Below are 72,089 nucleotides of genomic sequence, written 5' to 3' on the forward strand. Positions count from 1 at the left end.
CTACGGATTTAGTGCCCTAATATGCGAAATACCAAGTGAAATAACAACAAAAGGTGTTGAAGAACTTACCAGTTGAGAGCAGTGGCTACTTCTTTGAACACGAACTCAGTAATGGCAAGAAAGGAAGGGCAGAAACTCTGGATCAGCAAGGATGAAGGAAAATCAGTAAAGACGAAATGAAGAAGGAAATGGCGTATATAAGGGAGGAAGACCACCAAAAATTTGAATCTGAACAGACGTGATGTTTGGCTGTTCGAGGCCAATCAGCGCACGACACGTGTCCCTATTGACGGTGGCGTCAGTATTAAAGAGACAGGATGGTGAATCGAGACGTCAACCAGTCAAGTTTTGAAGACAGGCATGTCAACTAGCCCAGTCACTGTATTGCAAACCGAGGACCGAGGAAGTGTTACCCGGGTTAGAATAGGTAATCCCAGTCACGCTTGCGCGGACGGAATTAAGGGACAATTGAGAGAGAGATTTATGATCTGGATTGGGCCGTGGTAATGGCCGGACAGATTTGGACCGAACAAGATTGGGCCGAGGTAGAGCGGCCCGTGCTCTGAATGGTTTTGCTCGGTTAAGGCAAGGCGTGGTTGGGCCGAGCTACTTGGCTTCATGGTATAGAGATCGAGCAAGTGAGATGTCCGGCGCCAGGAACGGCGTTATTGTTCCACGATTCATAAGTTAGACCGGCAAGAAGGCCGGTGACAAACCAGCATGAACTGTCCCGAGCTCGGCTATGCCGGGATGCAGCCGAGCTCGGTTCTCATTGAGCACGGCGAGCGGAGCGCTCTGGCCAGCTGCACAACACGACCGTTTATAGCCGAGAAGATTCAGCCCAGCTGCCGAGCTCCCAGTAGAGTGGGCTAGCAGTTTGGTTAGGTGGTGTTCAGCAAGATTTGTGCTGACAGATGGGATAGCAGCACCACGTGTCGAGAGACGAATGGGAGTAGATTTGGGGCGCAGAAGGTATATAAGCGAGTCTATGCCCCCTATGTTGGGACAGATGACATTTTGGTGAGATAAACACTAAACACAACTCAGTCCTCTCTCTCTCTCTCTCTCTCTCTCTCTCTCTCTCTCTCTCTCTCTATCCTTGTGTGTGTGTCTAAAGTGATCGTCGGAGGGGTTTTCTAGCCACACACCGCCGGGTAGCTCACCGCCGTTGTGCTCGCAGGTCGATCGGACAAACAGGAGCTTGGAAGAAAGGAGTGCGGGCTTGCCTGAATATTTGCTCCCCGCACAGATATAATTTTGAACATATAAGAAAAAAATTTAAACAAATAGATATAAATTTGAACAGATAGTCGAAAAGTCAAATAGATAAAAAAAAGTCAAAGGATAAAATTAAAAACAAAATGTCCTTTAAGATTTCTCACCAAACTATTTCAGAGCACGGACCATTCATCAATAAAAAATATCACTTGAACCTAATGTCCTATATCTTTCTTAGATTAAATTTATCACCAATTAATCCATCATTTAATCACATTTAAAAATAAACAATATATATATATATATATATATTCAAAAAAAAATCTATTTTAACAATTTTTTTTTATTTTTTTTTAGCATGGAGGAAATAAGGCGGGACCCACGAAAAGGCCACACCTAGGCAATTGCTGACTAGGAGGTCCTCCACGGCCCTTGTATAACACACATCCAAACTTCCCGATATGAAGTCAAGATCAAATATGAAGTTTTGACTGGGATACCACAACCCACCACTTCTTTCTTTCAATTATGTTATTATATATCAGTCAAATCACCAATTTTCCCAAAATACTATAAAACATGTAATTTACTTGAAAAATTACGTTGAATGATTTTCTTTTTTTAATAACTGATCTCCATACTACTATCTTTCATACTCTTTATTACTCCATTTTGTGAATTTCACTTTAGATGCACAACAATAATCTAAACTAATACAATTATATTTATGAAATTTGTTCAAAACTTTAGAATGACAATCGCCTTTACCAACCTCTCCTCGATCCATCCCTTACTATGGAGGAGGGTCCTTCGTTCTTTCTTTTTTTTTTCCTCCCTCAAACTGGAAGCAATTACCTAATTTATCACACAACTCTCCATTTTAACAACCCAACACCAGATGACCTTCTTTCATAAGCAGTGACTCCAAGCCTATAGCATTTCCATTCCTATATGTCCAGGGACAAAAAATAGAGGGCAACCACAAGAGCAAGCCTGCCCATGTATTAGCTACCTCTGCTCTTAGAAGCAACTAACTTTGTATGATCCTCATTTGTTCTTTCATTCATACATTTTTTTTTAACTCCTCTTTCATTCATACATTGTTAAGAAAATTATGATTTCATGTTATTAATAACTCTGATTGCACATACATAGCGTGTGCACACCATCTAGTCTACATCTATTAAAACGTACATGGCAGTTCGCCTTAACACTCTTTGTCACGCTTTTTCTTCTTTCTTTTTTTTAAAAATACCCACAACAATTGATGAGTTTAAAAACTATCATATAAAATCAAACATATTCAAATATTTAGATCTCCACAAACATTGACGGTTTTTATTCATCTTATTCATTTATAAATTATAAATCTTTTGGCACCTGCCGCTAGTATTAATTAATTCAAAAGTCATTAAAATATTCAAGTAATTTTTTATTTTTATTTTTTTTTGATAAATAAGATCAAGATATTCAAATAATAACATTTAATTTATTGAATTGGTTAAAAATAGGAATTTATTAAAATAAAGATGACTTATTAATACAGGATTAGCATTAACCATATATAAAATAGCATATCTTTTGATTGGGATATCACAACCCACCATTTCTTTCACTAATTTTATTATTATACCAGTCCAACCACCAATTCCACCAAAATACTATAAAAGCCCAAAAGTCTTAAAATGTTACACCATCCACCAGTCTATGCATAACTGAAGTACTTAACTAACTTCCCTAGCATCAAAACTTTCAGCCAACAGAAGCATCACATAGCCATTTATCCCACACCCTCTATGGTCATCTCATCCCACTCACCGAGTTCGCAAAACGACTCATCCTCACCTATGACTTCTCTGTCACCTTCATCATTCCTAACTTTGGGTATCCCATGAAAGCCCAAAAGTCTTTTCTCGACTCGCTAACCGAAACCATTAATGTGGTTTATCTTCCTCCGGTCAGTTTTGATACCTCCCTAGTGATGTCGGGCCTAAAATTCATGTCCCTGTCAGCATGACTCGTGTCCCAGCTCTCCGTGACTCGCTCAAGGTCTTAACTGAGTCGAATCACCTTGTAGCTTTGGTGGTTGATGTCGTCGGCACTGACGCCTTTGACGTGGCAAAAGTATTCTGTCTTTTAAGATACATTTTCATCCCTTTATGTGCAAAGCCTTTGTCTCTTTTTTTGCATTTATCTAAGCTTGACGAAACAGGTATTAGTAACTATAGGGATCTACCTGAACCGGTCAAAATACCTGGGTGCATCCCTATTAAGGGAACAGAGTTACTAGAGACATTTCAGAATAGAAACAGTGAATCCTACAAGTTGGCTCTTTACCATACCAAACGGTACAACCTGGCTGATGGGATTATCATCATTAGTTTCATAGACTTGGAATCAAAAACTTTTAAGGTTCTGATGAAGACAGGGTCGGGTAAATCGCCAGTTTACCCGATTGGACCATTGTTACAAACTGGTCCGATAAGTGGGGGTGGTAGTGGGTATGAGTGCTTGAGGTGGCTGGATGAGCAGCCACGCGGCTCAGTCCTATTTGTGTCCTTTGGAGCAGTGGGACCCTTACCCATGAGCAATTAACTGAACTAGCCTTGGGTTTGGAGATGAGTGAGCAGAGATTCATTTGGGTTGTTAGGAGCCCAGCTAAGAATGCTGCAAATGCTGTTTACTACAATGCGCAAAGTAGTAAGGAGGATGACCCTTATAATTTCCTACCCAAGGGGTTCTTGGAGAGGACAAGAGGAGTGGGTCTATTGGTGCGGTCATGGGCTCCTCAGATTCAAATCATGAGCCACAGCTCAACTGGGGGATTCCTCACCCATTGGAGGTGGAACTCAATATTAGAGAGCATTCATGGAGTGCCCCTAATTGCTTGGCCACTCTTTACAGAGCAAGAAATGCATACAGTAATGCTAACCCAAGAATTCGAAGTCGCATTTAGACCAAAGAAGAATGAAAATGGCATTGTTTGCCATGAAGAAATCACCAAACATGTGAGGTATCTTATTGTAGGGGAGGAAGGGAAACTAGTTCGCCACAGGGCAAAGGAGCTGAAAGATGCTGCTGCCATGGCCACAAGTCAACATTGATCATCTACCATGTCACTTGCACAGGTGAACCATATTTGGAAAAACCATAAAACTACACCGTCTTCTTAGGGATGGCGTACCAATTCATTGAAACATAAGGGCTTGGGCTTGGTAACTCGTGATGGCGAGGCTCTTTCGCTAGGGATCGAGTCCTCTGTGGTTGTCATCTATACTATTATATAAAATTTACACTTGAGTTGGTTTGGATATATCATTTTTTTTTTCATTTTTTTTATTTCCGAAAATGCCTATAAAAGTAGTTACATAAAAGCAATGGCAGTTATGCCATAGACTCAGTTTTTTTTTTTTTTTTTTTTTTTAAAAAAAAAAAAACATCTAAACTGCCTTGATTGTATATTTCATAGCAGTTATTTTCAGTTGCACACATTAGTGTGCTTACCCTTCTAGTGTTGTTTAATGCATTGCTCATAATAAATAAATGTAACTTTCGTTAGTTATTGTTTCAAAAGAGGTCGAATCTTGGTGAGCATGCATCTACAAAGGCTTATGAGGGTCTCCCTTGCCCATGGTCTTGTTTTGTAATTTCATTGAACCTGCTTAAACATAATAACCAACCCCGTACATGTGTTGTTATTGGTTAAACCCAATTAAGGCCCACATTATACAATCATCGACCCAAAACCAATTAAACTAGGCGGTTTCGGGCAGGTTGGCAAGTTCAGGTTAGAATTGCCAACTCTAGTGGTACCCCCACAAAAAATTTCTAAGCCAGCATGAAAGGTCAAGTCCTGCCAATCTTTCAATTCCTAGTATAAGTGATTATCTAATTAACGCTACAAGAATAAACATAATTAATCAATTATCCATTAGGCTTTACCCAAGAAAAAAACAGCCATGGAATTAATAATAAAAAATTAAAATTACCCATATCTAAACCTAACAATAATCAAAAGCAGCTCCTTTTCCCTCTGGATATGTCCAAACTCCACAATTCATACCTAGTTTTTCTTTCTTTGCCTTTTCTCAACTGCAGGTCGTCTGCTCACTAGAATCGAAGTAGTTTTCACTTTGAATGCTAGTCCAATAAACCTAGTAGAGCTCTCATTTTGTAGTTTGGTACCCAAAACCAAAACTAACATTCAACTTAACTCTGCCCTTGAATGGACGATATTCAAATCATATTTAATATTTACATTTTTGTTAAGCCAACATTACTGTTAAATATTTTATATAGTAGGTCACTAAGCTTTAGCAATTGAGACACACACAGAGAGATTAACCGGTTGGTTATACCATGAAACACATCAAAACTACAAGAGACACAGAATTCATCAGCTTCATAACTTGAAAGATGTTTTAGAAATGTGACGTTCCACAAATATCGACACATTTATTTTTAAAAGTTCAATGTGATTAATTTCAAAAGAAAAAAATTCTCTCTAAAGAATAGAGATTGAGTTTACAATCTGGTTTTACAAAACAAAAGCAGCCCCCCTTAGTAATCCAATTTGAATTTTAAAGAGACCAGACAGAATAGCAAAAATCACATGCATCTATGAGTGGTGTATGACGTATGACCTGTATTGCAATACTCAGATTGTTTGGAACTGGAAATTTGTTTGTTTTCTAGGTAAAAAAGAATGAATAGGTGAAAGGCAATGCCAATAATGATTATCTCATATGCGGCGCTTTTTCTTCTCTGGTGTTGCATGTACCTGTGCTTTGATCCCATATGTCTTTAACTGAAAATTTTCGAAAGCCTCAGAAATCACTCCTACCTGCATGTTGTTTTGAGTAATTCTGTTATTGAGGATAAAACTAATTCAGAGACAACACGAATAAACCACACAACCATAATTTTTGCTACCAGGTTTGGCTTTTTGGAGTACACCCTCACTATCATATCTTGATAAGATGTTGGCAGCAAGTGGCTAATTCGGTCATCAGGAATAGAGAACTTCTCCTCACTATCGTAATCCTGAATAAAAGTATAGCTGTTAACACCTGCACTATAAAAGCAATGAAACAAAAAAAACAAAACAAAAAAAGAAGGAAAATGCTGCCAATTCTCTTTTGGTATATAAAAAATAAATTAAATTAAATTTTAAAAAAATAAGAAAATAAAAATAGCTTTCTTATGCGCTGAAAATTAATCTGAAAAACTATATAGCATCACTATCATCATATCTATTTATTGAGATTTTCCTTTTCAGGTCTTATACATTGCATCAGATTGTGTAGCTGCTGCAACATAAATAGACAAAAACTTCAGATAATTAAAAGACTTAAAAACTCATGAAAATGATCCAGTTATAACTGACATACATAGCTAATAACATGACATGCCCATTCCTACATACCTAAAATTAGAAACTAAGGTGTATATTTCAGATGAGGCAGATCTACACATAAAACTTAAATATTTTATTCGAGAAGTATCAACACGAACTTTCTACAGAAGAATTTACTTTAATTCAGAGCAAAAATAATGAATACATAGTAACTCAAATTCAATTGAAATAAAACCTTGAAGAGTTCCTGCAATAAAATTGGGTTACGTACCTTGAAAAACTTGATGCTGGAGGAGTTCGTACATGCAAAAAAGAGAATATTCAATTACTAAGCGTATTGTGCAGTTTTTATTTTCTTTTTGGCAAGAAACAAGAAACAAGAGAAAGCTTTATTAAAAATCAGCATAAATGCCTCCAAATTTAAATTACCTCTCAAGAGGATTATGCCTCCCACATGCCAAATCAATCCTAACATTGCTTACAACAACATCCTCTTCTCTCAGAATCACTCCACCAGTTTTCTGCTCAATTAAAATTACCCGAAGCCCAAAATGAGAAATTCAACCACTAATCAGCAAACTGACTTGCATACAAAAACATATAATAATGTTTGTGTAAGCACCTGTGAACAAATGATATCCTGCGCTGTGACATCTTTGAAATTTACAATATTGTCCTTGGGAACGGCATACTCATTACAAAACTGCCAAAAATAAAGGCAGACAATAGCTTAAACTTCACGTTTACAGTACAAAAATGGTTTTAAAAAAAAAATTAAAAAATCTTGTCAGTTTATGCATGTTATTAGTCAGACCGCAAAAGAGACTCATAGACTATTATATAATTGAGATCACAAGATGAACCAGCCAAGCTCCAATACCTGGTACAAATCCCTCCTGCGAATGCGAAGGATCAAATCTCTGGCTTCTTTTAATTCTTGGTCTGGAGCAGTCTCAATTGTTTTTATTATTGTATCATCTAACTGTGTGCCCAAGAATGACAAGAACATATAGATTAATGTGGCATGGAATTTAAGTAGATATTAGAAGTTAGAACAATTGTAGACAGTTCTCCAAACCTTCCAGAATAGAGAAGGATCTTGAACATGAGCTGTTATCTCCAGATAATCATTTGCTTTCAACAAAGCATCTGCAACCATGAGCTCTATTGCCTGAAAATAGTAAAAGAAAAAGTAACAATATATTGTTAGGTAAATTAAATTATAAACATCAAAAAAAGGAAAATAACAGGTTTCTGTTAGAAAAAATTCTTACTCAATTCAATTCAATTTACAGGGAAGTTGTTGTACCTTTACTTTTGCATGAGTATAGACCGTTCTGTACAGATCAGCACGAGTGGCAAATAACTTGTGGATGGTCAGATCTGATAAATTATACAACCATAAGAAGAGGAAAGTATTAATTATCAGGTATAAGCATGACGAGTAAATTTCCGAGAAAGATGCTTACAATCCTTAGCACGATAGCATATCTCATTACCCAAAACTTGCATTGTTTCCATTAACCTGCAAAGAACAAAGAAAAAACAATCCTGGAAATGTTCTCTATTTTGTAAAATATTCATATTCTTTCAGTTGGTAATAATATTTAATGTCTATATCAACAAAGTTACAAAGAAAATTTCATATTTGGTTTTGTAGATGTTGCATGCATATGGCTTGCACCCCCTTTGTCAACTATATTATAATATTTTTACTTGTCAGAAAAATAAAAACAATAAATTTTTTAACGAAAACCTTTGAAACTGAAAATTGCATCCAAGACCACAAGCTCGGCTGTCACGAACAATGTAATCAAACCTGCAAATCAATTAAAACATCAAGAAATGTACCAAAACCAAATTACATCTTGAATTATACAAATAAAAGATAAATAAGGAAAATTTAATATTCCAATAGATAAAAGTAATCAAATATTTGACTGACTTGTCAACATCGATTCCATTTCGACCATTTGCAACAATGTCATACAAGAAATGCTTCTCCCTTGTGCTCTACATGTTACATGCACCAAATAAAGTTAACTATTAGTTACATGATGGAAGAGAAATGTGAAGAGAATAAATAAATAAAAGACGATGAACTAAGTATAAGCATAAAAGTATCAAAACAGCTCCATCAGGCATGAATAATGTGTGCATATAAAATGAAGCACCATAAAAACTTACCTTGGTCTGAGCAAATTCAGAGCTAGCAAGTATCATTTCCTGCCAACAAAACATAAATGCTCTGTGGTAAGGGAAAAGAAAAGGTTATATCATCACCATAAAATAGCCATGTATCACTTCACTAAGTCAAAAACAAATATTTCAAGGATTTGAGCAACATCAACATTGAGCAATCATAACATTGTGCTCCAACACTTCCAGGAAAGGATATTTTAATAATAAAAAATAAGGATCATCCAGTTTATCACTATCAAAGAAACCTTGCCGCATGCATGGTATTTAACCCCAAATTTGCAACACTGTAGCCTCTTAATAGATTGTGGAACTAATAAAGGTTACACTTACACCCATAATAATAAACTATTACTTTCCTACTATGTCACATAGAGTGGGTGTGCAATCTATAGTACGAAAGCATCAAAGTCCAAAAGTTTGTTAGAGTGGGAAATTTGTCAGAATCTCTCATTAATTCTATATGCATGTAATTAAAGAACAATAACAAATGTTACAAATGCCAGCAAAAATATGTGAATGTCACTTAAGGTGCTGATTGCAAAGAGAAAGTAATGTGCAAATTTAAGCTTGCTGAAAGATAAATACTAGAGATCTGGAAGAAGAAACAGTAGCAATACAAGAGGATTTTGGAAACAAGAGCTACACTTATTTTTTTCCTTCTATTTTCTCAGGTAAGTAAAGCAAGGATACAAAATATAGCAAGGAGTTCAGTATTATGTGATGATCGAGTAATCTTAACAACATGATCCATGATTGACTGTATATAAGAAAACACGATTCCAATAGATCATTAATTGCTTCAATATCAAGAGACAATAATTTTATGTAGATGCCTTTGACAGATAATTTCGTAGAAGTAGGCTACTTAATATATTTTGTAAAATGCATGGAAAAGAGACTTTTGATAAATCATATAGGAACCAATGAAGTAAAAATAAAACAAATAGGGGAACAATTATGCCATGGTTAGATGAATCAGCATACAAGATTGAAAGATTTAAAGGAATCAAACGTAGATGGGTTAAAATTTCAGCAAAAATTAGCATAAAATGAATGTATTACATGAATAAAAGCTCGGAGGAGTGATAAAGACCATATCAAGAGCTAATTGAGGCCATCCAACTGTTGAACCATAATTTTTTCACCTTACCTTAACTCTTTTGATGGTTTCAGAGTCAATTTCTATATGGTGCTCATCGACAATATGGTCAACCATCTTCACTGACATTTGCTCATGAGACCTAGAACGGACAAAATGTAACATGAAATTGACACAAGTAGTAACTGAAAATAATTGATAGTGAAATTACCAAGGGAGGTGCAAAAACAGAAGATGAAAGCAGCTGAAAAGAAAGAAACTCCAAGAGGCAAATTGAAACATGAATCCACTATGGGGAAACAAAACATTTTTATACTCCTCGGTCAATCTCCTCTTTTTTAATCTGAACCAGTACAAATTAGTATGACCTACAGTAAATGCAATCACATGATAGAACAAAAAGATGCAATGAAAAAATAATAATAGAAGTGCCAATTCTTTGGAGGTTCTCTATTAAATTCCCCAATAGAAAAAATCCATATGTGCCTATGCTAAGAGAGATGCCAGACATTATTTGTAGCTAAAGTACATAAGGTTGATTAAATTTCATATCATCAAATCATTACTTTCGAATGAGAAGGAGATCCTTAAGAACCTCCAAATACCAATTTACAAGCAGAAGTATGAGAACAAATTACTTGAGCTATATACTATTCCCTGGCTCTTCACAGTAAAAATGACATACAAAATTCATATCCTCATTGACCATGGTGTACACTTTCATCAATTTGAAATGCATTCATATTCCAGAAAGGGAGCAATAAAGCATTCTCATTAAGGACATTAAATTCACCATTTAGAGCCCTTGAGAACCTGAGGAAGAAACTCGCGTTCAAACAAGTGACTGAAAGGCCCATGGCCTATATCATGCAAGAGACCTGGAATTGAAGAAATAGCTTAATAAAACATCAGATAACTCAAAAACAAAACAAACAAACAAACAAAAAATGAAGCACCGTGTGGAATATAAAGTTGGTTACCTGCAAGTTTCACTGTTTGTATATCAAAGTGGTCAATACCAAGCTCCATCCGCTGCAAAAATGGAAAAAATGTAAAATATAAAATCCCCAAGAATTTAAGTTGTGCAATTAAAATAGCAGAGTATGCAGATTCCATACTTGGTGAGTTTTAAGCTTGTGAGCAGCCTCACCAGCAAGCCAATACACTCCAAGAGAATGTTCAAACCTAGAATGCACAGCCCCTGGATAAACCATGTGTGCCATCCCTGAAAATACAGAAAAGCTAGTTTCAAAAACACATTTAACACTGTCCCAGAATTTCAACAAGTGGTGATCTTTCAAACCTAGAATGCAGTAATGCACTCATGGTCTTTGTACTGATAAAATAAGAAGTGCTACAAAAGCCATCCTGAAGCACATCTCTTTTCTGCAATGCACAAACTAGTGTATTGATCATATTCCTAAGATACAAACCAGATTTAATAAAAACAATAATCAACAAGCAGCCAAAGGCATGCACACAAGCAGACACACAGACAGAAACTAGTACATTGATCTTCCACTTAGATTTATTTCAATTCATTTCATGTTAGAACTTGAAAATTACTATAACTCCACCACACAAGACAACCAAAATCCGTAATCCATCTTCGTTTCATGCATATGTTGTCACAGAACCAGATTATGCTTCCTATATTATATACTGAACCATCTGTAATAAATTATCTTTGAGCATATACTCTGAAACCTATTTGGCTCATAATCTATTCCACTGAGAGCTCCTAAACACAGAAATAAATTCAAAGTTCTGGCTAAATTCTTCATACTTCATGTGAAATACACAATGTACAAGATACTATTCAAAAGAAAAATCAAATATATATTTTGAACTTTGATTAATCTGAAAACTATTCTTAATAATATAGGTTCTAATGCAAAAGAGAGGCGATGAACTCACCGAGTTGTTTAAGATCACGAAGTCTGAAATATGAAAATAAAATGAAAGGATTAATGACCACGCATAAACTCATACAACTAGGATAAGCACAAAACAGCCATACACAGCAATAATAAACCAAGCCACCAATTAAAAGGCACCATAGAAAATCAACTTGCCTTTGAAACTCTTCAGTATCTATGAACTTCAGAAAGATCTGCAGCCATAGAAGCAAACAGAAATCAAATTGTATTACCTTTGCTCTAACAAAATTTAAGCTACAATCTGAAATATACACCTAATAGGTTCTCCTCTGAAGTTAACTGCAGTAAGTAAGATAGATTAAATGGATTATTAGAACACATAAACACCAACTAGTGTACTGAGACTTACAATCAACTGTATAGTACTTGTAAATTGTAACCCAAAATATTGACAATTTATATGTTTTTATCCTATAAATGAATAGAAAAATAACCATAACATTGACATCAGAGTCACAAATGTATTTCCTAAATAAAATGTTAAAATTCATTAGGTTGAATTATTTCACTTTTCAGAGTTAGCTAACTTCTCCTTCTATTCATAACTTCCATTTTTATTGAATATGAACTGGTTAAAATCCCATCCATTGCAAAATAAACGCACATCCATTATAATTTGAATCCATTTTTTATTGAATATGAACTGATTGAAATCCTATCCATTTGAAAATAAACACACATCAATGTTAATTTGAATCCTATTCATTAGGTTTAATTATTTCACTTTTCAAAGTTGTCCGAGAGCTAACTTCTCTTCCTATCCGTAACCTCCATTTTTATTGAATATGAACTGATTCAAATCCTATCCATTTCAAACTACATACACATCAATTTGTATTTGAATCCACCACAAATCAAATAATTTAAGAATTTTGAGTAAAATGTGACAACAATGTGATACATATATGTACGTATATCTGTGAGAGAATTATCAGAAAGCGAAGCTGAGAGAGAGAGAGAGAGAGAATGTAACCGGATCGAGATAAATGTTGCCATGGACGTTGTCATGGACGTGCTTGCAGAATCTGAGATCACGGGAGGAGGGGGAAGTGTAATTCGGAGAGAAAGTGAGGTCGTCGTTACAATAAGCTCCCATGCTCTGCTTCTTCAGTTCAAACCTCACAAAACACACAGATAAAAATTCAGAACTGGTGGTGCCTCAAAATTGAAATGCCTACTGTACATGTATATATGTATATGTATAGATATATGTGTTCCTGAAGGGAAATTGGAGAGAGAGAGAGAGATACCGTTGGAGAAGACAGAGATGAGAAAGAGAGTCGGGATGTGGAGGAGTGTGGTGAAGTGAAGCGAAGCTGCCAAAAATATTTTATTTAGCGTTGGAAGCCAGCAGTGAGAAGACAGAGATGAGAAAGAGAGTCGGGAGTGTGGTGAAGTGAAGCGAAGCTGCCAAAAATATTTTATTTAGCGTTGGAAGCCAGCAGTGAGCAGAGACACACAGGAATATTTGTGCTATTGTAGGGTTTGTGTCTGGACTTCGGAGCGGAACGCGCACCGTGAATTGATTTGGTATTAATTGGCTCAAAACTTCTTGGAGCACTAACCCTAAAATGCAAAACACATTTTTAATGTTTTTTTTTTTTTTTCAAGGGTAAATTATAAATATATTTTTTGAGATTTGATTAAAATGAAAATTGTCCTTTATAATTTTGAAAATTACATTCCACTTTCTGAGGTTTTTAATTTCATAACAAATCGTCCCTTTTATTAATAAATTATTGTGGGGATATATTTTCTGAGTACCAACACGCGGCTAAGGTAACGCTGACGTATCAGCCGAGATGCTACGTGTCCTGATCATGACGTCGAGATTATCTCAGCGAGGCTGAGGTTACCTCTGAAGATATCGGAATCCGAGATAAGCGGATAAGGCACCAGAGTCCTAGAAAGGGGGAAGACTACAGTTGGGAAAGGATAAGACTCTTAGGGAGTTTATCCCAATCCTACTGGGAGTCCAAGATTAATAGTAATCCTAAGTTTATTAGAGCTAGGCTCCTGTTGGGACAAGGATTGAGTTAGCTATAAGAGAGGCACCCACGTGGGTCTAAGGTATGCAATTTATATTCTGAACAGTGAATTTAGCACTATTGATTATCTTTGAGAGATATACTGATTTGATCGTCGGAGTGCCCCCAGGTGGACGAACCACCGCCGGAATCTTCTCTTTCTATTGCAGGTCAGCTAGGTGTCATCTATTCTGCTAGGTGTCATCTATTGAATACTAAGTTGGGCAGTGTGATCGGAAAATCACTCACACAATTTGGCGCCGTCTATGGAAAAGAAAGGAGAATAGATGGCCGATAACGGACAGAAGGAAAAGATTGGGGACGACACTCCTGCTGGGAGTGGGAGACCTATTGACCTTGATGTCGAAGGAGACGAATGCAACGCAGAAACTCGTGACCAAAATCACGGAGTGAAAGACATCAGCCAGACTGGCAACGCACCAAAGAAACCAAATCGAAGTGGCTACTACAACGAGGACGACCTCCAAGTATGGAAGGATAAGTGCCTGCAGAGGGACGAAGAGGTAAAAGAGATAGCAAACAAATTGGCAGACCTGCAGTCGATCGTCAATTTCATAATGCAAAATAGCGTCATGCAGCCACCGTTCCCGCTACAGGACACACCGATTCCAGCGGCCAATGCCTAGAAGGGAGGGCAGAAAACAATCTCCGTAGCCCCTTAATACAACGGGAGCGAAAGATACTCTCACCGATCTTCTAGGGAAATCAGACGAAGAGAGTGTCAAGAAGAGAAGAATTACGGAGGACGCATCGCACAAAGGAGACAGACCCCAAAGGACATCGGCATGTTTAGGGGCAAGCACTGTGCTTCGACACAACTCATGGAGAAAGGTCGAAAAGGACTCACCATGAAGTTGAAAGTAGTGCACCAAAAAGACTAAAAGTAGGAAAAAGCCGAGCTCTTGGGCGAACAAATGAGGACTTAAGAGATTACCTCAAGAGGAAGTAACAGAATGCCGACGCCGAGGTAACCTCCCCAGATAAGCCGAGGACACCATTCTCGGTAGAATTGGACAGGTTTGAGGCACCGAAGAGATTCAGTATGCCGAGGTTTCAAATATACAATGGTAAGTCAGACCCCAACTACCACGTTGGACTATATTTGAACTCAATGGCATTGTATAGTGGGAACGAGCCGTTACTCTGCAAAGTGTTCCCCTCATCTTTCGAGGAAATTGCATCAGATTGGTTCCACAAATTACCAAAGGGAAGCGTGAAGACTTGGGAAGACCTGGCTGAGATGTTTGTGGCCAGGTTCATGACAAACAAGCTGCAGCCATTAAGGGTGGATGCATTAATGGCTCTGAAAATTAGCAAGGATGAAGGCCTTAGGGCCTATACAAAAAGATACTATGAGGTGTTCAACCGAATACGCGAATGCAATCAAGAGGTGGCGGTCGTATCTTTCAAGAACAGCCTGAAAGACAACTGTCCACTATGAAAGTCTTTGGCAAAGACATTGCCAAAAAGTATGGAAGAGCTCATGGCGAGAATCGAGAAGTATGCCAGAGCCGAAGAAGACACGTCGGGAACTAAGGAGATAAAACAAGAGAAAGGAAACGGCTCATCGAAGCGAGGCCGAGGTAACAATGGGTCAAGCAAACAAGAAACAGAACTAAGGGCCACACAGGCAATAACAACTGTGTTCCAAATCCCGATTCCCAAAGTCCTGGACCGGATTCGGAACCAACCCTATTTCAGAACACCAGCGAAGGCACCAGGAGAGTTTATGGGAAGAAACGTTGGCAGACATTGTGCTTACCACAATGAAGATAGGCACACGACTCAGGGTTGTAGAGCCCTAAAAACACACTTGGAAGAACTAGTAAGGCAAGGCCATCTGAGAGACCTCATCGATGAGGCCAGAACAAGGGAAGAACAGGCAAGATTGCCTCAGGCGCCAGCAGCTCCGCCTCCCCCAGCACCACAACCTCAGGCAGGAGGACCTCGGGTAGTCAATGTGATTCACTCGAAGGTCAACGAGAACGAAATTAGGGGGGAGACCCAGAAGGTGAAGCACCTGCAACATGTCTACCAAGTCGGGGAGAAGAAACATCGGGCAGAAGAGTACCAAGGACCAGTAGTGTCCTTTTCGGAAGCCGATCTTGAGATGGTGCAGCATCCGCATAATGACGCCTTGGTAGTATCCCTCTAGGTTGGGGAATGCCAAGTAAAACGCATCCTGATTGACTAAGGCAGCTCTTGTGACATCATGTACGTTCGATGTTACAAGGAGCTCGGCCTTCACCCAGACGACATGGAGTAATCCAATAGCCCAATGGTCGGGTTCAATGGAATGCCGACATGGCCACTGGGAACAACCAGCTTGGAGGTACAGGCAGGCACCAGGAAGATAACAACAGGGTTCACCGTAATTGACACACCCTCCCCTTACAACATCATTTTGGAAAGACCATAGTTGCATGCAATGAGGACTGTTCCCTTAACTTTGCATCAACCATTGCGGTTCCCAACAGAGTATGGGATTGAGGAAGTCAAAGGAGATCAGCTGCAAGCAAAAAATTACTCCATGGCAGCAATGAAATCCACCTGCAGCATTCAAGAACCAGAAAAGGCAGAGATCGAAGACGAGGACGTAGAGGTCCTAGAAGATGTCGGCAAAGAGCCAACCGAGAAGAGTGAAGAAGCACTGAAGAAAATCCTCGTCCAGGAAGGGAATGAAGAACGCTTCTTTCTTTTCGGCTCAGGCTTAGCCAAAGAAGAGGAAAAAGAATTGAAAGCTTTTTTAAGAGCAAACATTGAGATGTTCGCGTTGACACCTTACAAAATGCCAGGCATCGACCCCGAGGTCACTTGCCATAAGCTGAACGTTGACAGGTCGGCCAAACCTGTAATTCAACGAACAAGAAGACCGACGTTGGTATACGCCGAAGCAGTGGAAGAAGAAGTAGACAGACTTCTCAAGGCCAGAGCCATCCGAGAGGTAAATTACCCGGCATGGCTATCAAACACAGTAGTGGTGAAGAAGAAGAACGGTAAATGGAGGGTCTGTGTAGACTTTACCAGTTTAAACAAAGCCTGTCCCAAAGACAGCTTTCCTCTACCCAAGATTAACCAGCTAGTAGACGTCACTTCAAGGCATGGAAAGATGAGCTTCCTGGATGCCTACAAGGGGTACCATCAGATAGCCATGTACCCCCCAGATGAAGAGAAGACTGCATTTATCACCCCAAAAGGACTGTACTGCTACAGAGTGATGCCTTTTGGGTTGAAAAATGCAGGAGCGACTTACCAAAGGTTGGTAACCAAGATGTTCAAACATCTAATTAGCAGAATGGTGGAAGTCTACATCGACGACATGGTCGTGAAGACCAAGGAACCCGAAGGACATCTGGCCGACCTCAAAGAAGTATTTGAAATTCTTAAGACATATCAGCTCCGACTCAATGCCTCGAAGTGTGCATTTGGAGTTGGATCTGGTAAGTTTTTGGGATACCTGGTGACCAGAAGGGGCATTGAGGCCAGCCCAGATCAGATCAAGGTCATCCTAGAACTGAAGAGCCCGGCATCGACAAAACAAGTACAGATGCTAACTGGAAGGGTCGCAGCCCTAAATAGATTCATCAGCAGAAGTTCAGACAAGTGCAGACCTTTCTTTAACTTAGTGAAGAAAACCACAGACTTCTTGTGGACCGAAGAATGCGAGGCCGCCTTGGCCGACCTAAAGAAGTATCTGACCACAACTCCAGTCCTTTCAAATCCAGAACCTGGAGAGGAGCTGTTTTTATACTTAGCCGTTTTAGAGCATGTGATAAGCGCAGTAGTAGTCCGAGAAGACAAAGGGGAATAAAGGTCTGTTTACTATGTAAGCAAAACCCTGACCGATACAGAAACGAGGTATCTACCCTTAGAAAAATTGGCATTGGCTTTGGTAATGGCTTCAAAGAAGTTGAACCATTACTTCCAGGCCCATAAAATTGTGATGCTAACAGAACACCCCTTGAAGTCCTTACTACAACAAGGAGACCTGACAGGAAGAATAGCCAGGTGGGCAATCACCCTAGGCCTGTATGACCTGGAGTATAGGCCAAGGACAACAATCAAAGGCCAGGTTTTGACCGACTTTGTGGCCGAGTTCACGCTAGAATCCATCGAACATCGGGCTCCGTTGAGCCAGGGTAAACGATGTCTAAACAAACAAAGAGAAGCTCAGCCAAAGGCGAAAGAACAAAGAAAAGAGGAAAAACTTAGACCCCATTTACATCGGTGACTCCTTTCGACTGTTTGTTGATGGGAGTTCAAACCGACAGGGAGTAGGGGCAGGAGTAGTACTGATATCTCTAGATGGACAGATAGTGGAACAGTCCATTCGTTTGGGGTTCAAAGCCTCAAACAACGAAGTAGAGTATGAAGCATTGATTGTAGGACTGAAGTTGGTAGTAGCAGCAGAGGCAGACGAGGTAATAGTCTTCTGCGACTCCTAGCTCATTGTCAACCAGACAATGGGCGAGTTTGCTGCCCGAAATGAACGGATGTCGGCCTATGCAAAGGAGATCATTAGGCTGGCAGCCTTGTTTCAGAAGTGCCGACTACTTCAGGTTAGCCGAGATGATAACAGCCACGCCGATGCGTTGGCCTACCTAGCTAGTGCAGTATAACCTGGAAAAGCAAGGACAACAATGATCGACTATTTATCGGGCCCGAGCGTCGAGCCACTATCCACAGAGCATGAAGCAATGTGCGTGGACATGGGACCAAGCTGGATGGACGCAATTGTTGCATTCCTGAAAGAAGGGAAGATGCCAGACGATCACAAAGAGGCACACAATATCAGATTGAAGTCGGCAAGATTCAGTCTGACAGCAGAGGGGCATCTCTACAGAAGGTCCTTCACTGGACCCCTTTTAAAGTGCATACATCCTTTAGAAGTTGAAGATTTTTTATATGAAATTCATGAAGGAATTTGTGGAAGCCACGCTGAGGGCAGATCACTCGCCCATAGGGCCATTATCCAGGGGTATTAGTGGCCTTACATGCAGAAGTAGGGATGGCAATGGATAACCTACCCTGTGGGTATCCATGGAGACCCAACCCAAATACATGGGTTTTCCCCTCTTTTTCTTATCCATTGGGTAGGGTAGGTGATATTCTTTAAATATCCACAGGGGATGGGTTGGGGATGGGTACCCACTAATTTCCCCATATGTTTTTTTTTTTTTTTTTTTTTTTTTTTTTTTTTTTTTTTTTTTTTTTTTTTTTAAGATTCACAACTAAAACTAAATATACATTCAATCTTTTTTCTTTTTTTTTTATTTATTTTTTCAGGTTCACAACCAATTTTTTTTTTTTTTTTTTTTTTTTAAGATCCACAACCAAAACTAAATATACCTCAAATCTTTTTTTATTTTATTTTTAAGGTTCACAACCATTTTTTTTTTAATTTTTAAGATTCACAACAAAAGCTAAATCTACATTTAGTTTTTTTCCTTTTTTAAATTTTTTTTAAGGTTCACAACCATTTTTTTTTTTTTAAGATTCACAACCAAAGCTAAATATATATTTAATTTTTTTTTCCTTTTTTTTTAAATTTTTTTTTAAGGTTCACAACCATTTTTTTTTTTTTTTAAGATTCACAACCAAAGCTATACATTCAATCTTATTTTATTTTATTTGGCTCAACAATAAAATCAAATACACATTAATTAACATTGTCACATTATTCTTGTCAAATTTTATGCATATCTAGAATTTTTTAAATTTATTTAAAAAAAATTAAGGACATTGTCTAGTGTAGGTTTCGGTTTGCTTTTCTATGTTATTTTATTTTGTTGTGTATTGTAATTTTCAGAATGGTTTGCTTGTTCTGAAATTTCAATTAACGAGTATGAATCTATTTGTTTTATGTTATCACACAATTTATACAACATATATATATATATATATATATGAATGTATTTGAAAATAAGAAAATTGTAGAGAATCAAAACAAGCATGAGTTGTGATTGGTTAGAAATGATGGGTACATAGATTTATTTGCTAGAAAAACAAAAAGGGGATACAAAGTCATACTAAATAATTTTTTTTAAATTAAAAGAATTTTTCTTAGTTATGAACAGATTTAACTGAAATCAGCTTGTTTCCCAATGTTATGCTTCATTTATTTAGATAGAAAATATTTTTTAATGAAAAATATTTTTTATAAAAAAAATTCAAAATATATTTTTTTATATTTGGTGGTGGTGGTGATGGAACGAAGGTGAAAATAGAAATTGTTACATAGTGGTGGGGTGATGGCGGCAGTGATGATGGTAGTGGCTATGGTGATGGTAGTGTGACAGTGAAAGTGAGAATAGTGGTGATGGTGTTGTGAAATTAGTAAAAATTTAATTGAAAAAACATTTTTTGTTTTTTAAAAGTAACAAACAACAAAATTCGTGGGGGACTAAAGGAAGAAGATGGAGGATGGATTGGGTGTGGTAATGCATAGATATCTTAAAATGAGTGGTTCAGATTTGTTAAAGGTATAATTAGATTTTGGATAAATTAAAATGAATTGTTCAAATTTGCTAAGAGAAAGATGGTTTAATGTCTAAATTGTCCGTGGCTAACAATTCCTTGTTTATGCCCTGATGCAATTTAATATGAGTCTTATAACACTTTCTTCAAACAAACTTTTTGATTTTCTCAAAATTATATATTTGATTATTATAAAACAAACTTTTTAATTAATTAATTAATGTGTATTTGATTTTGTTGTTGAACCAAATAAAATAAAATAAGATTGAATGTATATTTAGCTTTTGTTGTGAACCTTAAAAAAATAAAAAATAAAATAAAAAAATAAGTTGTTAACATTAAATATATTAAAAAAGAAAGAAAAAAGATTGAAGGTATATTTAGCTAAAACCTTTATAAAAAAAAGACAAAAGAAAAACAAGAAGGTTGTTAACATTAAATATATTAAAAAAGAAAGAAAAAAGATTGAAGGTATATTTAACTTTTGTTGTGAACCTTAAATAAAAAAAAAATAAAAAAAAATTATTAACATTAAATATATTAAAAAAGAAAGAAAAAAGATTGAAGGTATATTTAACTTTTGTTGTGAACCTTAAAAAATAAATAAATAAATAAATAAATAAAAATTGTTAACATTAAATATATTAAAAAAGAAAGAAAAAAGATTGAAGGTATATTTAACTTTTGTTGTGAACCTTAAAAAAAAATAAAAAATAAAAAATAAAAAAAAATAAAAAAAATTGTTAACATTAAATATATTTAAAAAGAAAGAAAAAAGATTGAAGGTATATTTAGTTTTTGTTGTGAACCTTTAAAAAAAAAAAAAAAAAAAAAAAAGTGGTTGTTAACATTAAATATAAAAAATAAAAATGGGGATTAAAGTGGGTTGGGGAAAATCCATACCCATTAAAAAATGGAGAGGGTGGTACCCATGGGGAATGGGAAATGGAGAATGGGGAAAATTTATTATAGGGGAATGAGGATGGGGAATTAATATCCACCCCATTGCCCCCCATTGCCATTCCTATGCAGAAGGACGCAGAAGCATATGTGAAGAAATGTGAAAAGTGCCAAAGATTCCCACCATTGATACACCAACCAGCAGCAGACCTGAATCATGTATCTAGTCCTTGGCCATTTGCCTAATGGGGCATAGATCTCATTGGGCAACTATCCCAAGCAACTGGGCAAAGGAAGTACTTGCTGGTGGCAACTGATTACTTCACTAAGTGGATAGAAGCTAAACCCCTAGCCAAAATCCGAGATGTGGATGTAAAAAAATTCATTTGGAAAAATATCATCACCAGATTTGGGATTCCAAGAGCAATAGTTGCAGACAATGGAACACAATTTGACAGTAAGCTAATTAAGAGCTTCTATGCAAAGTTTAAGATCAAGAATTACTTTTCAACACCAAGCTTTTCCCAAAGCAATGGACAAGCCGAAACATCCAACACAGTAATTCTGAACGGGATAAAAAAGAGGCTGCAGGCAGCAAAAGGAAAGTGGGTAGACGAGCTGCCCAACATGCTCTGGGCATATCGGACTACGCCGAGAAGATCAACAGGGAAATCCCCTTTTACCATGGCTTATGGCACAGAAGCAGTTATTCCGCTAGAGGTTGGCATCCCAGGAATCAGAATCCAGGGAGTAGAGAACGAAACTAATGATGTACTCTTAGCCCAAGATCTGGATCTTCTAGAAGAACAAAGGGAGAAAGCTGCAATTCAGCTCGCAGCATACCAACAGCAGCTTGCCTGAGCTTATAACAAGAGGGTTAACTCAAGGGAGTTCCAAGTCGGTGACCTGGTCTTGAGAAAAATCGTTGGCAACAAAAAAGATCCCAAAGAAGGGAAGCTTGGCCCAAATTGGGAAGGACCCTACAGAATAATCTCAGTACTGGATAATGGGGCTTATCGGCTTGAAGATAATGAGAGCAAAGAGTTGCCAAGGCCTTGGAACACTTGCAATTTGAAATTTTTTTATCATTAGAATTCCTTTGTTTTTTTTTTTGTCATTTGCCGAAGTAAATAAATAAAGATTTATCTTGGTTTTCTTTTCAAGATACTTGACATTGTCTCTAAAATACATGTATAATGAGAACCCAAGTAGAACTTAGGTTCATATAAGGGGGCAGAGAGAGGCGAAATCATTGTTTAACACTTGTTGAAATTTGTGGACAATTTACAAGTTGAAGTTAAACTGAAATCATTGTTTAACACTTGTTGAAATTTGTGGACAATTTACAAGTTGAAGCTAAACCGAAATCATTGCTTAAACACTTGTTGAAATTTGTGGACAATTTACAAGTTAAAGTTAAGGCAAGGTTAAAACACTTGTTGAAATTTTATGAAAAAATTTACAAAATGAAATCAAGGTTATGCCAAGAAAAGTACTTGGGTACTTGCCGAGGTAAAACATCAGTTTGAATAACCAAGGTGTGTCACCCCGAGAAGATTGCACGAGGATTGAAGTATATATTAAAGATATGCAAAAATATTCCAAGTATGGGGGCATACAAAGCAAACATGCAAGCATTCAAAAGCAAAAGAGCTGTTGTATTAAAAACACATCGGCAAAGTGAAGAAGTTTACAGTACTTCAAAAAAGAGAAAAACAAAGTACAGAAAAAGAAGGGAAAAACATAAGGCTAAGACTCCTCAGCAGTAGTAGTTGGTTGAGTTTGAAGTTCAGACGATTATTGGGAAGACATCTCAGCAGCCTTATCCGGCGCGAGCTCGGTGTCAATTACTACAAGAGTTTCGTCTAGGCTCTTGTCGGCAAAGGGAACGGCGGCAGATGTCCTCTCAGCCGCAGTTTTTTTTGGGACCTCTTCACCCTTCTCATCTTGAGTCAAGTCCAGGACTTGCTCATTCAGAGAAGGGGACTTGGTCCCAGTAGTCTCCTTTGATCTCCACACCAAAACTTCCTCCTCGGCCTCATCCTCAGAATCAGATTCGTTGTCAGATTGACTGGGAGGTGGAGTTGGAGGGAATGGCAGGGGAATGGCATCGGCGTTCCTCAAGGAGGAGTCCTCAGGGACATCAAGTTTCTTCAGCACAGTCATCCAACCAAGGGAGAAACCCTTGTTGCATGCTTGCTTGACTTGTTTTTCATAAGCCTCCGTGACATCAGCCATGCCCTGGGCATACGCCTTCTCGTAGGCGTCATTGATTTCGGCCTCTTTGGTGGCCAAGGCGTCTTGAAGCTCTTTTTGGGCCTGGGCCACTTTATCCTCAGCCTCCTTCAGCTGCGCTTGAAGGACTTTGTTTATCGCCTCAGCAGCACCAACCTTCTCCTCAGCTTCGTCTTTTGCTTTAATAGCGACCTCGGCCTGGTCCTCCAAGGTCTTCATCTTGGATTGCAAATTTTTATTGGTTTTTTGAAGGCTGGAGACCTCCCTCTTCTTTTCGGCTAGCTCCTCACGGTTCTTAAAAGATTGAACTGAGAAAGAATGGGCGTGCTGAATGGCCTGAAAGTAAACAAAACAAAAGTTGTTAGAAAAAATTACAAGTATGGAAAGAACAAAACAAAAGAAGAAGTTGCTAGATCAAGACACTTACTTGAACGGAACGTTGAAGCATCAGAGCGTAATTTTCATACTCGCTCAACTCGACGTTTCGGTCAAGATCGCCGGGGAGAAGCAGAGCAGTACTGAGGGTTACGCCGACGTTGATGTCCTCAGCGCTATCGTTGGCCATGACAAGCTTATCTTCCAGAGTGATTGCGGGGGCCCAGGGGGCATCAGGCTTTTTAGACCCCGAGGTCATTGCAGAAGATGACCTCGGCCTCTTGGATTTGGTAGATTCGGATGGAAGTGTTTCAGCGGACCTCTTCGCAGGGACAGAGGCAGTTTTCTCACTCGGAGCCAGTTTAAAAATTGGCAAGGTATCCTCAGAATTAATCTGAGGCACCTTTGCCTTTGGCTGAGCCTTTTTGATTCGTTTTGGCTTTGAAGGAGGCTGGGTTTGTGTTGGCTGAGCATCAACATCAGAAGGAATGCTGGCTAAGAGATCTTTAGCAAACGCTTTTTGGCGGCCCATCTCAGCAGCAAGAACAAGTCATCGACGACGTTTTCATTGAGATGGTGGAATCAGGTATGGAGCCGAGGTTGAAGGTTGCTCAGCTGGATTAGAGATTGATCCTTGGTCTGTCCGAGATGTGGACGCGGCTTGTGGAGTTATGGCAGATGGTGGAAAAAGGCTTTTCTTCTTCTTTTTTGGGACGTCGGGGAGAGCTGACTTGTAAGTGAGAATAAAGTTGAGAAGTAGAGGGGCCTTCCGCTTGTGAACTGGTAAATTCAGTAGTTTCTTTAAGTCTTTGCTGGGAAAGAAAGACTGACGGAAGCCCTTTGGTAACTGAGGAAGAACTGTAAAACAGAAAAAAAAAACATAGACATTAGAACAGAATGTTGAAAACTTTATACAAGAAAGCAAGAAAAATGTGTAAAGGGTGGCCCTTACCAGCTCCTTCCCCGAAAACTGTACGACTTAAGGGATAAAGATAGAGGTCATCGTTTGGCTGAAACTCCCAGTTTCCCGAGACGATGAAGTAATCATCCCCCGCTCCCTTGTTGGAATCAGGGAGGTCGGCAATGATTTTGTATTTAGTGGACCTCGGCTTAAGGTAATAAATGTGACCTTTTTCCGATTTCAGGCGACACATGGTATAACAGTACTGGAAATCGGCAAGAGTTATCCTAGCACTCTCTTGTTTGGCTAAAGCTATGGTACCGTTAATAACTCGGTAAGAGTTAACGGCAAGTTGCATTGGGTTCAACTTATAGAAATGAAGGATGTGACGGAAAAAATGGTCAAGTGGAAACCTAAGTCCACACTCAATAAACGCAACCACTGGGAAAGGCACGAGGTTTTCATCGAGCATGATAGAGTCATCCTCCCCAATCAACCCCAGATGAACGTTGGCCGGGATTTCGAACTCCTGCCTAAAGTACCCTAATTTTTCTGGGGTGTTTACCCTATGTTCCCACATACCCATGATGTCGGCTTAAATGGAGATATTGGATTTCAGGAAGAAGTATTTTTGGAGGGTTTAAAGGACCTCGGCTAAAAATCTACAATATGCTATGATAAGGGTTTGTACGGATCTAGAAGGAGTTCGTTTCAGTTTTTCCTAAAAATTGTGGGTTCTACAAACAAGTCCCAAACCTAAAGTTATGGAGATGAAGATTGAGAGAACAAATCTAGAAAATAGAAAAACAGGGATCTGTTTCAGAAACAAGAATGGTGATGAAGACATCAAGAAATCAAGACAAAAAGATTGCACAAGTGTATTAGGCCAAGAACAGTGGCAAAAAGCAACATGCATGTGAACAGTACAAGTGTTCATGACATAGACAAAGAGCAAAATTATGAAATAAACATGTCCAGATACATGATTCGCAAATCGAATATTTGAGTAAAACAACAAATGGCGACTAAATGAAAGAACATAATTTCATGAAACACAACAAGAATCGAAAACCAGGAGGAATGGTGACTTACCAGAGAAAAGAAGACGATGCTTGAGATCGCCGAAGTCAGAAGAACGACTGCGGTAGAACAGATTGGCAAGAACCACTCCAGAAGAGGTGAACGGTAGTGATGGCAGAGCTTCAGAGCTTGGAAAAATTAAGGATTAAAGGAAGCTAGAGAGAGAAAGAGTTTTGAATAAAGGCAATGTAAAGTGAAAAAAAATGAAAGAGGGAAACAAGTTTTGTCAAAGACTTGAAACGGCGACAAAAGAGGGCAATTAATGCGCCTGGAACAGCGAATGCGTCAGACGGCGCATGTAAGCGCGAAACGACTTATAAGCGTGTCCAGAGTACGATCCAGTAAGGAGAAAACACAAGGCTAAACGGTTGAGTTGTTATGCATAACAGCTCATACGCGTGAAGAAGCTCTTGGAATTATTGATCTCTGAAAAAGACATATCGGCCTATGATGATGATCTTGGCTAGGCCGATGTACTGGCAGGAAGGAATGATATAGGTTCCATCACCTTAGAATGTCGAGGTAATAAAACCTAGGGGCAGTTGTGGGGATATATTTTCTGAGTATCAACACGCGGCTAAGGTGACGCCGACGTATCAGCCGAGATGCCACGTGTCCTGGTCATGACACCGAAGTTATCTCAGCAAGGCCGAGGTTACCTCCGAAGATATCGGAATCCAAGATAAGCGGATAAGGCACAAGAGTCCTAGAAAAGGGGAAGACTACAGTTGAGAAAGGATAAGACTCTTAGAGAGTTTATCCCAATCCTACTGGGAGTTCAAGATTAATAGTAATCCTAAGTTCATTAGAGCTAGGCTCCTGTTGGGACAAGGATTGAGTTAGCTATAAAAGAAAGGCACCCCCGTGGGTCTAAGGTATGCAATTTATGTTCTGAACAGTGAATTTAGTACTATTGATTATCTTTGAGAGATATACTGACTTGATCGTCGGAGTGCCCCCGGGTGGACGAACCACCGCCGGAATCTTCTCTTTCTATTGTAGGTCAACTAGGTGTCATCTATTCTGCCAGTTCTCTCCAGCTGAATACTAAGTTGGGCAGTGTGATCGGAAAATCACTCACACAATTATTATGTCAATTTACAGTTTTTAATGATATTAGAAATATGTTTCAATTAATAATTTAGGTAATTTTATTATTGTATAGGAGAACAATTATGAATTTCATTTTTTTAGTTAATTCTGTTAAATAAAAAATTCTAATAAGGGGGTATTTGTAATTTTCCAAACTACAGGAGTAATCTGTACTTTAAACAAACCTCAAGGGGTGTAATTATAATTTACCCTTTTTTTAATTTTAATATTCACAAATTTAATTATTGAAATTATAAAATTCAAATTTAAATGGTCCTAAACTCCCCCATAAAGATATCCTAACGTTATATTTGTTTGGACATAAAATATTTTTTAAAATATTTTTATTTATATTTGGTATAAAGAAAAATATTTTTTTTATTGTTAACAGAAGATAAATTTATTTAAATGAATAACATTTTTTTAGTTTTAAAAGGTAAAAAACATTTTTTAAACTAAAATTTTACTAATTCCATCACATTACCACCACCTATCACCTTTATCACTACTATCACAACCACAAACACTGTCATTATCGTTGTTGTAACACCCACCTCTTTCTTAGTTGTTACTTTTATAATTAATCTGAATTATGCATTTATCTATGCCTTATGTGGTTAATTATGTGCATTATGTTTGTTAACAAATATGTTCCTTTATGAAAAGATCTGTCTGATTCGTTAAATCGTAGAGTTATTAAATTGGTTAGTGGACTAAGTGGATAAGTTGTCACACCTTAATTAGGTCAAGTAATAATTTAATTAACTAGTTAATGTAGGTGAGGAGGCTCTCACTTAATCAAACTAAATTTAACTAGAGATATGATTATATATATGTGTGTGACCTCAATTAAAAGAGAGAGAAAGAGATACAATCTGAGAAAGAGTGTGTGAGAATGTTCTAGAGTTTGAGCTTGTATGAGTGATCAAGAAGAAGAATGAGAGAATTTGAGACAACTTCATCAATTAACACATTAAGGTAAACAAATTCTTTCTAATTCCTTGCATGAGATCAATTTTCATCTTGAATTCAAGGAATTTGAAGAGTGTGTGAGGGATTGAGTGGTGTAAGTTGAGCTAAAGACCCTAATAAGAGGGATTGTCACATAACCTTGCCTGTATTCCATTACCTTGCTTATTTCTATGGTTTTATATGAATTTAAGTCATATTTCTGTGGTTTTGTTGAGACATAGAATCATCATATGCCTTCCCTCCTTAATCTTTAAGGTGTTTATGAGATTAAGGGATTTGATGTTTGAATTTTAAGTCCTACTCTTGGTAATTGTTTTTATACCATATTTCTTAATTTTTGGTCCTTGATTTAAGTGAATTTGGGTTTGATTTTTGGTGGTTTGAAGTTCCAAAAACAAGGCAAAAACTCGGTTCTAGAACACCCAGAACCGCACGTGCGACAAGGGAGCCCGCACGTGCAGGAGAGCACTGGCGCACGTGCGGCAGGTAGTCCTGCACACACGGAAAACAGGGGAGAAGAAGGTGCGATTCTGAAATAAAAGCACCTACCGATGCACGTGCGGTGGAAGTCCCACACGTGCGGCCAAGGGAGTCCGCACATGCGACAGTTTGGTTAGGCCACTTTCACTTTTTTGCTTCGTTTACCCCGCTTACGGGCCTCTGTTAACGTGTTTTGCATCCGTAATTGCCATCCATTTGTATTTCTTACACATTAATGAATTAAAAGGCGTTTAGATCAATCAATTCAAAAGTAATGGAACTAATAAGTTGAATGTATGACAATTAAGTATTCTAAGTTTATATTTGTCTGTGTAGGTCAAACACCATGTTCCAGTCACCTACATCACGGAACCCACTGTGAGTAACACTACTGTAAAAATATGTTTATTTTAAATTATCTTTTCTCTTCTTCGAATTAATGCATTACTCTGATATGTTTCTTATGTTGATGAATGATAATTTTATCTCAGTTTTCATTGTTTACTGTGACGACCCTGTCACGTCACCTATTTATATGATCACAGTTCTGTCAGTTCCATTTCATGGAACTCCTGTTTAATATGGTGTTGACTATCATATCTGATCTCCGGTCTTCATAGCCGCCTGTTCAGTCTTCATGCCCGCCTGTTCGGTCTTCATGACCATCTATTCGGCCATCTAGGCTGCCTGTATTTATTACTTTTGGATATACTACGTGTCATATCATGTCTCTCACTTGTGATACGAACCTATTCAGTATATACTTTATCTTACATCATGTTCGTCATTCAGAATCTTTTTACTCAGTTGTTATTCACTGGGCTTTAGCTCATGTTTTGTATATATGTATATGTAGGTAATCTAGTTCATAAGGGAACGTAGCTGACAATCTTGCCTCCGTTTTGGTCAAACCACCTTTTGCGCCTCTCGTCGAGGTTCCCATCTGTTGGAACATAGGCTAACCCTATGATTACCTCTTTTGGCACTCCCACACACTTGTGATCGGTTGTCATTGGTGTTGTAGTTATTGTTGATGGGAATGACTTATCCCTTTTGGTTGTGATGTAATTATAAGAAACTTATAATGCTTGGATGTACATGTGTATATATATATATAAATATATAGCTACGTTTTTGTCTCATTTAAGTTCACAGCTCATTAGACGTTTTACTTTTATATATTAGCTTCCGCTAGCCCCATTCATTTGTTTTGTTCAGTTAGGCCTTCGGTAATCACAGATTACTGGCCGATTACGACACTAAACCTATAGGAGCGGGTTTAAGTTATGATAAAGTGATATCAGAGCACGAGTTGTACCGCACACCCGCATCCAAATGAGCTATAAGATGTCCTAGAAAAGAAATTAGGGCATGTTCGCTGCATGTGTAAGTGTGTGTGGTTTATCTGATGTGTCTATAAGGTAATAATAATACATGTGTAAACTTTATGTGTCCTATGTTTATTATCACTCTATTTATATATAGCTCAATGGAAGAAACAAGACCTGCAGAGACATCTGAAACTTCTAATACAAGAATGGATCGGCTAGAGCGAATGGTGGAGTTATTGATAGAAGCACTAAGACAACAATTGAGACAACCTTTTCCACGTCCTCCTCCGCCACCAGTTCTAATGGAGCCACCCAACAACAGTGACATTATCACCCTGACACAGAAGTCTAACAAGCTGAAACTGCCTACCTTTTCGGGAGGCCTTGAACCACTCAAAGCTGAAGCCTGGATTTTGGAGATTGAAAATTTATTCGAAGTATTTCCATGTACTGAAGAGTAGAAGGTTCTGTTAGCAACTTTTACCTTGCAAGAAAAAGCAAGAAGATGGTGGATGCTTGTTTGGAATCAGCAAACCACTATGGTTTGGGCATAGTTTAAAGAAGTTTTTTATGAAAAATATTTTCCACAGTGTGTGAGAGACCGCAAGGTGACAAAATTTGAGCAGTAGAAGCAAGGTACTATGACAGTAGCAGAATATGAAGCTAAGTTCACAGAGCTTGCGCGTTGCGCACCACATATGGTAGACACAGAGTATAAGAAAGCCAGAAAGTTTGAAGGCGGTTTGGATGTTGAGGTTCTTGATCGAGTTATTGTACGCAAACTAGAAAAATATGTTGATGTTTTAGATAGATCCATCATAGCTGAGGCGAATGTTGTCATGCTAAGGCAAGCGAAGGCACCGGTGATTGAATGGAATGGTAAAAGGCCGGGGTCTAATTTCAAGAAGGGTCGGAACAATTTCAGCACTCCACCGAACAAAAGACAGAATACAGGGTCATCTACTAGCTCAAGCCAAGGGACTGATACCCCGATTTGCCCAGAGTGTGGAAAGAGACATAAGAGAGTTTGTCGTAGAATTTCGGGTGCATGTTTCCGGTGTGGAAAAACAGGCCATATGATCAAGGATTGTCTTTTAATATCCCAGAGTGCAAGCCAGCCCAGGGCTAGTTCAGCTGCATCCGTGTCAACACCGCGAGTAACTTTGAAAGTAGTTACAAGGAAGGAAACTCTAAAACAAGGACGGGTTTTTGCATTGGTGTCGGGTGATGTGCAGACTACAGAGACGGTTGTGTCAAGTATTCTTCCTTTCTGTTCTCAGAATGCACATGTATTAATTGATTCGGGGTCTACACATTCTTTCGTGTCCTATGTTTTTGCTCCAAAATTACTTAGACCCTTGGAAGCAATGGAATATGTATTAGTTGTAACCTCTCCGGTGGGAGAAGCTATGATCTGTGCATCCATGTATTCTGCATGTGAGATCAATATCGGAGACATGAATTTGTATGTGGATTTGTTACCTCTAGACATTGCATATTTTGATGTAATCTTGGGGATGGATTGGTTATCTAAATATTGTGCTACACTTGGTTGCTCAACCAAACAAATTGTGTTTCATTTACCTGAAAGGCCTGAATTTATGTTTAGTTAAAGTAGTGTCATATCTCCCCCATATTTGATTTCCTTCATGAAAGTGAATAGATTAATTAATAAGGGTTATAAGGGATTTTTATGTTCGGTACTAATAGTGTCAACCACTACTAAACTAGATGTAAGTAATGTTCCTATGGTGAAAGAATTTCCAGATGTATTTCCAGATGATTTGCCCGGGAATTTAATTAATAGAGAAATCGAGTTCACTATTGAGATAGTACCAGGTACCCAACCAATTTCTAAGACCCCATACTGGATGTCAACTACCAAGTTAAAAGAATTGAAAACTCAATTACAAGAGTTGCTGAATAAGAAATTTAACAGGCCTAGTACATCTCCGTAGGGTGCTCCAGTGCTATTTTTCAAGAAGAATGATGGAACCTTAAGGCTTTTTATCGACTATCGGGAGTTGAATAAGGTGACAATTAAGAATAAGTACCCGTTGCCACGTATTAATAATATGTTTGACCAGTTATAAGGGGGCACAAGTGTTCTCTAAAATTGACCTACGATTTGAGTATCATCAATTAAAAGTCAAAACTGAGGATGTGAAGAAGACTACCTTTCAAACAAGATACGGTCATTATGAATTCCTCGTTATGCTTTTTGGAGTTACTAATGCACCAGCTGCTTTTATGGATCTAATGAACAAAATCTTTAAGCCATTCCTTGATGAGTTCATTGTGGTCTTTATCGATGATATTCTAATTTATTCCAAAAGCAAGGAGGAACATGAACATCATTTGAGACTTACTCTTCAAACGTTGAGGGAGAAGAAATTGTATGCTAAGTTGTCAAAATGTGAATTTTGGCTGGATAGTGTAACATTTTTAGGGCATGTGATAATGAAAAAAGGTATTTCTGTTGATCCACAAAAGGTAGAGGCTGTTGTCAATTGGCCGAGACCAATGAATGTGACAGAAGTTCATAGTTTCGTGGGTCTAGCTAGGTACTATCACAGATTTGGGAAGGACTTCTCGAAGATTGACTTACCACTCACTCAATTGACCCAAAAGGGAGTGTCATTCGAGTGGACAGAACCACGAGAGACAGCTTTTTAAGAATTGAAGACAAGACTGGTGGTAGCACCAATCCTCACTTTACCTTCTGGAATGGATGGCTTTACTATCTATAGTGATGCCTCTTATTAAGGCTTGGGATGCGTGTTGATGCAAAACGGAAGGGTGATTGCCTATGCGTCCTATCAGTTGAGACCGCATGAAAAGAGTTACCCAACTCACAATCTAGAATTGGCTGCGGTGATTTTTGTACTGAAGATTTTGCGCCACTATTTGCATGGGGCTACGTGTGAGGTGTATACGGATCACAAAAGTTTAAAATATTTCTTTACCTAGAAAGAGCTAAACATGAGACAGCGTAGATGGCTAGAATTGATTAAGGATTATGATTTGCAAATTATGTATCATCCTAGAAAAGCTAATACAGTAGCTAATGCTCTTAGTCGAAAATCCATGAGGAACTTAGCTTGTTTACTTACTAGACAGAAAACAGTGGTGTAGGAGCCGACAATAATTGAAGAAATTAAAGAAAAACAGTTGCAAGACGAATTTTTCAAGAAGATAGTGCAGGAATGGGAATCTAAACCTAGACCAGGATTTAGTCTTGAGAACGCTACACTCAAGTTTCAAGGACGGTTGTGTGTACCAGATGACAGTGATTTGAAGAAACAGATTCTTCAAGAAGCTCACGGGTCTAAATTCTCCATCCATCCAGGGAACACAAAGATGTATCAAGATTTGAAGAAGAATTTTTTGTGGCCGGGAATGAAAAAGAAAATTACTGAATTTGTATCCAAGTGCTTGCAATGCCAACAAGTTAAGGCGGAACATCAACGACCTGCAGGGTTGTTTCAACCATTACCAATACCAGAGTGGAAATGGGAACATATTACAATGGATTTCGTGGTTGGCTTACCTCGCTCCAGTAAAGGTATGGATTCTATTTGGGTGGTTGTTGATTGATTGACAAAATCTGCTCATTTCTTGCCCATCAAAACGACATATGATGCGGATAAATTGGCTACCATGTATATGGATGAGATTGTGAGGCTGCATAGAGTACCTGTATCAATTGTGTCTGACAGAGATCCGAAATTCACTTTGAGATTTTGGCAAAGTTTGCAAAAGGCAATGGGAGCAAAACTGAGGTTTAGCAACGCATACCATCCACAAACAGATGGCCAATCAGATAGAACAATTCAAACACTTGAGGATATGCTACGCATGTGTGTATTGGATTTTTGAGGAAATTGGGAAACACATTTGCCTTTGGTTGAATTTGCCTACAACAATAATTATCACTCGAGTCTTGGCATGGCACCATACGAGGCTCTTTATGGCAGGAAATGTCGATCGCCACTTTGTTAGGCAGAAGTTGGAGATAAACCATTATTAGGACCTGAACTTGTACAAGAGACTACAGAGAAAGTAAAGTTGATTTAACAACGATTGAAAACCGCCTAAAGCCGACAGAAAAGTTATACTGACGTGCGTAGACGGGGAAGAGAATATGAAATAGGCAACCATGTCTTCATTAAAGTTACACCGATAAAGGGACACACTCGTTTTGGAGTCAAGGGTAAGTTAGCGCCTCGCTACATTGGACCCTATGAGATTATTGAGAAATTGAGTCCAGTGGCGTACCGAATAGCTCTACTTTTGGATATAGAACACATGCATAACATCTTTCATATTTCCATGCTAAGGAAGTCTCTCTTAGACCCTCAACAAGTTGTTGAACCGACTTAGATACCTATGAGTGGTGATTATGCATACACAGAACGACCTATCCGAATTGTTAGTTATCGAATTAAAAAGTTAAGGAATAAAGAAATTTCATTGGTAAATGTGGACTGGCAGAACCGTAATGGCTTGTATGCAACTTGGGAAAGAGAAGTGGACATGTAAGAGAAATACCTTGAACTATTTCCATTATATTCTGCACTCTTCACTGAAGAAGGTACTTGAGTTTGGAGGACCAAACATCCTAAAGGGGAGAGATGATAATACCCGTCTCTTTCTTAGCTTTCACTTTATGAATAATCTGAATTATGCATTTATCTATGCCTTATATGCTTAATTATGCGCATTATGTTTGTTAACAGATATGTTTCTTTATGAAAAGACCTGTCTAATTCGTTAAATCGTAGAGTTATTAAAATGGTTAGTGGACTAAGTGGGTAAGTTGTCACACCTTAATTAGGTCAAGTAATAATTTAATTAACTAATTAACTAGTTAATGTAGGTAAGGAGGCTCTCACTTAATTAAACTAAATTTAACTAGAGATGTGATTATATATATGTGTGTGACCTCAATTAGAAGAGAGAGAAAGAGAGAGAGTGTGTGTGAGAGTGTTCTAGAGTTTGAGCTTGTATGAGTGATCAAGAAGAAGAATGAGAGAATTTGAGACAACTTCATCAATTAACCCATTAAGGTAAACAAATTCTTCTTAATTCCTTGCATAAGATCAATTTTCATCTTGAATTTATGGAATTTGAAGAGTGTGTGAGGCATTGAGTGGTGTAAGTTGAGCTAGAGACCCTAATAAGAGGGATTGTCCCATAACCTTGCATTTATTCCATCACCTTGCTCATTCCTATGGTTTTATATGAATTTAAGTCATATTTTTGTGGTTTTGTTGAGACACAGAATTACCATGTGCCTTCCCTCCTTAATCTTTAAGGTGTTTATGAGATTAAGGGATTTGATGTTTGAATTTTAAGTCCTACTCTTGGTAATTGTTTTTATACCATATTTCTTAATTTTTGGTCCTTGATTTAAGTGAATTTGGGTTTGATTTTTGGTGGTTTGAAGTTCCAAAAACAAGACAAAAACTCGGTTCTAGAACACCCAGAACCGCACGTGCGGCAATGGAGCCCGCACGTGCAAGAGAGCAGTGGCGCACGTGAGGCTAGTAGGCCCGCACGTGCGGAAAACAGGTGAGAAAAAGGTGCGGTTCTGAAATAAAAGCACCTACCAGTGCACGTGCAGTGGAAGTCCCATACATACGGCTAAGGGAGTCCGCACGTACGGCAGTTTGCCTGGGCCACTTTTACTTTTCTACTTCGTTTACCCCGCTTCCGGGCCTCTGTTAACGTGTTTTGCATCTGTAATTGCCATCCATTTATATTGCTTAAACTAATGAATTAAAAGGCGTTTAGATTAATCAATTCCAAAGTAATGGAACTAATAAGTTGAATGTATGACAATTAAGTATTCTACATTTATATCTGTCTATATAGATCAAACACCACGTTCCAGTCACCTACATCACGGAACCCACTGTGAGTAACACTACTGTAAAAATATGTTTATTTTAAATTATCTTTTCTCTGCTTCGAATTTATACATTACTCCGATATGTTTCTTATGTTAATGAATGATAATTCTATCTCAGTTTTCATTGTTTACTGTGATGACCCTGGCACCTATTCATATGATCACAGTTCTGTCAGTTTCATTTCATGGAACTCCTGTTTAATATGGTGTTGACTATCATATCTGATCTCTGGTCTTCATGGCCGTCTATTTGATTTTCATGGCAGCCTATTCGATCTTCATAACCTCATGTTCAGTCTTTTTGACCGCATGTTGCTGTCTAGGCCGCCTGTATTTATTACTTTTGGATATACTACGTGTCATATCATGCCTCTCACTTGTGATACGAACATGTTCAGTATATACTTTATTTTACATCATGTTCGTCATTCAGAACCTTTTTACTCAGTTGTTATTCACTGGGCTTTAGCTCATGTTTTGTATATATGTATATGTAGGTAATCTAGTTCAGGAGGGAACGTAGCAGACAATCTTGCCTCTGTTTTGATCAAACCACCTTTTGCGTCTCTCGTCGAGGTTCCCATCTATTGGAGCATGGGCTAACCCAGTGATTACCTCTTTTGGCACTCCCACACACTTGTGACTAGTTGTCATTGGTGTTATAGTTGTTGTTGATGGGAATGACTTATCCCTTTTGGTTGTGATGTAATTATAAGAAACTTGTAATGCTTGGACGTATATGTGTATATATATATATAAATATATAGCTACGTTTTTGTCTTGTATAAGTTCACAGCTCGTTGGACATTTTACTTTTATATATTAGCTTCTGCTAGCCCCATTCAATTGTTTTGTTCAGTTAGGCCTTCGGTAATCGCAAATTACTGGATGGTTACGACACTATACCTATAGGGGCGGGTTTGGGTTATGACAGTTGTCGTTACAACTACCACACCACTACTATTGTTGTCACCACCACTAGTATCCAATACCTCCACCTCAACTACCACCAACTTTTAGTGCATTGAAAAAACGTTTTCTATAAAACTATATATATATATATATGTCTAACTAACGGAGTGTAAAATAATAACAAGAGTTGACATGAGAATTACGGACTATCTAAGCCTTATATTTTGGTTGGCCGCAATTAGTAGCCCAGGAAATTTTGAAGCTTGTTGGAAAGGTTGACTATCAAAAAAGACAAAGAAGTTCCAAGAAATGAGTGAATAAAGGACTGGTGGATAATCTTCACTGTATTTAAAAAATAAATTTTGTTTGTGTACTTAACAAAAAACGAAATACAGAAGAAATAAAGGAAATGAAAGAGTTTGTTTGATTACAAAAATCAAATTAGAATATAAAATAAATAAATAAAACATAACAGATTTTTAATTTTGTTACAAAAACAAAATCAAAATCTGATATAAATAAATAAATAAATTGAAAGTAAATTAAATACTTACCTTATTTATTTGTCGAGCAAATTTTTGATCAAGTCCAGTGTTTTACACTGTATCCTTAAGACATATTCGTTCTCTCCACGGTGCTTTCAGATTGTGAACGTCTGTCTCACAAGATAAAATGATCAACTACGAATAATTGCAGCACTACAAATTATTCACATAACGAACACACTTTGTGTGTACACTTTTTCTCACAGAAATTTAATACAGCAAAATGCAGAGATTTATTGCAGCAGAGAAGAACGAAAATTGTGTATCTAAAATTCAAATGATGGCATGTCTTATTTATAGATGATTTCGTGGTTGTACATATTTGAATGAACATGTATGGTACCTATTCGAACAGATTTGGTTTGATTTTCAAACAGATAAAACTATTTTGGGTTTGAATAGATTCGGATCTGTTGGACAGATATGAAACTGTACATAATTTAAACTACACTGATTTGAATTTAAATTGTACAGAATTTCTGAAGAGGTGCAAACGAAAATTTAAATTTTATTTCCAACCAGAATTTGAAATAAAAAATGAAGAGATTTTATTTCTAAAAAAAAAAAATTAAATTCAAATATTTTTGGCCCAAAAAGATAAGTATTGGGCCAGACAAACCCAACCCAACCTCACACCACGCACCCCCGCCCAAGCCCAGGCCTAGCCCAGCTCGCGCGCGCGTTTATTTTTGGGTCCTATGAGTCTAGCCCAATTTGGTCATAACCTCTCCCTTCTACAAACTTGGGGTGCTCCTTGGGGCCCTCCCCAAGTTACAAACCCATGCCTTATAAACTCACTCAAAGTTTGCCCACCAAATCAATGTGGGACAAGTCTTAAACCAAACCTTTAGGAAATTTCATCGAAAACACCATTTTCATGGAGCTATCTTTGTCTTCAATTTCGCATTCACCCGATAATGGTTTTGAGTAACCAAATATATCACGTGAATGACAACGCGGCATAGAACGCATTACCACTTAGACCCGCCAACTTTAGCGTATGGGTCCCACCTAAAAAATAGACCAAAGTTAAGAAAAAATCATATTTTTCAAAACCATTTCTTACAATCCCCCGCATGAATGGAATTTGATGACAACGGAAATGTAACAATATGTAGAATTTGTCGAAAGAGTATAAATTGAAAATATCTTGCATCAGGATAAGTAGCTTTCGGACTTACTAGCTAACCAATGGACGCAATGCCTTGAATTGTTCAGCCGTTTGTGTAAGTCAAGACAATAGATTTCACACAAAATATCTTTTGACACATCGTGGTTCTCACAATTGTGTTCATTTTGGCCTTGAACGCTCATGGTTGTTCATAAGTGTTTTTTAGAGAATTTAGTCTTTTCATTCTCATAGAACTAGCTCCAATTTGACACTCATATAGGTGATACTTATTGTGAGTATCTCTTATACTCGTCTTGATTTTATGCCTAAATCACGATATAAGTAATTATTAAAAGCAAAACTTATCCTTAGACCCCTGCATACAACATATGTTGCGGATATCACTCTCACTATAGGAATGGGTAGGGAATTTTAAATCCCGTGGTAATTTCTGGTGAGCCACACATAACTTAGTTGTCCATTTGAACTTAGTTTTTAAGATCTCCAATCATATAAGTAGGGTTACCATTATGATGACTCTTATGTAATAAGCTTTAATCTCATCCCCTTCGATAAACTATACACTTGTTCTTTTGTCAAACCTTTTGTTAACGGATCCGCAATATTCTCTTTAGATTTTATACAATCTATTGAGATTATTCCATTTGAGAGAAATTGTCTTACGGTATTATGTCGATGATGAATATGTTGTGACTTACCATTATACATATAATTTTGTGCCCTACCTATTACAGATTGACTATCACAATGAATACAAATAGCTGGCACAGGTTTTGGCCATATTGGAATGTCTTCTAAGAAGTAACGAAGTCATTCTGCTTTTCTCCTGCTTTGTTTAAAGCAATGAACTCAAATTCCATTGTGGATCGTGCGATGCATGTTTGTTTTATGGATTTCCAAGAAACAGTAACGCCTCCCAGAGTAAAGACATATCCACTAGTGAATTTTAAATCTTTAGTATCCGATATCCAATTGGCATCACAATAACCTTCGAGTACTGCTGGATATCGAGTAAAGTTCAAACCATGATCACGGATAAACCTTAGATATCTAAGAACCCAAATAATTGCTTTCCAATAGTCTTCGTTGTCCTGGTTAGCGCAGAGGCCCCTCTGACGAAATTCGCCCCATTCCGTGTAATCTCCGTGTTTGGGAGAATAATATAACCAGCCCCAGTTCGACACTTATATAGGTGATACTTATTGTGAGTATCTCTTATACTCGTCTTGATTTTATGCCTAAATCAAGATATAAGTAATTATTAAAAGCAAAACTTATCCTTAGACCCCTGCATACAACATATGTTGCGGATATCACTCTCATTATAGGAATGGGTAGGGAATTTCAAATCCCGTGGTAATTTCTGGTGAGCCACACATAACTTAGTTGTCCATTTGAACTTAGTTCTTGAGATCTCCAGTCATATAAGTAGGGTTACCATTATGATGACTCTTATGTAATAGGCTTTAATCCCATCCCCTTCGATAAACTATACACTTGGTCTTTTGTCAAACCTTTTGTTAACAGATCCGCAATATTTTCTTTAGATTTTATATAATCTATTGAGATTATTCCATTTGAGAGAAATTGTCTTACGGTATTATGTCGATGATGAATATGTTGTGACTTACCATTATACATATAATTTTGTGCCCTACTCATTGCAGATTGACTATCACAATGAATACAGATAGCTGGCACAGGTTTTGGCCATATTGGAATGTCTTCTAAGAAGTAACGAAGTCATTCTGCTTTTCTCCTACTTTGTTTAAAGCAATGAACTCAGATTCCATTGTGGATCGTGCGATGCATGTTTGTTTTATGGATTTCCAAGAAATAGCAACGCCTCCCAGAGTAAAGACATATCCACTAGTGGATTTTGAATCTTTAGTATCCGATATCCAATTGGCATCACAATAACCTTCGAGTACTGCTGGATATCGAGTAAAGTTCAAACCATGATCACAGATAAACCTTAGATATCTAAGAACCCGAATGATTGCTTTCCAATAGTCTTCTCTAGGGTTACTAGTATACCTACTCAATTTACTGACAGCATAAGCTATATCAGGACGAGTACAATTCATTAGGTACATTAAGCTTCCAATGATTTAGAAGTATTTAACTGAGACACTGCATCACCTTTATTTTTTGATAAATAAAGGCTGATCTCTACAGGTGTTCTAGCTACATTCATATCATCCTTGATAAATTTACCAAGAATTTTCTCAATATAATGTGATTGAGATAATGCATATCTGTCAGATATTTTAGTAATTTTCATTCATAATATTACATCTGTAACCCCCATATCTTTCATATCAAATCTTTTGTTCAGCATTTGCTTAGCTAATTTGATCATATTTTGATTGCTTCCAATGATAAGTATGTCATCCATATAAAGACAAACTATGACATATCCTTGATCAGTGTTTTTAACATAGATGCACTTGTCACATTCGTTTATCTTAAACCCATTAGTAAGCATATCATGATCAAATTTTTTATGACATTGCTTAAGCGCTTGTTTTAATCCATAAAGAGATTTTACAAGCCGACAAACTTTCTTTTCTTGCCCTGGCACTACAACCCCTTCGGGTTACTCCATATAGATATCTTCATTTAGATCACCGTTTAAGAAAGTTGTCTTAACATTCATTTGTGTATTTCTAAATTATACAATGCTGCAATAGCAATAAGCATGCAAATGGATGTTATTCTTGTCACAGGAGAATATGTGTCAAAATAGTCCAGACATTCCTTTTGTCTATAACCTTTTACCACAAGTCTTGCTTTATTCTTGTCTATTGAACCATCTGTTTTCATTTTTCTCTTAAATATCCATTTATATCCAAGAGGTTTAGAACCGGGTGGAAGATCCACCAATTTCCAAGTATGATTTTGTATAATGGATTCAATTTCATTATTAACAGCCTCTTTCCACAAAAGTACTTCAGGACCTGTCATTACTTCCTTAAAGCTTTGAGGTTCATTTTCTAACAGGTTTGTTAGAAAATCTAGACCAAAAGATTTTGATGTTCTTACTCTCTTACTTCGTTTTGGTTCATCATCAATTAAATCCTGCTGGTCGAGACCATTACTAGTCTTTTGTGTTTGATTGTCATTAGTCTCTTGACTTTGTGTACAATCATAATTTCTTTTCTGTAAATTTAATTCCTGTTCTTTCTTGTGAGGAAAGACATGTTCAAAAAACACAGCATTCCTTGACTCTATAATAATATTCACATTTATATCAGGTATTTTTGATTTATAAGTCAGAAACCGATATTTACTACTATTCTGAGCATAACTAATAAACACACAATCTACTGTGTTTTGGTCCTATCTTTGTCTTTTTCAGAACAGAAACTTTAACTTTTGCCAAACATCCCCACACTTTTAAGTATTTATAGAAAGGTGGTCGACCTTTCCATAATTCATAAAGAGTACTGTTGGTTTTCTTGTGGGGTATTCTGTTATGAACATAATTAACAGACAATATTGCTTCCCCCCATAAGTTTTACGATAAGCCTGAACTTAGTAACATGGCATTCATCATTTCTTTAAGGGTTCTATTCTTTTTTTTAGCAATTCCATTTTGCTGTGGAGAATAAGGTGCAGCAATTTGATGAATAATGTCATGTTGTGCACAAAATTCATTTAAATGTGCATTATATTCACCACCCTATCACTTCTAACCATTTTAATGGTTTTACCAAGTTGATTTTCAACTTCAGTTTTGTAGAGTTTAAATGTTTCTAAGGTTTCATCTTTACTTCTAAGTAAGTATATATAACAATATCTTGTGCAATCATCGATAAATGTTATGAAATACTTTTTGCCTCCTCTAGTTTGAACAAATTTTAGATCACATACATCAGTATGAATTAATTCTAGAGGTTCGGTTTTTCTTTCAACCGATTTAAATGGAACCTTAGTTAGTTTCGCTTCTACACAAATCTCACATTTGTGATTAGGATCAATTTTAAACTTTGGTAGATAATCCAAACCAATTAATCTACGCAAAGCATCAAAATTCATATGTCATAATCTACCATGCCATAAATTCGACTCAAGAATATAAGCAAAAGATGTGTTATTATTATTAATTGCAAGTTTCGGTACAACCATCATTACATTCAACTTGAAAAGACCATCACTCATGTATCCCTTACTAACATGCATACCACTTGTGAGGGAGATTTCATAATCTGGCATTGGACCGTGGTAATGACCGGGCTAAAATTGGTCCGAGCATGTTTGGGCCGAGCTACGCTGGGACAATCCAGGTGCAGTGCGCTCGGTTAAAGCCCAGGTGCGATTTGGCCGGGATAACTTCTCTACTAGCCCGGTTCGCATTGTTTGCTCGTTGAAATCGGTCTCCCTCGGACCGGCCTAACCTGTCTGGAGCTCGGCCGTACTGGAATGCTACTAAGTTCGGTTGTAATGGAGCTCAGCGAGTGGCACTGTTGGGCTCGTTAAGTAGCTCGGTCGAAGGAGGTCGAGATAATTCCGCCGGGCTGTCCATTCCCGCCAATGCCGACTGGCGGTTTGATTAGGTGGTGTTTAGCTAAATTTGCGCTGACAGATAGGAGAGCAACTCCACGTGTCAATAAACGAATGGATGCAAAGATGAGTGCAGAAAGTATATAAGCATGACTGCGCCCCCCATGCTCTGCATGGAACATCAATTGGTGAGAGAAACTTTGACATTGATTCAGCTCCTCTCTCTCTCCCTCTCTCAGAGTGTGTGCTAACTTGGCCGTCGGAGGGGTTTTCCGGGAACACACCGTCGGGAAGCTCACTGCTGTTGTATTTTCAGGTTGATCGGATAGACACGGAGCTTGGACGCAAGGAGTACTGACAGCGACGAATATCTCCTTCCCGTACACCACTCTTTGTTAATACAAATTTATTAACAAATAACCAGAAACTAAATTCTTTCGGATGTCTGGTACATGCAGTACGTTGTTGAGGGTCAGTTCCTTCCCTAATATCTTCAATGTTATCCCAGATATCTTCAATGAATTGGGTTATTAAAAATTTCACAATATTAAAAATAACACAATATTCAGAATTTTAATAAATAAAAAAAAAACAGAATAATAATTATCAATATAAAAGTAGGAGAGATAAGGAGAGAAAATCAAACACTACGATTAATAGTGGTTCGGCACGCCAGGCCTACGTCCACTCCCCAAGGAACCTCCTTGAGAATTTCTTTACTATCAATTGAATAAATACACCACCAAACTTGTGGATTTGGCACAGGACTTACTCTTATCTATTGAGCCTCACTCAACAATAAATGCCTTACCCTTACAAAATCTCTCACAAAAATAAGGAATAAGAATAAGTGGTACTTGAACCCACTTTTACAATAATTCTCTCACAAAGAGTAGATATGAAAGTGTAAGAACAAGGGCTAGACTTAGATCTGAAAGTGAAAGAGCAGAATACAATGTACTCAGAATTTTGAAGCTTAAGAAAATTTTCTCTTCAAGTTCTTGATTTTTTCTCCACACACAACATTTCTATTTATACACAAAAATATACCCGTTGGACGCTCCTTGCTGACGTCATGGCTTACATAAGCACGCTCCTGACGTCATGGCTTACATAAGCACGCTCCTGACGTCATGCCTTACATAAGCACACTCCTTAATTTTAAATAGTCAGCAAATGTTAATAATTAAAAAGATAAAAGTAAGGCTAATTTTTTCTTTTCCTTTTGTTTATTTTTTTCAAACATGGAGCCACTGTTTTTGTAGACAATTTAATACAAAGTTCACAACTTTTAAACAAACAAATGATTTGCTCCATCTATATATATATATATATATATATAACTCCATCTTTTTCTTCTTGTTTGATTATAATATGATATAATCAATTTAGTGTAGTGTGATATGATATAATCAATGTAGTGTAAAAAGTTTAATAACGCACGTGATGTATTCTATTTATATCATATGCATTATATATATAATGTTCTAATCAAATATTTGCATACAGAAAAATCTCTTTAATAATATTTATGATGGATCTGAAAATATATGCCCTCTTTAAAATATTGTATATATTGTAGAGATTTTAAACTAAATATATCTTACCACTACACATTTGGATATATCACTTTTGTCAAAAGAAGACAACTCATTAATATCATATTTGTCAAGATAATACAACCAATCAATCATTTTAATCAATTTTAATTTTGTCAAAAAGTGAATAGTGATCAGCCTAAATTTTCAAAAAGTGAATAGTAAAGTTTTCAAAAATATTTTTATTATAATATTTAACCAATATATATATTTTTAAAAAGATAATATTTTGTGTCAAATAATATACATTAAAAAAATTCAAATTGTTACAAATAATATTTTAGACATCATCAAAATTAAATAATATGATTAACATTCAAGATCACCTTTCCTTGTCCAGTCATAGTAGAAGTAGAAGAATTTCCCATGAAAAGTGGTACACCATTTGCAACCTCATTGTAAGTTGTGAACATATTTTTGTCCGCACAAATGTGACGAGTTGCCCCAGTCAAGGTTTTAAAAACCGGACCGGTGAGTAAACCGAAAAAATGATCGAGTTGACAGGTCACCAGTTCAACCGCCGGGTTGAACCGAATCGAACCGTGACGTCATAATTATGTCATAAATAATTTTTTTAAAAATATAAATTAACAATATAAATATTCAATTTTCAATTATTTTTTTTAAAAAAAGAAATTCTTAAATATTTTTAGTGATGTTTTCCTATATTTAAAAAAAAAATCCTAAATATAAGCCATAACACTTGACATACTAACAACAAATAAAATTAAAGATGAAAATTTAGCTGTTAAAAACAACAATCATAATAATAAAAATTATGAAAGCATTCAATTAAAGCAATCCATAAAACACAAGTTAACAAAAAGACAAAAGTAAGTCCAAAGTGTATCGACATAAAACATAAACCTCAAGCAACAAATGTAAAAAGATGTTTACAACATGACATCATTCTTAAAAATAAAAATAAAAATCAACACAACATAACATAACATCACAAACAATCTTTGATTTTTGCCTAAATCTTCTAGGGACGATAATTTAGCCAATCATCATCATCATTCTCATTCGCATTTGCACTAGAGCTCGGGTTGGTTGATCTATTATCAATGTTCAAGTCACCAAAAGATCCCAAGTCGATATCATCTCCAAGAAGTTCTACCTCCATATCATCCTCAACATCATCTACAATAGTTAAAATAAAGTCATTAAGCTATAATTTTGATAATGATAAATAAAAAAGATTGTTGCATAATGATGAAACATTATTTTCTAACCATCTCATAGACCATGACATTGCCTCTTATATTGTGGAGGCTCATCTTCTTCATAAAGCATTTTTTCGAGCTTATCATAATCAAGCAATGGAGGCTCCTCTTGTTCTAGTCTTTCTTCTTCAATAATCCAAAACTCGGTTTTGTCAATGCTTTCAATGTCAATGGGATCATAATTCCTTGTTTTGTAATACCTCCTATATTGATTCAATTGTAAGACAAAATAAACGAATAAAATAAAGAATCCATTAGTTACTATATGAGAAAGATTAATTCACCTATTCTTCAATCGCAAGTTGTAATGAACATACACAAGATCATTAAGCCTATGATGTTCTAATCTATTCCTCTTCTTTGTATGTATGCGTTCAAAGACGCTCCAATTCCTTTCACACCCAGAAGAGCTGCTAGTTTGACTAAGAATTCGAATTGCCAACTTTTGCAAATTTGGAGCACTATGTCCAAACATCTTCCACCATTCATCTTATTATCAAGAAAGAAAGAAAAATATTATAACAAATAAAAAGAAACAAGAAATAGATAAATGAGATAAAATATTCCAATCAAAATCAAATAATAATGATAATTACTATTAAAAAAAAAGGGGCGATTACCAGGCTGTGTTTTCTTAGATGTAGTAATGGCAAGCTCTCTTCCAAAACTATCTTGTCGATCTCGAAACAATCTAAGTTCATTCATAAGCTTCGTTTTACTTGATATGGTTGTAGTTTCAATCACATCAAGTACACTATTCATAACCTCTGGCTTTCTGCAAAATCAAGCTTGATCATATTAAAAAGCTGGATTCAACCAATAAGCTGCCGCGTGTATATTCTTCCGCAATTGATTATCCCAACGAGTTTCAATGATTGTTGTGTAAGGCCTATACAACCTTTTATTTCTCTTGAAAATATCTTTAATTCCTTTGATTGCCCTATACATGCCTTCATAAACATACCCCATGGACGGTTTCTCATCTCCATCAGCAATACGCAAAAGACGCATAAGTAGCTCAACAATCTTAACAGTGATAAAGCAATCCTTCCAAAATAGTTTATCTAAAATGATATCAATGGCATCCTTTCCATTCTTCTCTTTAGCAAACCTTGAACTTGCAAACTCCTTACTTGTCACCAAAGCTTTCAAATCATGCATATGCTCATGAATGCTATGCAATACAAGGAAAGTAGTGGCAAAGCGCGTTGTTCCTAGGCGCACAATTTCAATCCAACTCTTCTTCTTTCTCAACCGAGCTAACAACCATGAATGGTTGTATATGTACCTTGCCACCGTTGATGCCTTAATAGCAAGCTCATGCACATGATTCATCTTGGAAATTTCACTTAAGATTAAGTTCAAGCAATGAGCTGCACATGGAGACCAATTTATAGATTTGTAAGTTGCATTTACAAGTCCTCCAGCAGCTTTATAATTTGCTCCATTATCTGTCACCATATGAACAACATTCAACACTCCCACCCACTCAATAACCTCTGAAAACAATTTAGAAAGAAGAATAGCATCTTTGACAGCATCAGAGGCATCAATTAATTTCACAAAAGCAATTCCCATAGGGCTATACACAAGAAAATTTATTAGATTTCTTTGTCTACCATCAGTCTAACAATCACCCATAATAGTACATCCACACGTAGCCCACAAACTCTTCAAAGTGTCAATATACAATTGAAGCTCTTTTTTCGAGTCTCTCAATAAAGGAACTCGAAGTTAATGGTAAGTAGGAACCTTATATCCTGGACCAATGGCAATTGCAGCATCAAACATGGGCTGAAAATAAATGGAGTTCACAGCATTGATTGGAATACAAGTATCATAAAAGAATTTTCCAACAATCATATGTGCTCTATGTATGGCTTCTTTAGTTTGGAGGGCACTTTTGATAGTTGGTTGAGAACTCGGAGTGGTCCTTGGTGCAAAATAATCACCGATTTTTGTTGGTTCATGCTTCTTCCCTTTCCCTTTATGTGTCATTGGTGCTCTACTCTTATTCCCACTTCCAGCTCCTTCATTGATTGAACTACCCTTATTGTTCCGGGGAATTATTTCCACAACCTCATCAGCCTCATCATCAACATTAACATTAACATCATCACTCTCAAATTGAAAACCACCTAAACCATAAGGATTTAATTCATCATAATTTTCTGCACTTTGCTTCTTCTTTTCATCAAATGCTTTCAAAGACTCATGCATTTGATATTGAATATCTGAGGAAACTTTTTTACATGGCCTAACCTCACCCGACTTCTTTGCAAGATGTTAGTTCATTCTATTAATCCCTCCACCTTTAATAGTTTTCCCACAATACATACATGAGTAAGTCTTCTTCCCATTGACATCTCGTCCCTCGATAACATGTGCCCATGCAATATCAGATTTTTCCCTTGTGGCTTGGGTGGAATTAGCTGTTGAATTTTGGCCAGATGACATCCCTCACAACTACCAGGTAGAATAAGAACAAATGAAAAAAAGAAAAATGAAAAAACAATACTCATATTCAAATTAAAATTCCAGAAAGCAAGATTCATTACAATACAATACAATAATCATAATAAAAAAATACTCCTATTCTGGCCAGAGACTAAATTATTAAAAAAAAAAAAATCAGATTCAATACAATAATTAAATTAAGTGTACTTGAAAATTTGAAAGTTAATTTTCTTCTAACTATTAGATGCATGCAGCAAAATAGGTCATAAGAAAATGAAAATAATCATAATTATTCATGGCTATCCAAAACAAGAAAAAGGAAATCAAACAATTAATATAGTATATCATGCGACAAAATTTTTCAATCTATGTACAACAACAACAGCAACAGCAGGACAATTAATTTTTCATTGTATCTATCTATACCAACAATTAATTTAGTGCATATAATCTAAACAACAGGGGTTGGAGGAGTAAAGTTAATTATTTGGTGTACAAGAGAGAATAGTCAGGAATAATTCCCATTCTACTAAATAAAGGTGAACCATAAATTTGGCTTAAAATCACAGTGTGCATCGTGTTTTCACACTGGTAATTTGTAATTAATTATTTATTTTATTATTATTATTTTTTATCAAAAGTTGATTTTTCCTTCTTCCTTTCATAGGAAACTGAAAGTTCATAACAAGAAGTACATCAAATCAAATAGACCCAAACAACAAGAACACAGGATTTTTTTTTTTTTTTTTTTTTGTAATTTTCTATGAAGGAAAACAAAAAACAGAGCCTTCCTTCAAGTAGACCCAAAATTTCTAAAAAACAAAAAAAGAGATCAAAGATCCATCAAAATAATACCTGGAGGCTGGAGGCTGAGATTCTTTGGCAATAGTGGTGTGCGAATATGTGTGTAAAGTTAAGAACTTGATTTGTTAATGGTGAAAAAAAACAGAGAGACAGATCGGCTGCTCTTAAAAGAGGGAGAGAGACCTATGTGAAGATGTGAAGAAAGCCCTAGATGGCTGCTCTTTGAAGACTAGCAACGGAAAATAAAAGTAGATCTGAAAAAAAAAATTATATATATACAAGCAAACCAGCCCGGTTCAATCAACCCGTGAACGGGTTCACCGGTTAAACCGCGGGCTTCACTGGTTCTCAATAAATACATCGATTTTTACACTTGACCAGGTTAAGAGGGCCAACCGGACCGGAATCTCACCCGATCACCGGTTGAACCGTCCAGTCCAGTCCGGGTTTCAAAACCTTGGCCCCAATGTTAACCCACCATTTCTTGGGATTTCCGACCAAATTAGCCTCAGACACCACAGGAGAGAGGTTGATATCATTTACCCCGTCAAAGATATAATCTACTTCTGTCACATTAGCTTGATTGGTGGTCTTCTTGCTTGTACTTCCGCGATCCTTCCTAGGGCGGCGGCAATTAGAAGCTCGATGTCTAGTCTTGCCACAGTTTTAGCATTTTCCTTTGAACTTCTTATTGCCATTGTTGTCGCCTTATTTAGGACCATCTCTAGTAAACTTCATCTTTTTGTTATGTAGTTTGTACACTTGTGCAACCACATTAGCCTTGGACTCAATGGGATTTTTACCATTCCTCTTTTCAGCCTTACGGTTATCTTCCTCAATTATTAGTCTTACAATCAATTCATCCATAGTCATCTCTTTGCGTTTATGTTTTAAATAATTTTTGAAATCTTTCCATGCCGGTGGTAACTTTTCCTCTAAAGCAGCGACTTGGAAAGAATCGCTAAAAGACATACCTTCAGAATGAATATCATACAAACAGATAAAACTGTTTTGGGTTTGAACAGATTCGGATCTGTTGGACATATATTAAACTGTACAAAATTTAAGCCTTGTTTGGCATCATCTAAAAAAGTCAAAAAGTCACTATCATATTTAAGTCACATCATCTTATTTAAATCACATCACCTCTCTAACACATCACTTATCTAACACATCACTTCAAACCCAATCCATATCCAACCCATATTTCATAAAAAGTCAAAAAGTGCACTTATTTAGATCATCCCAAACCATCCCTTAAACTAGACAGATTTGAATTTATACTGTACAGAATTTCTGAAGAGATGCAAACCAAAATTTGAATTTTATTTCTAACCAGAATTTGAAATAAAAAACAGACAGATTTTATTTCTAAATAAATAAAATAAATTCAAATATTTTTGGCCCAAAAAGATAAGTATTCGGCCGGACAAGCCCAACCCAACCTCACACCACGCACCCAAGCCCAAGCCCAAGCCTGACGAACAACGACGCGTGTGTTTATTTTTGGATCCGATGGGTCTAGCCAAATTTGCTCATAACCTTTCCCTTCTACAAACTTGGGGTGCCCCTAAAGGGCCCCCAAGTTACAAACTCAGGCCTTATAAACCCACTCAAAATTTGCCTACCAAATTAATATGGGGCAAGCCTTAAGCCAAATATTTAGGAAATTTCACCAAAAACACCATTTTCATGGAGTTATTTTGGCTTTAATTTTTCATTCACCTGATAATGGTTTTGAGCAACCAAACATACCAAGTAAATCACAACGCGGCATAGAATGCGTTACCACTTAGACCCGCCAACTTTAGCGTACGGGTCTCACCTAAAAAATATACCAAAGTTAAGGAAAAATCATATTTTTCAAAACCATTTCTTACAAGGACTAATTCATATTTTTTGAGAATTCAATATTTGTTGTAGCCAAGCTAAAAAGAAATAATTTATTTTATTACTTTAAAGACAAAATAGCTTATCAGAATAAAATTTAAGCCATGATTATTTGACCTCTTGAATGGTGAGATTAGATTAATAATCTCGTGAGTCTCACCAGACTCATGTTTGGTTGTTTATTGGTTCCATAGGACTTGGTTCCATAGGACTACAAATCCTACTTGGGGGTAGGATTAGAATTCCCTTGGAGGGGGTGGGATTGCTAATCCAATCCCCTTGGATTGAAGGATTGAAGCAAAATCTATTTTACCCTCTATTTATCAAACTCAATAAAATCTCTTTTTATGCAATAAACAATTTTACATAATTTTATAGATTTAATCTCAACCAACTAATACCACCATATTACTTCTCAATCAAACACATTTTATTTTAAATATCTAACTTAATGCTAACACATTATTAATCTCCACACTCAATTCAACCGTGTTCATAATTCTATCTAACATAATCTGACAAACAAACATGGTCTTACAGAAAAATTGGACAGCTGCATCACATCACATCACATCCCTTGCATCCAAAGAAAAATCCAAAGCGTCCTGCTTCCTGTTAAGGTCAATTATTTTCCCCTGTTTTCGAAATTTTGCACAATAACCACTTTGCTTGATTTTTCCGATTTTGACGACGACCGGTTGAGCGGTTCTCCCTATGTCATGCGTGCACGCAAATTTTCCGATGAACAGTTTTACCACCCAAGAAGCCACTACCAGGTCCCAAATGTTTGATTACAAAAATACCTGAAACTAGAAAGCTATAATTTGGAAACCGCTGGGACGAGCACAAAATTAAAAAAAAAAATTAAAATTAAAATTTACAAAAATGTATATGTAAGAAGAAATGCACAAAGCTATATCATAGTAAAACCACATCCGCTTCATCCATTTCCATCACATTTTTGTTTCTTTGTGTAAATCCTCGCTTTCTTGCACCCGGAAATTTTTTTTATATCTTGTGCCTTACCCACACTTCATATCCAGCATATACTTGCTATCAAGATATTGCTATTTGGACCACTGAACCGATTGGTCATCTTAAATCCCGATTCACATAAGAAGAAAGTTGATGATCCTCAAAATACAAAAAGTACCAACAACTATATCGATCCAACCGTTGAATTTAAAATAAAGTCTAAAAACATCAACGAATGACTAGCCATCAAGGAAAGGAACATACAAAAATAATAAGCCAAATACCATTCCCCTTCATAGTAATAACCTACATTCCAGTGTAATATCAAAAAATTGTAGGAGCATACAAAAATCAAGCATCACACTTCCTTACAAAAATAGAATGTATTCTTTCTGGCAGGTCCAAATAATTTATTCTGAGATGAAGGGAGACAAGAAAAAGTTTACTTTCAGAGGTAATATTGCCAACATCAGCGAGTATGTTGAACTTGAGGGCCCTGCTATAGTGGAGTTGCAAATCCTGTCACCACACAAAAGAAAAACCACATCATGTTGATAAATGATCCTCATACCAAATACGAGCCCTTAAAAAATTCAAATGATAAACAAGAACATGACAATGAACAGGTTATCATCTGGATATGTCACAGAACTTATACAAATCCTTTTAAATGCGTCTCAAAAAAATTCAAAGATTTCAATCTCCAAGAGTTACAGCACCATGTTCACAATTACAGGCCATCAGTTAACAATATGCATCCCCGGATCTGGTGTTATACCTATCACCCAAAAAAAAAATTCCCTGGTCTGACGCATCTCCTGTGACAAACAGAAGACATGCAGCTCAACACAGCAAAAATAAAAAGTCCAAAGACTATCCAAAAATAAATGTTCTTAAAAACTGTTCTTCCACATTATTATCAGGTTCCTCAAATATCTCCCATCTTTGCACCCACTGTCTTCTATAATGTCTTGTTCCTCATCCATAGAAAAGGCACCAAATTTCTAACATGACTATATCCTCAAAAATGCAATCATCTTGCCAATCGATCACAAGATGCCCTTATAAGATAATCTAAAAGTTAGGCACTATTTGGCATCCTCTACTTTTTTTTTATCTTTTTATCATTTTTGGGTCACATCACCTCTCTACTTTTTTGTACATCTTTTTATAAAAAATCAAAAAATATACTTATTTAGATCATCCCAAACATCCTCTTAATTTAGAGATTATACCATTGGGCACTAGGAATTTGTGCCCAATCAGGATCAGTCATTTTCTGAGGGCGTGTGTAGGGATGGCAATTTGAACCCGGCCCGACGGGGACCCGACCCCCCGTCCCCGATAAGAATGGTTTTTCCCTGAAAAATATCCCCGTGGGAACGGGGATGGTATTCGAAATTCAATCTCCGGTGACATTCAGGCCGGGGACGGTGATACACATTTCATCCCCTGCCCCGGCCCCGCCCCGTTAGCCCCGATTTATATTATATATATATATATATATGTTTACGGCTTGGTTTGGTTGAACAACACAGGAGCAGCCCCTCTTTTTAAATATTAAATATTATATATTATATATTATATGATATATGTTTGGGTCAACACTCTCTCTCACTTACATATTACATTCTCTCTTATCTTCTCTCACTCTCTCTTCTTTCCAGTGGCGAGTGCGATCTCCTCTTTGCAGTGGCGACGGTGCGATCTCCTCTCCCCAGTGGCGATGGCGTCATCTCCTCCTCCGCAGCAGTGCGCACACCCTCCTCCGTCGCCGCCTCCTCCTCCTCCTCCGCGCCACTGCCAAACCTTCGTACTCCGACTTCGGTTCCTACCACGACAGATCTGGGCAGATCTGAGTAGATCCCATCTCCACCACACCACCGCAGATTTTACATCTCACATCTCAGATCTGAGAAGATCAGATCCCACCATTTATGTATATACATGTATGTGTAAATCACTGTGTTTGTAATATGTTTGTCTCCATATTATTATTATTTTTATTTTTTTTATTTATTTTTTTGTGGTTGATGATGTTGCCGTTGATGATGTTGTTGAGGAAAATGATATTGATGAAAATGATGTTGAGGGAGCTACGGGGATTTTCCGGGGTCGGGGAAACCCGATCCCCGTTGGGGGCGGGGGTGGGGGGGGGGGTGATGGGTTCCCCGTCGGGGATCGGGGACGGGGAGTTTTGTAGCTTCGGGGATCGGGGACGGGGAGTGCGATCCCCGGCCCCGCCCCGCCCCGCCCCGTTGCCATTCCTAGGTGTGTGCCGTGGTATTAATGGAGTAATTTCAAAGGAAGATTGCAATATGTTTAAAGAGACCAAACAGCAACAACACGTGAAGAGAACACAACACCACACTGTTGGATCTTTAACAGAACCAAACTAGATAATGACTCATAGATAATTGCAAATCCATATGACTTCATTGGAAATGTTCTCACATCGTGTATCCAATTTCTAGAAAAAACTCAAGTTGTGCAGCCTACTATGGGCTGTTATAACTCAATGCGGAACTCAAGCGCATCAATAGAAAAGTACACTAAAAAAATCCAGAGAAAGCACAACTATATCTTACAAATTCATATGATCATAAAACTTAAATTTGATGCCCCATTCAGCTTAAGGAAGAGACAACAACTAAATGTGAAAAACCAATGACCATACTAAATGACTAATTCCATTGTGCAAAACAATCTGCTCCAGCTATCTGATCTGGATGCTTTTAAAAAAGATAGCGTCTCAGCACACATCTCAGCCATCACATAGTTGTTTCAACCCTTGGATAACCCTTTTTTAAAAAGAAGAAGGAGCCCATTACCAATAAACCAAGCTCAATTTATGGAGAAGCCTCTGATAGATTATAGCAGATACGATCAATTTGTTCCTGCAACATCCTTAAATGATCAGACTATAATTGAACTGGCCCAGGGTATTGGTTTGATAGGTTAGGCCGGTGCTAATTACATTGCTTGAAAAGAAAGCCGATTCACATACATGGATAACATTCAGTTCAAGAATGTTCAAGTTTTATATGCCTTTGTTTCTTCTAATCAAATCACAAACGCTTCACAGTGTTGCCACAACAATATTCAAATAAAAATCATCAAGTTACAAGATTTTGTGGTCCCACAAATTGGGCATCAGATGAATACTGATGCAACATGTGTATGGCATATATAATCCTCACCTAAGTTAAGAAATTACAATAATTTTAATAGAAAATTAAAATTACCATTGAAATCTTACCTTGTCTGTATTCTCCTTATTATTGCTAACCAGAAGCTATACATATATATATATATATGAAATTAATAAATGCATACAATTACATAACCCACCAAAAAATATAATGTCCTTTTGAGGTTCTATCTTGAGTTTCTTTGAACGATAAACATGAAGTTCAAATAGAAGCGATTGCAATTTGGTGCTGTTCCATCCAGTTTCATCAATGTCAACTAGTGCAAAACCCTTTATAACAAGAGATTATTCATAAAACAAAACTTTCAAAAACAAATGGCAACACAAATAGTATGTGTATGACCAACGACCATAAGCATTCTTCAATATGAATTGAACAACTCTGAGAAACAAACAAAATGGAAAAGACTTTTGGTAATTAATTACCTACGGAGAGACAACCCCATTGGCCAACCGTTGAAGACAACATACAATTGAGCAAGGAAGAAGCAGTAGCAGAGTGAAGAGGCATCAATGACTCTCCACAACCCAACTCCACTGGCAACCTACATTGACCATTGACAACCCCAAAATTCAGATCAGTTACGTAATTACCAAAAACAACCACCACATTCACATATACATCTTTCAGAGGGCTACACAAGTGTGTACCTACCTGGTGGAGAAGAAGGAATGGTGGTGGCGAGAGACGCGAGCAGAAATTGAGGAGGGTGCGAGTCCACCGAGGTTAGATGGTACTGGAGGTGATTGGGTTCGACTTTTGCGACTCAGGAAGGCTTTAGCGGACGATGTTGATCTCTGAAATAGCCTTCTTGCAGAGTTGGTCGCCATTTTTGTCCCGTGCTTGCTTAACTCTCCTCTCCTTGATTCTTTTTCAGACAAAACCCAGAGGCCTTAAACCCTAGCTAGCTTGTTTCTGCGATGCGAGAGTGATGATGATCAGACTAGAAGTCCAGATGGGCCGGTCCCAAATACTACAACTCGATTTGGCTCAATAATGATGGACTTTTATGGTTGTTTTTGGTTTGGGTCCCACGGAAAAATATTTGGAGAATTTACGGGCTGGTTTTATGGACTAGACTAGATTTATTTAATGATAATAAGCTTCGTTTTAATTTTAATGATTAATTTATTAATATAAAAAATATTTTTAAAAAATACACTTTAATGATTTGTAATTTTTGCATTTTATTTTAATACAAACTAATATAAAAAAAATTAAATGAAATAAAAAAAATCAAAAATTATAAACATAATCTAAATATGTCAATTATTTATCATATTGATAAATTTATGCGGATCATTATAAATTTATAACGGCTTGGTTTGGGAGGTGGGTAGGTTTTTTAACTTTTTGATTTTTTTGACTATTTTAGCCTGGGGCTAAAAAGCTTGGTTTGAGAAGGGTTTTGACTTTTTTGACTTTTTTGTGAGAGAAAGAATGTAATGATTATGGGTTGAATATGATATTTTGTCTTATTGAACTAAAAAGTCTATTTTGTTATTTGTGACTATTTTAGCCAAAAAAGTCCCAAACCCTCTTCCCAAACATAGGCAACACCAAACAGTCATTCTACAAATACAAAACATATATATATATATTAAAAAAACTAAAATATCTCATTATCAAAACAATGGATAAATATGTATAAAAAAATAAATAAATAAAAACAAGGGGAATTTATCAGTAAGTCCCACCATAGGAACATGTGATCCATTTGGCCCACACAATAATTGTTCGATTCCAAAGTCCCGTTTGTGCGTGATTTGTTACCGGCAGGTCCTGTTTTAAACATGAATGGGTGATTCGTTGCCGAAAATACCCTCGCATGTTTGGTGGGATGTTTTTGGTCACATTTGGTATGTGTAATCCCAAGTCGTGTGAATGCGAAATTTCAGTACACTAAAATTTCAAAGTTTGGGGATAGGTTTGTTGGTTCACTCTGCTGATTAAGGGAGACAAGGATTTTTCGATCAGCGTCACTCTACTAGAATTTGCAATTACCCGAGTGGTTTCAATGTCCAATCGGAGCTTGACGAAGCCGAATACTAGACCTAACTGGCGCTTGAGCATTTCGTTCTGCATCTCCGGCAAATCCATGTTGGAGAAGTCCATGGGAGGAGGGTCGAACTCGGCTCTTGGTGGTGGCGATTTTTTGCCCCATTGTTTCCATGCTTCGTCCTCATCGTCATCGACGATGTCGTCTAGGTCGTCTGTGATGTGAATCCTCCTCTTCCCTCCTTCGGCTACCCGAACTGAGATTGAGATTGAGAATCGGTGAAACCAGAACTGTGGAACGTCCAATCGGAGTGGTTTCAACGTCCAATCGGAGTTTGATGAAGCCGAATACTGGACCTAACTGGCGCTTGAGCATTTTGTTCTGTATCTCTGGCAAATGCATGATGGAGAAGTCCATGGGAGGAGGGTCGAACTCGGCTCTTGGTGGTGGCGATTTTTTGCCCCATTGTTTCCATGCTTCGTCCTCTTCGTCATCGACGATGTCGTCTAGGTCGTCTGTGATGTGAATCCTCCTCTTTCCTCCTTCGGCTACCCGAACTGAGATTGAGATTGAGAATCGGTGAAACCAGAACTATGGAACGAGAATCGGTGAAACCAATGTGGAACCTGAACTGTGGAACGAGAATCGATGAAACCAGTGTGGAACCAGAACTGTGGAACCAGAACTGAGATTGAGATTGAGAACCAGAACTGTTAATCGGTGAGATTGAGAACCAGAATCGGTGAGATTGAGAATCAGAATCGGTGGAATCAGTGAGGTTCACGTCGAAACGTCACAAATGGCAATTGGAAAACAAATGGTCAAACTACGTGACACAATCCACATAACCAAAAAAAAAATGTCAAATTACTTGTGTTCACGTCACAACCCACGTCTCATGTTTTGAGTGTTATACACTTACTAAATTAAAAATAGTATTAGTGTGTTTTTTCGATCAGCGTGACACACAAACACCCATTCACCTTATCCCATACAAACTCACAACAAATGTCAATCAATAACACTAGTAGTGGCAAAATTGTCAACAAACAAATTAAGGGACCACCCAGTCACTAAGAAAACATTCAGGACCTTATGGATTACAAGTCCACAAAATGGGATTTACTGGTCAATTCCCCTAAAAACAATTTAACTCAGAATTTATGAGTTAATTACAGTCCATAGGATCTGTGTTAGTAGATATTTCAAATAAAATAATCGGGTAATTATTAATTACAAATTATAGGAGATGTAAGATAGTATTAGGGGCCACATGTCTCACTTTACATTTCATAATAATTAACATAATTAGCCGTGCTATGTATGGATATAAATAAATAATCAAAAACTAATTTTTAAAATTAAATAATAATCTAAAAAATTTATCTAGAATATTTAGTAAAAATAATTTAGAGTCAATTAAATTTTATTTATTTTTATCACAGTTACATATAAGAAAAAAAATTATTCTTATATCATTAATTGTGTGCTCTAAGTTCTTAATAACAAATACATGTCATAATTTAATTGATAAAAATTAAAAAATAAATCACAAAAATGATATTTATGATAAAATATAATACATTTCGTCTTATGAGTTTCGTAAATTTAATTTATCATATGATAGTGGTAAATTATATTTGTCAATATATTAATTTTTCCATACTTTGTGAAGTTTAAATATTTGTCTAGCATCAAAATTATAATTTATCTTATATTATTAGATTTACGTAAAAATGGATTAGAATTCACTTGTGATATTAAATTTAGGCTTGACATTAGATTTATGCCAACTTGCCATTTACCTAATTATTAAAAATTATTTTTGTCTATTCCCAACTTATATGAATCATTTGACCTATCTATTTATTAAATTAGTAAATAGATATTCGTAAATATTTTTTTATAATAATTAAAAATTTTGAACTTAGTTTAAAAAAACTATATATTTATGTTTAAAACAATTAAATGAATAGTTATATATATTTATGGATGAAAAAATTATATAAGATAAAGTCACTTTAAATTGTAGGTCATATTCTAGCTTATCAATTCATGACTGATATGAGCTAATTTGGTAGCTTGTAATTTGATTAAACACTAAAAAGTAGTTAAGAAAATTTTGTTCAAGTCGATTTTTTTGCCAATAATTCTTGATTTAAACCCATTTAGTTCATGTCCAATTTATGAGTTAGTAAACCCACTTATTTATTTAATTTTTATTAGTAAATATATATTTTTAAAAAAATTATAACCAAAATAGGAAATGTGTATATATTTGTTTGCTATATTTATTAACAATTTTAAAATTAATTAAGAAATTATGTACTTATTCTTAAAAGAATAAATTACATTGGTAATCTTTATATTTTAACTCTTGTGATATTTTTGTCCATGCAATTTTAATTTGCTCGATTTTGATCTTGAATTTATAATTTTGTCTCAATTTGGTCCAATTATTATAATTGCTAGTGTTTTTTTTTATTGAAAATACACACATGAGTAACATCTGTTATAATTTTATAGACAAAATTATAAATTTGTTCAACTCAGTAAGTTAATGTCAACCAACTCAATAACTATTTTCTTTTAAAAACCTTAACCAACATTATCAATTGGACCAAATTGATACAAAATCTAAAATTAATGATTAAAATCAAACTAATTAAAATTACAAAGACCAAATTAGCACAAGAAACAAAATGCAGAGACTATCAATAGAATTTATCCTTTTTAAAATATATCTAATATTTGAATCAATATTAAGATATATTTATATCCGAAAAACTATTTAAGACCAGATCAGGTTAGAACTTGAATACAAAATTGATGGCTTATTAAAAATATTTAATAATTATAAAATTAAATTTGAATATAATAACAAAACATATTTTTATTTAGGGAAAATTAATCTAAGACTTCTCTCTTCCATTTTTAGTAATGGAAGAGATCCACAATATTATTTTATGATGTCTAAAATCTCTCAACCCCACACCCATATATCATAGAGAAATTTAACTCTCTCTATGCGATCTTCATTCTAAAGCGAATTCATTTCTCTCTCTCCCTAAACCAAACCCTCGCTCTCTCTCTCTGCACATTCCTCTCTCTTTGCTCATTTCTCCTCTCTCAATCTTCATCTTCGACAGCACCATTACCGCCCCAACATTATCGTCTCGTTGTTGCCTCGTAAAGACCGATGCAGATGGCGGAGCAAGAGCGTCACCGACAAGGACCTCGACAAGCTCAAGGCTTGCATTGAACTAGGACTCGGGTTTGAAGATTCAATAGAGAGTAAAATCTAACTTTGTGTTCATGAGCTTGATTGGTGTATTTTGATGCCTAAACTACAGAAATTCCTTTCTTTTTTTTTCTTTTTTTTTTCAATTTTCTCTGATTTGATTAAAAAATACAAATTTTTTCTACACAATTTTCTCTGAATAGATCCAAAGTCGCACAATTTTTCTCTACACAATTTTATCTGCATAGAGCCACACAATTTTTTTTTCACACAATTTTCTCTGAATAGAGTCACACAAAGCCACATAAATTTTCTCCACACAATTTTCTCTGGATTTTTCGGTATTCAAAGAAATTTCAATTTTCTCTGATTTGAATCTAGAGAAATTATTTGGGAAGTCCAGAATTTTCTTGGAGAGAATTTATCTAGGATTGAAATTGTTGGGCAATCTTCACTGTAATTAAATTAATTAATTATGTTTGTACTAAACGACAAACAGAATATACAAGAAAAATAGGAAAGGAGAGAGAAAGTTTGATTATAAAAATCAAACTAGAAATAGAATTAAATAAATAAAACAGATTTTATTTTGTTACAAAAACAAAATTAAAATCTGATTTAAATCAATAATAAAACAGAAAATAAATAAATAACTTACTTGATTAATATCTTGAATATTATTCTGATCAAGTCCAGTGTTCGATACTATCTCCTTAAGACAGATTCGTCCTCTCCACGATGCTTTCAAAATATGGATGTCTATCTCCCAGGATGAAATGATCAACTACAAATAAATGCAGCACTACAATTTATTTGTTCAACGAACACACTAAGTGTTTACACTCTTTCTCACAAAAATTAAATGCAGCAAAATGAAGAATAAATTTGCAGATGAGAAGTACAAAATTTCTGAATGTAAAACATCAAATGAAGGATGCCTATTTATAGATGTAGTGATGGCTATTGATTTTGAATTACACAGGTGTTAACCTGTTTTGAACAGGTATGAAACCTGTTTGGCTTTGAATTAAACAGATTTAAATATGTTGGGTTCAAAATTAAGGGACCTGTTTGGGTGTAGAGAAAAATCGGAACAGATTAATTCCGAAATTAATTTGAATTCTGGACAGTTGGACAGATTTTATTTAAAAAAATAAAATTAAATCCAAATGTTTCTGGCCCAAAAAGAATAGTATTGGGTCGAACAAGCCCAACCCAACCACACACCCGCGCCCAAGCCCAACCCGCCCGACCGAACGGGCGGCTGCGGCGTGCGCATGTGTGGTGATTTTTGGGTCCAATGGGTCAAGCCCATTTTACCCATAACCTCCCTCTCTACAAAACTTGGGTACCCCTTGGGGTACATCCCAAGTTCCAATCCCATGCCTTATAAACTGTCACGACCCAAACCCGCCCCTATAGGTTTAGCACCGTAACCGGCCAGTAATCCGTGATTACCGAAGGCCTGCTTAACAGTAAAGACAGTAATACAGAGTACAGGGGCTGGCGGAAGCCAAAACAGTAATAAAAGATGTCCAATGAGTAGTGACAGTCTGTATGCAAAAAGACTTTTTATACATATTCACATTTAGAACCAAAACAGTATATACATACATATACAATCATCCAGGACAGAGACCTAATCCCTATTAGAACAGTACAGTATAGGTACAGTCAGTCTATACAAAAATAGAGACAGAAATGATGAATCTAAAACACCCCCAAAAGCCCTAACTTGAAGGACTTGGAACCTCTCAGTGAGGCACAGTGGTTGGCTTGACAAAAAGGGAGTTAAACCCAACGCTCCTAGCTCTGATCCGGTGCCTGAACACCTACATATATATATATAAACAGTAAACTAAAGCCCAGTGAATAACATATGCGTAAAGAGGTTAAAAATGAATGTCCTTTCAGTCATTAAACAGTCATATCAGTCATTTAGAAACCATAGCAGTTATAAGTGGCATATCCAATAGCAAAACAGTACAGTAGGTCTTAACAGACCGAACAGTCAGTTGATGGCCATCATATCAGTAAACAGTAGTGGTTCCAAACATGGGAACCGACAGAGATCTCTATGACAGTAGCAATACAGTACAGTAACAGTAAATTGTTATGGATGCCACGAATACAGTTCGCAAATAGGACAAGCATTCTTTCAGTAAGAAATATCATTTCAGAAAGTAGTACAGTTGATCATTCAGAAAATATTCATGATTGAATATATCTTTACAACATTGTTACTCACAAAGTTCTGGGTTACAGATAGGCTAGTGGGCGTCCTCGGATGCCAACCCTACACAGTTACAGGATGAACACACACTAAGTTGCACGTTTGGGAAACAATAACTTAGTCCCTATCTTTACTCGGTGTGGTTCTATAGCATTATCCTCATTAAGATGCTTTAAACTACGACTAGGAATGCCTAGGATGGAATGAGGATGCAAAGATGTACTTAAAATCACTTTTCAGAATTTTCAGAAAACAGGGTTCTCGCTCGAGCGTGGTTTTCTACGCTCGAGCAGACATGCAGACAAAGGAGCTCTGCTCGAGCGTGACTTTCCTCGCTCCAGTAGACTGTAAAAGTACTGGATGCATGAAATTCACGCGCGACAGGCGCTCGACACCCGCTCGAGCGTAAGACACAAGTCCTCGCTCGAGCGTAAGACACAAGTCCTCGCTCGAGCGTGCATTCTCTCGCTCGAGCGGACTGTAAACACATGCAAAGTACTAGATACCCGCATTTCACGCTCAAGCGTCACTTTACTCGCTCGAGCGGACTACATAAACTCAGAGTGTACGCTCGAGCGAGGAACTTTGCTCGAGCGTGAAGTTCCTCGCTCGAGCGTGGATCCAAAATCTGGAATTTTCAGATTTGTCTCCAAGCATGAAACTCAACATTCAACGCATCAAAACTCAACCTCTTGGGCCCATTTTCTGGAAAAACACTTTAAACTCATAATATAACATGTTTCAAAGATCAATTTGCAAAATCAAAGCCCAAAGGTGAGTTAATTAGACACCATTTTCAAACAAACTTCAAGAACATGATGAACATGCAACATGCATGAATTAAATTGAAATCAAAGCTTCAAATACTTGATCAAATGAGTCAATTCACTCCAAAACATGATGAATTCATGAACTATAACCCAAATATAGACATGCATGAGCGGATTCTATGAAAACAACCTCAAAATACAAGAATGTAAACATGCATGCATGATTTAAGCCTTAATTCAACATTTTAAGCCATAACTTGGCTCTAGACTTCAACATTTTCTAAACCATGCAAGAACCTACTCAATTCATAAACAAGAAGGTAAAAGCTCTACCTTAAGTCTTCAATTTCAAGTCTAGAGGCTCAATTAAGCAATCTCTCTTCAAAATCTCTAGATTTCCAAGCAATTCTTGATGAAACCAAAGCTATCTCCTATCTCTCTCTCTCTCTAGTCGGTTTGGTCTCAAGAAGATTGAACAAGAATGATGTATCAAAGGCTCCAAACAATGTTAAACAATGTTTGTAGGTAGTGGCCCACTAATGGCAAAAGGGTAAATAAGCCAATTAATGTAATTTAACATTATTTAATTCAATTTAATCATACCAAATCGAATTTCAACTAAATTTACCATAAAATCACATTAATTCTAATTAGCATAAAACACTAATCAGTTTCGGATTCGGCCACCAATAAGGCCTTCAATTTGCAATTTAAAACATAAAACATGAGTAGATCAATTAACAGTCAAATAGATAGACATGCATTCAAACTAATGCATTCAAACTAATACACTCAATCAATCAGTCAGAATTTCAGTCAATCGGTTACTTAACATGCTTAATCATAGATTAGCACTAATCAGTGGTGAGGGTTGTCACATAAACCCATTCAAAACTTTCCACCAAATCAATGTGGGAGAAGCCATTTTCCAACCTTAAGGAATTTTCACCAAAACTCCATTTCCATGGAGCTCACTTTGGCTTCAATTTTCCATTCACTCGATAATGGTTTTGAGCAACCAAATATACCACGTGAACCACAACGCGGCATAGAATGCGTTACCACTTTGACCCGCCAAATTTGACTCTCGGGTCCCACCTAAATAATAAACCAAAGTTAGGAAAAAATTTAGGTTTTACCCAGAATTTTCCAACCATTTCCAACAATCCCCCACATGAATGGAATTTGATGACAACGAAAATGCAACAATATGTAGACTTTATCGAAAGAGTATAAGTCGAAAATATCTTGCATCAAGATGGATAGCTTTCGGCCTTGAACCTTCCCTAGTGATAACCTATTGGACTTACTGGCTAACCAATGGACGCGATGCCTTGCATTGTTCAGCCGTTTGTGTAAGCTAAAATAATAGATTTCACACAAAATATCTTATAACACATCGTGGTTCTCACTGTTGTGTTCATTTTGGACTTGAATGCTCCTGGTTTTCACGAGTGTTTCTAGAGAATTTAGCCTTGTTCATTCTCATAGAACTAGCCCCAGTTCGACGACTCATATAGGTGATTCTTATTGTGAGTATCTCTTTATACTCGTCTTGATTTTATGCCTCAATCAAGATATAAGTAATCATTAAAAGCAAAACTTATCCTTAGACCTCTGCATACAACATATGTTGCAGATATCACTCTCACCATAGGAATGGGTAGGGAATTTTAATCCCTTGGTGATTTTTGGCGAGCCATACATAACTTAGTTGTCCCTTTGAACTTAGTTCTTGGGATCTCCAGTCATATAAGTAGGGTTACCATTATGACGACTCTTATGTAATAGGCTTTAATCCCATCCCCTTTGATGAACTATACACTAGCTCTTTTGTCAAACCTTTTGTTAACGAATCCGCAATATTCTCTTTAGATTTTATATAATCCATTGAGATTATTCCGTTTGACAACAATTGCCTAACGGTATTATGTCGACGAATATGTCGTGACTTGCCGTTATACATATGATTTTGTGCCCTACCTATTGCAGATTGACTATTACAATGAATGCAAATAGCTGGCACAGGTTTTGGCCACATTGGAATGTCTTCTAAGAAGTGACGAAACATTTCTGCTTCTTCTTTTGCTTTGTCTAAAGCAATGAACTCGGATTCCATTGTGGATCGTGCAATGCATGTTTGTTTCGTGGATTTCCAAAAAACAGCAGCGCCTCCCAGAGTAAAGACATATCCACTAGTGGATTTTGAATCTTTAGTATCTGATATCCAATTTGCATCACAATAACTTTCAAGTACTGCTGGATATCGAGTAAAGTTCAAACCATGATCACGGATGAATCTTAGATATCTAAGAACCCGAATGATCGCCTTCTAATGGTTTTCTCCGGGGTTACTAGTGTACCTACTCAATTTACTGATAGCATAAGCTATATCAGGACGAGTACAATTCATTAGGTACATTAGGCTTCCAATGATTTGGGAGTATTTTAACTGAGACACTGCATCACTTTTATTTTTCGATAAATGAAGACTGATGTCTACAGGTGTTCTAGCTATATTCAAATCATCCTTGATAAATTTATCAAGAATTTTCTCAATATAATGAGATTGAGATAACGCATATCCGTCAGATGTTTTAGTAATTTTCATTCCTAATATAACATCTGCGACCCCCATATCTTTCATATCAAATCTTCTGTTAAACATCTGCTTAGTTGATTTTATCATGTTTTGACTACTTCCAATGATAAGCATGTCATCCACATAAAGACAAACTATGACATATCCTTGGTCAGTGTTTTTAACATTGACGCATTTGTCACATTCATTTATCTTAAACCCATTAGTAAGCATTGCATGATCAAATTTTTCATGCCATTGCTTAGGTGCTTGTTTTAATCCACAAAGAGACTTTACAAGCCAACAAACTTTCTTTTCTTGCCTCGACACTACTAACCCTTCGGGTTGCTCCATGTAGATCTCTTTATTTAGATCACCGTTTAAGAAAGCTGTCCTAACATCCATTTGATGTATCTCTAAATTAAACAATGTTACTGTAGCAATAAGCATGCGAATGGATGTTATTCTAGTCATAGGGGAATATGTGTCAAAATAGTCCAGACCTTCCTTTTGTCTGTAACCTTTTACTACAAGTCTTGCTTTATACTTGTCTATTGAACGATCTGCCTTCATTTTTTTTTTTTTGAATATCCATTTATATCTAAGAGGTTTAGAACCTGGTAGAAGATCCACCAATTCCAAGTATGATTTTGCATAATGGACTCAATTTCATTATTAACAGCATCTTTCCACAAGGGTGCTTTAGGACCTATCATTGCTTCCTTAAAGCTTTAATGTTCATTTTCTAACAGGTATGTCAGAAAATCTGGACCAAAGGATTTTGATGTTCTCACTCTCTTACTTCGTCTTGGTTCATCATCAGTTAAATCCTGTTGGTTGAGACCATTACTAGTCTCTTGTGTTTGATTGTCATTAGTCTCTTGACTTTGTGTACAATCATAAGTTCTTTTCTGTGAACTTAATTCCTGTCCTTTCTTGTAAGGAAAGACATGTTCAAAAAACACAGCATTCCTTGACTCTATAATAGTGTTCACATTTATATCAGGTATTTCTGATTTATAAGTCAAAAACCGATATGCACTACTATTCTGAGCATAACCAATAAACACACAATCTACTGTTTTTGGTCCAATCTTAGTCTTTTTAGGAACAGGAACTTCAACTTTTGTCAAACACCCCCACACTTTTGAGTATTCGTAGGAAGGCGGTCGACCTTTTCACAATTCATAAGGAGTGCTGTTGGTTTTCTTGTGGGGTATTCTGTTAAGAACATAATTAGCAAACAATATTGCTTCCCTCCACAAGTTCTGTAGTAAGCCTGCACTTAGTAACATGGCATTCATCATTTCTTTTAGGGTTCTATTCTTCCTTTCAGCAATTCCATTTTGCTGTGGAGAATAAGATGCTGTAGTTTGGTGAATAATGCCATGTTGTGCACAAAATTCATTTAATGGTGCATCATATTCACCACCCCCATCACTTCTAACCATTTTAATGGTTTTACCAAGTTGATTTTCAACTTCTGTTTTGTAGAGTTTAAACACTTCTAAGGCTTATCTTTATTTCTAAGTAAATAAACATAACAATATCTTGTGCAATCATCGATAAATGTTATGAAATACTTTTTGCCTCCACTAGTTTGAACAAATTTTAGATCATATATATCAGTATGAATTAATTCTAGAGGTTCAGTTTTCCTTTCAACCGATTTAAATGGAGTCTTTGTTAGTTTCGCTTCTACACAAACTTCACATTTATGATTAGGATTCATTTCAAACTTTGGTATATAATTCAAACCAATTAATCTACGCAAAGCATCAAAATTCACATGTCCTAATCTACCATGCCATAAATTCAACTCAAGAATATAAGCAAAAGATGTGTTATTCTTATTCATAGCAACTTTTGGTACAACTGTCATTACATTTAATTTGAAAAGAGCATCACTCATGTATTCCTAACCAACATACATACCACTCTTTGATAATACATATTTGTTAGACTCAAACACAAGCCTAAAACCATTTTTACTTAACAAAGAGCCCGAAACCAAATTCTTCCAGATGTCAAGTATATGCAGTACGTTGTTGAGGGTCAGTTCTTTTCCTAATGTCATCTTCAATATCACTTTTCCTTGTCCAGCGACAGTAGAAGTAGAAGAATTTCCCATGAACAGTTGTTCACCATTTGGAGCCTCAATGTAAGTAGTGAACATCTTCTTGTCCGCACATATGTGACGAGTTGCTCCTATGTCAACCCACCACTCTTTGGGATTTCCAACCAAGTTAGCCTCAGACACCACAGTAGAGAGGTTGATGTCATTTACTCCGTCAGAGATGTAATCTAGTTCAGTTACATTAGCCTGATTGGTAGTCTTCTTGCTTGTACTTTCATGATCCTTCTTAGGATGGCAGCAGTCAGAAGCTCGATGTCCAGTCTTGCCACAGTTGTAGCATTTTTATTTGAACTTCTCGTTGCTATCGCCGCGCGCATGCCAAGCTGTCCACGCCGCGCGCATGCCAGGCCGCCCACGCCGCGCGCATGCCAGGCCGCCTTGTTTAGGACCATCTCCAGTAAACTTCCTCTTTTTGTTATGTGATTTATGAACTTGTTTAACCACATTAGCCTTGGACTCAATGGGATTTTTCTCATTCCTTTTTTCAGCCTTATGGTTATTTTTCTCAATTCTCAATCTTACAATAAGTTCATCCATGGTCATTTCTTTGCGTTTATGTCTTAAATAATTTTTGAAATCTTTCCAAGCCGTTGGTAACTTTTTCACTAAAGCAGTGACTTGGAAAGACTCGCTCAGAGACATATCCTCAGAATGAATATCATATAAAATTAATTGAAAACTTTGAACTTGAGAAATCATCGTTTGGGAGTCTACCATAACGAAGTCCAGAAGAAATTTACCGACAACAAATTTCTTCGTGCCGGCATCCTCTGTCTTGTACTTCTTCTCCAAAGAATCCCACAATTCTTTTGCTGACTTCAAAGGACTGTAAACATTATACAACATGTTGTTAAGGCCATTGAGGATGTAGTTTCTGCACAGAAAATCTGAATGTTTCCAAGCATCTACAGCGGCAACAACTTACCGGTCACTTTCACCCTCTTTAAGTGTTGGAGCCTCTTCATGGAGAAACCAGGCCAAATTAAGAGTTGTAAGATAGAACAGCATCTTCTGCTGCCATCTTTTAAACTCAGTACCGTTAAATTTTTCCCATTTTTCTCCATGATTTATTGGTACTTGAACATGGTTCTGGATAGGGATCGGTGTTGGTATAACAATTGGAATACCACTTCCAGTTGCAATTTCAGTTGTAGTAGCCATAAAATTTGATCACAAAAATCAGAAAAACAAACCACAAATTAATTTTTTAGTTACTAAAACTAGAAAATAAATTATAACACAAAATAATTTTATTTTCCTTGTTACTAAAACTAGAAAAATAAAATACCATAATAATTTTCTGTAACACCAAATAATATTCTGCAATTGTTAATGACACCAGTATATTACTACTAATTGTCAAAAAAAATAGACAGTATATTGCTGCTATCTGTCAAATAGTTTATAATACTATTTGTATTTTCCAACAAGAATATCAGTTTGAAAACACAGAAAATTAAATACAATGAAGACACTAAAAATAATATGTCTTAAGATTGTTGGACAATCTTCACTGTAATTAAATTAATTAATTATGTTTGTACTAAACGACAAACAGAATATAAAAGAAAAATAGGAAAGGAGAGAGAAAATTTGATTACAAAAATCAAATTAGAAATAAAATTAAATAAATAAAAACAGATTTTATTTTGTTACAAAAATAAAATTAAAATCTGATTTAAATAAATAATAAAACAGAAAATAAATAAATAACTTACCTGATTAATATCTTAAATATTATTCTGATCAAGTCTAGTGTTCGACACTGTCTCCTTAAGACAAATTTGTCCTCTCCACGATACTTTCAGAATATGGACGTCTATCTCCCATGATGAAATGATCAACTACAAATAAATGCAGCACTACAATTTATTTATTCAACGAACACACTAAGTGTTTACACTCTTTCTCACAAAAATTAAATGCAGCAAAATGAAGAATAAATTTGCAGATGAGAACTACAAAATTTCTTAATGTAAAATATCAAATGAAGGCTGCCTATTTATAGATGTAGTGGTAGCTATTGATTTTGAATTAAACAGGTGTTAACCTGTTTTGAACATGTATGAAACCTGTTTGGTTTTGAATTAAACAGATTTAAATATGTTGGGTTCAAAATTAAGGGACCTGTTTGGGTGTAGGGAAAAACCGGAACAGATTAATTCCGGAATTAATTTGAATTCTAGACAGTTAAACAGATTTTATTTCAAAAAATAAAATTAAATCCAAATATTTCTAGCCCAAAAAGATTAGTATTGGGCCGAACAAACCCAACCCAACCACACACCCGCGTCCAACCGAACCGGCCGCGGCGCGCGCTTGTGGTGATTTTTGGGTCCAATGGGTCAAGCTCATTTTGCCCATAACCTCCCTCTCTAAAAAACTTGGATACCCTTTGGGGCACACTCCAAATTCCAATCCCATGCCTTATAAACCCATGCAAAACTTTCCACCAAATCAATGTGGGACAAGCCATTTTCTAACCTTAAGGAATTTCCACCAAAACTCCATTTTCATGGAGCTCACTTTGCCTTCAATTTCCCATTCACTCGATAATGGTTTTGAGCAACCAAATATAACACGTAAATCACAACGTGGCATAGAACGCGTTACCACTTTGACCCGCCAAATTTAACGCTCGGGTCCCACCTAAATAATAGACCAAAGTTAGGAAAACATTCTGGTTTTACCCAGAATTTTCCAACCATTTCCAACAGAAATTTCTTTGGATCGATGTTGAGAGACCTTAGATATTATGAAAATATTGAACGTCCTTTATGTTATAAAATCTTAATACCAGAGACTCTAAAAAAAAATTCCCTAATGGTGAGATGTCACATGATAAATAAAAACTCATTACAATAACATAGTAATAATATATCAGATGATAAATAACATGTGATTACAATAATTTTTTATAATTATACAAAAATACCTAAAATGATATATAAAAAATATATATGATCCATATTCAATTTTTATATAGTAAAATTCACACTTAATCTCAACTATACATTAATTTTATAAACCAATCCATTACCCAAACTATCTATTATTTTTTTAAGTAATATTCACATTTTCAAAACTCACCCAATCAATACTCTGACTGAGTTCATCATCATCCCTATTGTTGCCATGTTCACCATCTCCACTAACCACTATGCAACTCCGGTATAGTTTTTTATCTTTACAAATTTAAAAAGACAATATTAGGGAAATAAAAAGGTACCGTTAGAGTTTGAAAAAGTTAAAAATAAAAAATATAAAAAATGTGTGGTTTTAATTATTCTTATTCCATATATGGGTGATAATTTTTTTAAAAATTCATAAATTATGGAACAGTGTTCATTATTTAAAATTTTATTTATTGAAGGGCAAGTCAATTAAATGTTTTTAATTTTTTACAAATAAAAAAATTTGGAAATTTTGTTTAAGAAATTTTTTTAAAAAAAAGGCCAAATCATAAAGAACAATATAAAATGTTGTATTCTATTAAAAAACTAATAACTGTATTATCAATTAACATATATCAAAAATAATAATAACAACAATATAAAAAATACACAAACATTCACCATAAAAATAAAAATAGAAGTTCAAATTAACTCCCAAAACAAAGATAGTTAAACATATATACATATATATATATATATATTATCAATTTAGTTGGGAAAAAAAAAAGGTCATATAGAGAAGAAGACAAAAAAAATACCCACACGAAAATAGAAATTTACAAAAATAAATAAATAAATAATACAAACAAACAAACTTGAAATAAGTTTGGAAGAGAGAGACTAATCTTTGAATCATTACATTTGGAGAGAAATTGATTGGGCTAAAAAAAGATCAAATATTGGCTATTCTAAATAAAGAATTGTATTGAATTTTTAATGTGATTGGATTTTTAAAATTTTAGAATTTATATTATTTTTGAAAAAGATGAGAATGGCTTATCATATTATTTTGAATTTTGAAATTCAAAATCATAGATAATTAGTGTCTTTATTGTTTCTTTATTTGAATTGTTTTGATTAATATTATTTTTAAAAAGAGTAAGGGTGACTTATTATATTATTTTGAATTTTGAAATTCAAAATTATAGATAATTAGAGCCTTTATAGATAGATAGATAATAATAATTTTTTTTTAAAAAAAAAAACAACAATTATTTCTCTCATTTGTTATCTACCCAAAATTCCCCTCATACTTTTATGCTCCCTTTAAGAAAAATAAAATACATACAAGATCAAT

General features: G+C 36.3%; 4 protein-coding genes and 1 pseudogene across 11 annotated transcripts; 2 read left to right on the top strand and 3 right to left on the bottom strand.

Annotated features, from left to right (window-relative positions):
- The first annotated feature begins 2,827 nt into the window (after positions 1-2,827).
- On the top strand, positions 2,828-4,455 carry LOC114290266 (hydroquinone glucosyltransferase pseudogene; annotated as a pseudogene). The gene has a single exon (XR_014347819.1). The product of XR_014347819.1 is annotated as a hydroquinone glucosyltransferase pseudogene (transcript).
- A 1,217-nt stretch (positions 4,456-5,672) lies between these two features.
- On the bottom strand, positions 5,673-13,320 carry LOC114290268 (uncharacterized). Of its 5 annotated transcripts, none has more exons than XM_082900255.1 (20): positions 13,066-13,320; positions 12,789-12,920; positions 11,951-11,988; positions 11,793-11,815; positions 10,994-11,100; positions 10,856-10,907; positions 10,669-10,753; positions 9,927-10,017; positions 8,762-8,800; positions 8,520-8,587; positions 8,331-8,393; positions 8,044-8,099; positions 7,884-7,957; positions 7,653-7,745; positions 7,455-7,556; positions 7,197-7,277; positions 7,004-7,095; positions 6,846-6,861; positions 6,151-6,261; positions 5,673-6,061 (listed from the first exon to the last, which is right to left on the bottom strand). In XM_082900255.1, exons 2-20 carry the CDS (start codon positions 12,909-12,911, stop codon positions 5,960-5,962), a joined length of 1,416 nt encoding a protein of 471 aa, XP_082756381.1. In that variant the 5' UTR covers positions 12,912-12,920; positions 13,066-13,320; the 3' UTR covers positions 5,673-5,959. The 5 variants fall into 5 exon arrangements, with proteins under 5 accessions (XP_082756381.1, XP_082756386.1, XP_028089938.2 ...); XM_082900260.1 differs by having other exon boundaries at positions 6,151-6,287; XM_028234137.2 differs by having other exon boundaries at positions 6,810-6,861.
- Positions 13,321-30,347: 17,027 nt separating this feature from the next.
- LOC114290259 (uncharacterized) lies at positions 30,348-31,319 on the top strand. Its single transcript, XM_028234129.2, has one exon. The coding sequence runs from the start codon at positions 30,348-30,350 to the stop codon at positions 31,317-31,319; it is 972 nt and encodes a 323-aa protein (XP_028089930.2).
- A 14,229-nt stretch (positions 31,320-45,548) lies between these two features.
- LOC114284134 (uncharacterized) lies at positions 45,549-47,143 on the bottom strand. The gene is made up of 2 exons (XM_082869319.1): positions 45,824-47,143; positions 45,549-45,742 (listed from the first exon to the last, which is right to left on the bottom strand). Exon 1 carries the CDS (start codon positions 47,115-47,117, stop codon positions 46,338-46,340), a length of 780 nt encoding a protein of 259 aa, XP_082725445.1. The 5' UTR covers positions 47,118-47,143; the 3' UTR covers positions 45,549-45,742; positions 45,824-46,337.
- Positions 47,144-51,926: 4,783 nt separating this feature from the next.
- LOC114290269 (uncharacterized) lies at positions 51,927-55,859 on the bottom strand. Of its 3 annotated transcripts, XR_003638948.2 has the most exons (4): positions 55,532-55,859; positions 55,303-55,421; positions 54,497-54,562; positions 51,927-52,184 (listed from the first exon to the last, which is right to left on the bottom strand). XR_003638948.2 is itself a non-coding variant. In XM_028234143.2 (3 exons), exons 1-3 carry the CDS (start codon positions 55,705-55,707, stop codon positions 52,165-52,167), a joined length of 315 nt encoding a protein of 104 aa, XP_028089944.1. In that variant the 5' UTR covers positions 55,708-55,859; the 3' UTR covers positions 51,927-52,164. The 3 variants fall into 3 exon arrangements, 2 of the variants coding, with proteins under 2 accessions (XP_028089944.1, XP_028089943.2); XM_028234143.2 differs by lacking the exon at positions 54,497-54,562; XM_028234142.2 differs by lacking the exons at positions 51,927-52,184; positions 54,497-54,562 and adding an exon at positions 54,893-55,133.
- Between the last annotated feature and the right edge of the window lie 16,230 nt (positions 55,860-72,089).

The sequence above is a fragment of the Camellia sinensis genome, chromosome 1 (genome assembly GCF_055761805.1).
Source record: "Camellia sinensis isolate YWXY chromosome 1, ASM5576180v1, whole genome shotgun sequence".
Classification (NCBI taxonomy): Eukaryota; Viridiplantae; Streptophyta; class Magnoliopsida; order Ericales; family Theaceae; genus Camellia; species Camellia sinensis.

Bases quoted from the DNA above. Each gene is read 5' to 3' on its own strand.
- LOC114290268 (XM_028234137.2), bottom strand. From the start codon at position 12,911: ATGGGAGCTTATTGTAACGACGACCTCACTTTCTCTCCGAATTACACT. The intron at 11,989-12,788 runs GTTACATTCTCT...CTATGGCTGCAG, and splicing joins GCAACATTTATCTCGATCCG to ATCTTTCTGAAGTTCATAGA. The intron at 10,018-10,668 runs GTGAATTTAATG...TGTCCGTTCTAG, and splicing joins GTTCTCAAGGGCTCTAAATG to GTCTCATGAGCAAATGTCAG.
- LOC114290259 (XM_028234129.2), top strand. From the start codon at position 30,348: ATGACAGTAGCAGAATATGAAGCTAAGTTCACAGAGCTTGCGCGTTGC.
- LOC114284134 (XM_082869319.1), bottom strand. From the start codon at position 47,117: ATGGGAATTGCTTTTGTGAAATTAATTGATGCCTCTGATGCTGTCAAA.
- LOC114290269 (XM_028234142.2), bottom strand. From the start codon at position 55,707: ATGGCGACCAACTCTGCAAGAAGGCTATTTCAGAGATCAACATCGTCC. The intron at 55,422-55,531 runs GTAGGTACACAC...TGGTCAATGTAG, and splicing joins CATTCCTTCTTCTCCACCAG to GTTGCCAGTGGAGTTGGGTT. The intron at 55,134-55,302 runs GTAATTAATTAC...GTTTTGCACTAG, and splicing joins ATGGGGTTGTCTCTCCGTAG to TTGACATTGATGAAACTGGA.